Genomic DNA, 60948 nt, shown 5'->3' on the forward strand with positions numbered 1-60948 from the left:
AATTGTAAGTAGCCCTGGATAAGGGCATCTGCTAAGAAATAAAATAATAATAATAAAATAAAGATCAGGGGATCCTTGAGTGTCTCACCTGGTAAAAGCACAGTCTCGTGGTGTGCAGGGTGAGTTTTACAGCGCAGGTTCGTGTCCTGACTGTGCGAAGGGAGCTCCCATGGGTTAGGGAGGCAAAACCGGCAGCTACAGCAAACACCGCTGACCAGGCGCCCCATGAGCTAAAAAGCGGACACCAGCAAGGCTGGCCTTTGTACTCGAATGAGATAACATGAGTGGGATAGCATGCTTACTATGACTAGGTTTCAGTATCCTCTATTTTTGTTTGCATCTGCCCTGTTACATCCTCTTGAGCTTACTGGGTGCCTAGCCAGTAGGGTCCACAGTAACGTGGTGAGTCCCTAACCATTTTGCCTTGCTAACCTGTGGGAGCACCAGAGCCAATGCAATGCTCCCTGTGGAATTTTCAGCAAAGATCAGCAACTTTGCACCTCTAGGACGCAAATATGCAACTGCCTGACTGTATGACTCACCCTGCAAATCACACAGTCGTGCCTTTACCAGGTCAGCCCATCAAGATGTTGCCTTTGTGTCATCTTCTTGTAAAAATGATCAGAGAGAAAACGGCAGAGAAGAGGCCATTAACTTCCTTGAAATACTGGTTCTCCTTTACAATTGTAATTCTGTAAAACTTAAAAAAAATGTATTATATTACTGAAATGTGTTCTGTGATAAATGAATACATTATTATTATTATTATTATTATTATTATTATTATTATTATTATTATTATTATTATTATTATTATTATAGCAGTTCATCATTTCAATAAAAAATTAAATATGTGCTGTTCCTTTAATACATCTAAATCTTGTTTGCAATAAAATATTGTATGCATGTTTAATCTGTATGGCTAATAATCTGTAATGATGTTTTACTATGGATTACATAACTTTGTACTGAGGCTGATAAAGTCAGAGGCCAAACTCAGGTTCGTAATTAATCCATCTCCATTGCGATTTGGTCATTGTTCCTACAAAATTACTGTTGAGTGATAGCATGATTTTGGCTATGTATGTCTAAGCAGCATGGGGTTTAATCCAGTATAAATAAATACAATTTCTGAAGCAAAATAAAAACTGGCAGAAATGGGATACAGTCTCTCTAGTTTAATATATATATATATATATATGACAAAGAAAGCACTTCATATATATATATATATATATATATATATATATATATATATATATATATATATATATATGACAAAGTAAGCACTTCATCAGGTCCCTTTAGCTTTGCTTCCCCCAACAGAATTCCTAATCCTTGTAACTCTAAGTCAACAAGTTTAGAGCATTTAAAATCCTGAATATGAAGCCAAGTGAGAACAGGCTGAGAAGCTAGAGTGACTATAGGATTTGTTTGGACGGGTCCCAAAACTTGAAAAACCAAAAAATATATCATTTTAAACAGAACATGTATTTTAAGTGCTTCCTTGCTGGTGGTAGAATCTCTTAATAGGCAGGGGGGGGGGGGGGGGGTCATTTTTTTAAGCTTTAGAAAATGTTAATCTCTGGAGTGAAATATAATGGTTCATTTGAATGCAATTGAATGCAACGTGAGTTGTTTTTAAGTGATTATAATTAGCTGTTGGGACACTGGCAGAAGCAGCAGTGAGAGATCAGAGGACATACAGGGAATTAAACAGCATGTCACACCTTGACAGAAGAATTAATGTAATCAATTTAGAGGCTAAAGAACAAAAAATAACAGAATAGATTTCAGATAATATTTCTATTATTAATTAATTGCAAGAATATCCGTGTTCCCTTTTAGTAACCAGCCTTTATCCTGGTGACTACACCACTGTGCTATGATAAAAGAAGTTACCAGTGTGCTAGAAAGTAGAATAGTTTCATCAAAAGCTTATAAAATGTTAGTGATCATTACTAATCTAAAATGGATTTATATGCTTTAAAAAATGTTAGTGATCATTACTAATCTAAAATGGATTTATATGCTTTACCTCTGTCCCTATCTCTGTCCCGGTAAACCCATCTTGCCACGTCTCGTGTTTTTAAGCCTCTGGAATTTTGGGAACTCTACAGAGACATTGAAATACTGACATAGAGATAAAATACATAAAGGATGTATGTACAAAAAGCAAACAATTTGGAGCAGACAGTGCCATTTCAAACTGGTTTGCATTATGTGTTTTTTTAAAACCTAATGCTAGGCAGACCCATGGGTACATTGAATCATAGAAATTACAAAGATTCCAAAAAATGTATTCTCTCTCTCTCTCTCTCTCTCTCTCTCTCTCTCTCTCTCTCTCTCTCTCTCTCTCTCTCTCTCTCTCTCTCTCCGTCTACAATTACCCAAGAAAAAGGTTTATGATTTATGGAGCTACTTCTGAAAGAAAAACAATTACAGTGAAAATTATTTTTGAAGCCCTATGACATGGGAATGATATCAGCCAACTGCATCTCTGGGTTTTATGTTTGGAACCTGTCAACTTCATGTTCTTCTGTAACAAAAAAGCCCCCCCCCCCCCCCCCCCCCCCCAAAAAAAGCCTGGAGCCTAAGGGACCTGGCACTTCTTTAAATTTGTTTCGGGGTCTGCCTGCCTTATCTGATGCAGAAATCCCTCTGTCACAGATGCTTTTACTCCCACAAGAACAAAGCTCATTCAATCTCTTTTCTGTATACTCTATACATAGTGAAAGTTTTCATATTTCCTTCTTTCACACTAACACACACGCATGCACACTCTTTGTCTCTCTCTTCCTCTAGCACATTTGGCCAGAACTACAGTGTACTCTATTCTAGTGGGAGGCCTGCTGCCAGTCGGATAACAGTTATGGGCTTTAGATAGACTTTTGGCCAATATCAGTTTCTGTTCACTTCAACATAAAGTCTACAGTACCTATCCTTGCTGGCTCTCTCACAGTATGCAATTAAAAAACTAAATAGCAATATAATTTGGACATAGACGCTCTTACAATATTGGCTGAGTAGGAAAAACGACTTATGGCTTTTCTATATGCAGGTCTATTTTAGTCCCATGAGACACTGCAATCTTGCCACAACGTGCAAGGACTTATCAGACTTTCTTTGGATTTTACTAATGCCCCACTAGCGTGATAAAGACATCTGATTCTACTTTTTAGAAAACATGCATTTTTCACGATGACAGCACCATTAGAGCGGTACATATTAATGTAATTGCTTGTGTTTGGAAGCTGTTTGGAGGTGTTGAACTGGAGCAATTAGCAGTTTTAAAAATGTTGCCCAAATGTCATCCATGACTAAAGCATTCACAAAGCACATAAATCGGTCAATACAAATACATTTTAGCATTTTTACAAAAAGATTATAGACATATAAGCAATCAGCTCCTTTTTTGGGCCAAACACCCAACCACAAAAATGAATTGTGATACTTAATATTTCTTGTTATTTTTTTAACAGAATAATGATTTTTTTCGTGGGCTCCATTTCTCAACAGAGCCTTTTCATCGGTCTCCCTGATTTTTGAACTAAACTGGTGTTGTCTTACAATTTTTTTGGAATGCATAATCTATATTCTGAAGGGGATGGACATTGGAAGCTCTTTTGGCTGTGCTTTTTATATGCACATTATCTAACTCATTCCACTTACCCATGTACTACTCATTATTAACTTTTGTATACTACTGGCATGCCATGAAACTAAATATCTAACCAGAAACTAAACTTTGAAGTAAGGCTTAGTCTAAGGTTTCTTTCCTGTGAATTCCCAGATTGATTAATACAATGGGAGCCAACCAAAATTTAACAATATATGTGATTGGATGGCATCACAAGGTATCCTTTAATCACCTTTGATCTGAAGTTTTAGTTATTGTCTAGGGGAAAAATGGGTCCTATCTTTTCACTTGAATTGTCATCCTAATCAATGTAAGAGCCAGACAACCTACAACACTTAAAGAAGCACAATGCATCTTTACGTAAACGATTCAGTTAAAAATCTTTAAGGGCTGTAAAGGACTGCAGTTTGCAGGACTACACCTCATTGACTTGCCTCTAAATTGGTTAAATGTTCATCAATGTGTTTTATTTCATAGTAAACATGTGACTCTAGATAGGAATGCTGGAAAGTTCATGCAAAGATAAAACTGGCACTGGTATGTTGGCCAGCAGTGGTGTTTGTCTGTTTTTCAGCCATTGTGGGTGCTTTCTTATCATATCACAGGAGTTTCCCCAAAGAACAGACATCATTTCTGTTATAGTCAGTAGGAGGAAGAGAATGGAAAAGAAACTGTTGGAAACTGAAACCACAGGAGAGCTAGAAACATGGATTGGATTACACAGCAAACAGAGCAGGATTTCAAATAGCTCCCAAACACGTTTTAAGTTAAATACTGTGGTGTATTCTTCTTGGGTTATTTTATTTTAATAAAGAATCTAGGTAGCTCAGTGGATTGACATTATATATAAAAAAAGATGTTGGTTCAATTCCAGCACAGGCCAGTAGTAGTCACCCAAATATTTTTTCTAAATGGGTTTTGGTTGTCTTGTTGTTTTCTTGTAAGCACTGCAAACACTTAAGGCTCACTTTTAACAGCACTCTCCCAGAAATGCCCAGGACTAGATGACATAGGTGCAAACTTTTCAAAATATAGATACAGAATATATCACTTCATTTTCATTTGCATACTGTATATTATAATATTCAATTACTGTATATGCAGCCTAGTTGGGAGGAGGAATAATGATCTGACAATCACTTTCACTTTCAGACAATTATAATCTGAAATGGAATTTTGAAGTCTTGTCGGTAAAAATATCAAAATCCCCTGTTTAAAAAAGGCACGTTTATAAATATGTCTGAAAGTGTTTTACAGAGGCACTGTTTCTAACATGGATCCACATACTGCTTGTGTGGTCTGACCACTTTAGGTGGAGCTACACAGAAGAAATCTTCTGTGACTGCGTCCACTACCACAAGATGTATATTCCTACAGATGTCAGGACTGCCCAGTCTCTGACCACATTCCGGCGCCTCCTCAAGACTCACCTCTTCAGAAAGCACTTGTAGAACTCCTCTGTTCTTCGCCTGTGACACTTATCACCCTTCCTTAAATGCGCTTTACTTGCTCTTATCTGCCCCCTATTTTACTGCATTTAATCCTGTACGTCCGAGTACTGTAATCTGCCAAGTGTTTAATCTGTAGTATTTTGTATTTAATCATATCCTCTTAGCCAAAGACGGTTTACTTGGTGCCATGACCAGGTGCTGCGATGTTTGGCCTTAGCATTGGAAGACAAGCGTAACATGACCAATAAGTTGTCACCTGTTCCATCAAAACATTACACACAAAAGACAACATTCCTCTGCCCAGGAGAGCAACCACCAAGAAAAGGTGTTAAAACCAATCCTCGCCCAGGACAACTGGAAGCTGCTAGAGACTGGAAAATGCTGGCAGATGTTGGTCAACGGCTTATTTTTCCACCTGAGATTGCCACCACTAACCTTCGACCAGATATTGTCTTGTGGTCTGGATCAGCACGCCTTGTTCACCTGGTAGAGTTAACAGTGCCATGGGAGGATGCTGTAGATGAGGCGTATGAGAGGAAGAAACTGCGGTATGCTCAACTAGCCACTGAAGCGGAACAGCGAGGATGGAGAGTTTGGGTTTACCCAGTGGAAGTGGGTTGTCGAGGATTTGTGGCACACTCTACAACCCGGTTTCTCAGAGACGTCGGATTCAGTGGCCAAGAGTTGCGTCGCACAGTGAAGAACTTATCTGAAGCAGCAGAGAGTTCAAATCAGCATGAAGTTTTAACATCTACTCTCGTGTAATGGAAATCTGATGTAACTATCACTGACACTTATCTGCTGTATCATTGAATTGTATTTTGTCACACTTGTACTTGCTTGAACCAAAGTCATTGTATTTACGTTGCTCTTAATTGTATTATTACTTATACTGTGATACTTGAAATGTATTTGCTTTCGATTGTAAGTCGCCCTGGATAAGGGCGTCTGCTAAGAAATAAATAATAAATAATAATTCTATGAAATATGATGAGTGAATGGCAGCAGTGTGGAGTTGTGGTTAGGGCTCTTGACTCTTGACCGACGGGTCGTGGGTTCAATCCCAGGTGGGGGACACTGCTGCTGTACCCTTGAGCAAGGTATTTTACTTAGATTGCTCCAGTAAAAAACCCAACTGTATAAATGGGTAATTGTATGTAAAAAAAAAATGTAATTGTATGTAAAAATAATGTGATATCTTGTAACAATTGTAAGTTGCCCTGGATAAAGCCGTCTGCTAAGAAATTAATAATAATAATAATAATGTATCAGAAATTAACTAGTGGCTATCTTAAATAGTGACTGGGGAGCCAAATTCACCCATGCAGAAAAATCCACAACCCCCCCACCCTTACTTTAGCACACTAGCTTTTTTTTCAAATGCATGTTGAGATGCTTGTATTATTATTATTATTATTATTATTTATTTCTTAGCAGACGCCCTTATCCAGGGCAACTTACAGTCGTAAACAAAAATACATTTCAAGAATCACAGTACAAGTATTAATACAATTAAGAGCAAGATAAAATACAATGACTTTGGTTCTAGCAAGTACAAGTATATGACAAAATACGATTCAATAACGGAGCAGATAACAGTGTCAGTGATAGTTACATCAGGATATAATGAGGCAGGGGAGTGTAGAGGAGGTACAGCCAGTCTTCTAGTGCAGGAGGAGCAGAGAGGTCGAGTGGGGGTGTAGGGAGAGATGAGGGTCTGGAGGTAGCTAGGTGCAGTCTGTGCCGTCTGGTCAAGGCATCTGTAGGCGAGTACAAGAGTCTTGAACTGGATGCGAGCGGTGATCCTAAAAAAGTCCTAAAAAAAGGAAACTAGCACAATTATTTGACAAACATTTTGACAGTAAACTGTTTCATTTTACCCTAATAAAGGTGTCCATCTGGTGCACAGGGCTGTTCTTGTGCACATAATCATACAAAAACTAAAAATGTGGACATAGAACGTCCATCAAATCAAGATCCTTTCAAATTGCAGGTGTTGAAAATGCTGTTTCACTGTCCATTTTGATTATGAAGAATCTTCTATAAAGGGATAGGTTCTTCCTGCTTAGGACACTTGTATTAGGGCAAGCCCTAAACCCAGAGCAAGAGACCTAGTTCCTTATCTTTGCATCAGTCTCTCATTGTCTTTTGTCCCAGAAACAACTCCCCATTGCTCCAGTATTTCTACAACCCAGAACTACTGCTGACAAGCCAAGCCAGACCAAACCAACCTAATACCAGCAAGCATTAAATCTTGCAGATCCTTTGGCTTAGTACAATATATAAAAGAATAGTAAACTTAAACAAGAACATTGTTTTTACATAGGACTATTACATGACTGGGGGTTGTATATGAATGCTCATAGCTGCTATCTAGCAAATCAGGATGGATTTATCTTTTGCACACACAATCAGTCTGAATTTAAAAACAAAAAAACCCAAAAAATTTCAAAATTGAAGAATGGATATGAAAGTTTTAATATCAAAATACGTTTATTGTAGAAAGTTAGGTTATTATAAGCCCATTTTAAAAATATCAACTATATATGTTTTTTTACTGTAAAATGTAAAAAAAAAAAAAAAAAAGAAAAAAAAAGGTTTCTTTCAATAAAATGTTCAGTATATACTAAAAATCCATCTAGACATCTATACTAGCTCAGGATATACATAAATCCCCTCACATAATCATGTTTGTGAACCCTGGCTTAGCTATACAAATAAATATGGTAATGGATCTTGTAAAAAAAAATAAAAAAAGAGCGAGCCAATCTTTTCCAGATGGCACCAATAGATCACTTTATTTACTTGTGTTTTGTATCCACAGCAACGCAAATCCATTCAACTGACTCCTGTTAATAATTTTTCAAGACCTGATTATCATCAAGATTAATTTCATGGCTACATCCTGATGAAATAATACACCTTTATAAAAAAAAGTATATGTATATATATATATATATATATATATATATATATATATATATATATATATATATATATATATATATATATACAGACGTGCTCAAATTTGTTGGTACCCTTACAGCTCATTGAAATAATGCTTCATTCCTCCTGAAAAGTGATGAAATTAAAAGCTATTTTATCATGTATACTTGCATGCCTTTGGTATGTCATAGAATAAAGCAAAGAAGCTGTGAAAAGAGATTAATTATTGCTTATTCTACAAAGATATTCTAAAATGGCCTGGACACATTTGTTGGTACCCCTTAGAAAAGATAAGAAATAATTGGATTATAGTGATATTTCAAACTAATTAGTTTCTTTAATTAGTATCACACATGTCTCCAATCTTGTAATCAGTCATTCAGCCAATTTAAATGGAGAAAAGTAGTCACTGTGCTGTTTGGTATCATTGTGTGCACCACACTGAACATGGACCAGAGAAAGCAAAGGAGAGAGTTGTCTGAGGAGATCAGAAAGAAAATAATAGACAAGCATGGTAAAGGTAAAGGCTACAAGACCATCTCCAAGCAGCTTGATGTTCCTGTGACAACAGTTGCAAATATTATAAAGAAGTTTAAGGTCCATGGAACTGTAGCCAACCTCCCTGGGCGCGGCCGCAAGAGGAAAATTGACCCCAGTGTAACCCCCTTCAGCAAAGCAGGTTATTTGTATAGCTACGGTAGAGTGACTGAGCTCTTTAGGACCGCAGGGAATCTGTGCCTCTGCCTGTGATGACGCCTGGGCAGGATGTGCGTTTCAATTTGAGCTGAGCAGAGCGAAAGGGAAGGAGGAGACCCGAGACTGAAAACAGACGCCTGGCAGCTGATCGGGAGAAAATAAACAGAAAGACCCAAAACAGACGGTGGAGCGACGCTTTCACTGTTAAAACTATTACAGTTTAAATAAATCTGTAAATACCTAGTATCCAATCGCTGGATGCATCTACAAATGAAAAAGAAAACACCAGTTTGAATAAAACGACACTGCTCACGTTGCACGCCGCCTGACACGGGACAGTCACGTTGACTGCAGACTAGACGGCCGACCCTGCAGCTTGGCCAACGCTCGCCACAAAAGAGAAAAACAGATCTCAGGTCAGTTTGAATTGCGGGATATTCCTTTGTGAATAGTGAGAAAATATATTCGGAAGTGTATTGTGAATTTGAGGAAAATTACGTTTCATTGGAAGGAATAATTGGCAGCTGAAAATAAAAAAAAGGAACGACAGTTTAATAACGTAAAATACCTGAAAGTCAATGACATTCACAAACCTCGTGGAAAATAAGAGTACTCCAACGAAATAAAACACAGAACTAGTTCTGCACAACAGGAACATTGACTGTAAAAAATACAACAAACAATACATGTGCACAGTGGGAGGGATATAGATTGAATAGCACCCTTTTTCTTTAGTTTATAATGTCTGTTGCCCTTTAAGCTGAACTGCATTTATTTAGCCATATAATCCATATTACTATAATAAACCCAATCATTGTTGTTATAGTATACTATTGTTGTGTAATTTGTGTATGTATATATATATATATATGCTAAGCTGTGTATAATTGTTAATACTACTACTACAGTAATATTCCCCTGCGTAGTTAAATATATCCTGAGTTAACTATAGGGGAAAAAAGGTTTGGGGTCATTATAATATTGAAGTGAAGTATTGACTGTGTTGCTGCACAATACCTCTTCAGAAATACAGCTGGAGAGTTAAGGTGGGGGAACCTATATTCCCCTGGAGGCACCACGTGTTCAAGCTGCATTGTTACACAAAAACCCAGGCCGCCGAGACCTCTACAACACCAGAGAGGACAGCGGGTAAGGGGCTCCTGTTTACCATCACACCTGCTGCATGTTATACGATACAAAAAATAATCCCTTACATAATGGAGGCACCGCTGGGATCTAATTGCTAAGCAAGCAGTAATTGTGCGACCATTTAGTTTGACCAGCATTGCTGTTGTTGTTTCTGAGCCATCAAAATGGACAAAATTAAGTTACTGGCATGGTGCGCTGCCGAAGGTGTTGCTCCACCACGTGCTTTCTGGGTAGGCAATCTCCCTGAGAACATTACCACACAAAAATTATTAGAAGTACTCCGCGCTAATGATGATTTGGGAAGAGTAAAGTGTTTGGTAAGATATTACAACCTGAATGATGATCAGTGGTTCGCATTGTGTTGCAGTGACAAAGATCTGGTTGAGGTGGACCTGACCGAGACCATGGATACAGATAGTGATAGTCCACCTTTGACGTTGCAGCAAGTACTTTTAATGCCTGACCCCCAAACTCCAACTCCAGATTTCAAAAAGAAGCTGCAAATGTTTTTGGAGACTGAAGGAAAGACACTGAACGATCTGCAAGAAGTAGCTGGAGTTCAAGCAGCCTCCTCAACGAGCGCTACAGATGACTTACTATCTACTATTGGGAAAGCACTTGAAAAAGCTCTGAAGCCATCTTCAGAAGGCACTTCCTACAAACGGCTTAGAGTGTTCTCTGGCGTCAAGCCCACCCCTAGCCAGGAGGATGACTATGACACCTGGATGGACCAAGCAGCACATATGATCCAAGAATGGCAGTGTGGAGAAGGAGAAAAGCGGAAAAGGCTAGTGGAAAGTCTGAGAGGCCCTGCTCTTGATGTTGTCAGACCTCTGCGTGTGGCAAACCCGGATGCGTCGGGTCAAGAATACCTCAGTACACTTGAGCACATGTTTGGAAGCACAGAGAGCGGAGAGGACTTATATTTACGATTTCGCACTACCATGCAGAAGCAGGGAGAAAAGCTGTCTATATTCTTGGCCCGGTTGGAGAAGTTGTTACAGAAAGTATATGTGAAGGGAGGCATAGAAGCCAGTGCATTAGGAAAAGCACGCTTAAATCAGCTACTTAAAGGAGCCATATACTCTGACATGTGCCTAGTTAAACTCCGGCTTAAAGAACGGCAGAAAAATCCTCCCACTTTTTCTGTTCTGATAAAAGAGATCAGAGAGGAAGAGGAGAGAGAGAGCCTCAAGCAAAACCCCCCCACAGCGCCCATTAGAGTGCATCATGCTAACACACCTGATGTCACACCAGCCCCTAATGCAGAAATGGATAGCCTAAAAGAGCAGCTACAGGAGATTAGGAAACAAATATCATCCTTGACTGTGCAGCAGCAGCATCACTATCAGGATGCCCGGCCACGCCAAGATGTCCGCGCAAGGGGTCATCAGCCATTCTACAAGAGGGAGAATTCAGCTGAAGGAACTGGACAAGATGGAACAACTCTCCACTCTGCTGGAAGGCAGCCATTTCCAACTACTATCAGAGCTCCATTCAGATCCTTTTGCTACCGTTGTGGATTGGATGGTCATAGGATAAAAGAGTGTGTCAACACTGGAAATGCTACTTTGGTTGCTGAACGTCTTGAAGCCATGTATGGGAATCAGTTGGGAAACTACGATGGGACCCAGTAAAGGAGTGCCCTGGGCCCCTATCGTCAAAAGCGCACTCCGATTCACAGGAGCTATTTAGCCTGGAAAGTAACACTGTGGGAAATACACCAACAAATCCATGGCCTGCTGGTCTGTGTGGCCCTAAGACAGAAGTAACTGTGCGAATAGAAGGTCGCCCATGCTGTGCCATTCTTGACACTGGATCACAGGTTACGATAATCTTTGAGCATTACTACAGGGAGCATCTCAGTCACCTACCATTGCACCCACTTACTGGTCTTGCTATCTGGGGCCTTGGGGAGGGACAGTATCCATATCTGGGATATATCAATGTATTCCTGGAATTCCCTGCAGATGTTGTGGGTGTGCAGCAGACATTAGAAACCTTAGCCCTGGTTTGTCCTTCTACTGGTTCTCCTAACCATATCCCTTGCCTAATAGGGACAAATGCCGCCATATTTGGGATACTGGCTCGTGTGTGTCGCGACCGAGCAGGAGATAATTACGCCAGGAAACTAAAGATTCATGCCTTGTGCCTCGATGCTTACATCAAGAAAGAGAGAGAACTCTTGCAGACAGCTAGAGGGCCAATAGGAACCATTCAGACGCTGGGTTGTTTGCCAGTGACCATACCCCCTGGTACCGTACAGGTGGTTGAGGGAAAAGCCCAAGTCTCAGATGATGGGAAAAATCAGCTGATTCTCATCGAAGCTCCTGAAGATGACCGACTGCCGAACGGTCTTTTTATTAGAAGGGGAGTAGCTCAAACGTCACACAAGACGACTGCCACAGTCCAGGTCCCCGTTTGTAATGCCTCAGCACATCCTGTCACAATACCGGTGGGCACACTGATAGCACATGTGTACCAGGCCGCCACCGTGGCTCACTCCATTCCAACTAAGCAGCGAACACCAAGTTTTGATATGGCTAAGCTGAATTTTGGAACTTCCCCTTTGCCTTCCAGTTGGAAAGAACGGCTGCAAACCAAATTAGCCCAAAGAGCTGATGTTTTCTCGACTTGTGATTGGGACGTGGGATGTGCGCGTGGAGTAGAACATCATATTCGCTTGAGAGATGACACCCCGTTCAGAGAGCGATCAAGACGACTTGCACCTGCCGATGTGGAAGACATCCGAAAACATCTTCAGGATTTGCAAAGGATTGGCATCATTCGAGAGTCTAGAAGCCCTTACGCATCGCCCATTGTGGTAGCTCGGAAAAAAAATGGTGATGTAAGAATGTGCATTGATTATCGCACATTAAATAAGCGAACCATACCTGATCAATATACTATGCCTCGGGTGGAAGAAGCTCTGGACTGTTTGTCAGGAAGCTGCTGGTTTTCTGTTCTTGATCTACGGAGCGGATATTACCAAATTCCGATGAGCCCTGAAGACATGGAGAAAACCGCGTTCATTTGTCCCCTGGGATTCTATGAGTTCCAGCGCATGCCACAGGGGATATCTGGAGCACCGGCAACGTTCCAACGACTAATGGAGCGGACAGTTGGAGATATGAATCTCCTGGAAGTCTTGGTTTATTTGGATGACCTCATAGTTTTTGGAAGGACACTTGAGGAGCATGAAGAACGTCTCCTTAAAGTGTTGGATCGCTTGCAGGAACGAGGCTTAAAGCTATCATTGGATAAATGCCAATTCTGCCAAACCAGTGTCAAGTATGTAGGTCACATAGTGTCTCAGCAAGGCATTGCAACCGACCCTGCTAAAGTCGAGGCTCTCACTACGTGGCCGAGGCCGACCAATTTGAAGGAATTGCAGAGTTTTTTAGGATTCTGTGGGTACTACAGGCGTTTTGTACCGGGCTACTCCTCCATTTGTAGGCCCCTCCATGATCTGACCAAAGGCTATCCACCTACAAAGAAGGATAAGAAGTCTTCAAACTCCAAGGAGACGTACTACAAAACTAACAAGCCTTTTGCTGCCAGGTGGACGGAAAGTTGCGAGCATGCGTTCCGCACACTGATTGAAAAATTGACCAATGCCCCGGTCCTAGCATTTGCTGATTCCACAAAGCCATATCTCCTGCATGTAGATGCCTGTTTGGAGGGACTCGGAGCCGTCCTATATCAAAAATATCCTGACAGTTTGAGGCCAGTAGCATACGCTAGCAGAAGCCTATCTGCATCAGAAAGAAACTATCCAGTCCACAAACTGGAATTTCTGGCACTGCGGTGGGCAGTTGTCGATAGATTCCATGACTACCTGTATGGAGCCAAGTTCACTGTAAGAACTGACAACAACCCCCTAACCTATATCTTGAAGTCGGCGCGATTGGATGCAACTGGACACAGATGGCTTGCTTCATTAGCTGTTTATGATTTCCAAATCGTGTACCGTGCCGGACGTCATAACATCGATGCAGATGCCTTGTCAAGAAGGCCTCACCCCAACAGACATGCTGATGATGAGTGGGTTGAGATATCTGCCCCTGGGATCCGAGCCATGTGTAAGATGGTAACAATGCAATCAGAGAATGCCACAGTAAACCATCTTAGGGCTGTAGATACCCTGGGAGCACCCCCTGCTGCAATCCCAGATGCCTATGCTTACTCGTCGGAGCTGCAAGTAACATCGCTTCCCAGACTAAGTCATGGGGATCTGCAGAGAGCTCAAAGGACAGACCCCTGCCTCAAGGGAGTGCTGCTTGCAAAGAAACTGGATAAGCCTGTTCAATGGGTCAAGATTGATCATCCTGACACCAAACTGTTTTTGAGGGAATGGAACAAGCTCGTGCTCAGGGGAGGAGTCCTCTACAGAGTAGTTAAGGATCCCCCTCGGCAGCTCCAACAACTAGTGTTACCCCAGGAGTATAGAGAAACTGTTCTGAAAGCCCTGCACGATGACAGTGGACACCTTGGTGTGGACAAGGTTTTGGACTAGGTGAGAAAACGATTCTACTGGCCCCATCAAAGCAAAGATGTGGAGACACACTGCAAAAACTGTCTTCGTTGTATAGCCCGGAAGACGCTGCCCAAGAGATCCGCCCCACTGGTCAACATACGAAGCCAAAGGCCCATGGAACTAGTGTGCATGGATTTTTTATCTCTGGAGTCAGATAGCAAAGGTCTCAGCAACATCCTGGTCATAACGGACCATTTCACCCGCTATGCTCAAGCCTTCCCCACTAGAGACCAAAGAGCTTGTACCGTGGCCAAAGTACTCTGGGAGAAGTATTTTGTACATTATGGATGGCCGGCCCGGATACATTCGGATCAGGGGCGTGATTTCGAGAGCCGAGTGATCAAAGAACTGCTACAGATGTTGGGAGTGAAAAAATCACGAACCTCTCCTTATCACCCTGAAGGTGACCCACAGCCCGAAAGATTTAACAGGACCTTACTAAACATGTTAGGTACACTGGAGAAGTGCAAGAAAATCCAATGGAGCCAGCATGTTTTGCACCTAGTGCATGCTTACAATTGTACCAAAAATTAGGCCACTGGATTTTCACCCTACCTTCTTATGTTTGGGAGAGAGGCTCGCCTACCAGTGGACATTTGTTTTGGTGTTTCACCTGATGGAGCTGGTACAGAAACTTACCTTCAGTATGTCAAAAAACTGAAACAAGAACTGCAAGATGCCTACCGCTTAGCCCTTGAGTCAGCACAGAAGATGGCCCAGAAGAACAAAGCCAGATATGATCTCAGGGTCCGGGATCAAGAGTTGTTTCCTGGAGATCGGGTGCTGATAAGAAGTCTAGGCGTGCCTGGAAAAAATAAACTGGGAGACAGGTGGAATGCTGAACCATTTGTGGTTACTGGAAAACTGCCAAACATACCTGTTTATCGTCTCAAGAAGGAGATGGGTCGGAGACTGATAAAAGTGCTTCACAGAAACCACTTACTACCTATTGGGCAGTTAGTGACCGTTCCTTCTGTAACTGAACCCAGTACATCTGTGTCCAGACCTAGGACTAGGGGACTGTTGGATCAAGCCCAGAAAACTAGCCAAGAAGAACATCCGCTCGAACAGTTAAATTCAAGTTCTGATTCAGAATCAGAGGAAGGTGAGGTCACTCAGATCTTTGATTATTCTGGGAGTGACAAATTACAGAGCCCAGAACCCTCTACTGAAACTGAGAATATTGTGGAGAACGATGCAGACTTACCCATGGAGGCAGACGTACCACCTGAAGGAGAGGATGTTAGTGTGCGTGCAGATAGTGAACCTGAAAGTGTGGTGGATCCTGTTGAAGTAGATCCAGCACCGGATACAGAATCTGAAGAGGGGAGAATTCCCTCAGTTTCAGAGCCACAGACCTTGGAGCCAAGACGAAGTGGTCGTGAAGTGAAGCCGATTGTCCGCCTTACTTATGATTCACCAGGTACTTCTAGGGATGAACCGCTACATGTCGTTCGGAAACATACACAGGGCATTTCCTACTGGATCATGACCAGACCAGATCGGTACCGATCGTGTATAGAAGTTAATCTGATGGGGGCATCAGACATTTTAAAGAGGGGAGAATGTAACCCCCTTCAGCAAAGCAGGTTATTTGTATAGCTACGGTAGAGTGACTGAGCTCTTTAGGACCGCAGGGAATCTGTGCCTCTGCCTGTGATGACGCCTGGGCAGGATGTGCGTTTCAATTTGAGCTGAGCAGAGCGAAAGGGAAGGAGGAGACCCGAGACTGAAAACAGACGCCTGGCAGCTGATCGGGAGAAAATAAACAGAAAGACCCAAAACAGACGGCGGAGCGACGCTTTCACTGTTAAAACTATTACAGTTTAAATAAATCTGTAAATTTCCAGTATCCAATCGCTGGATGCATCTACAAATGAAAAAGAAAACACCAGTTTGAATAAAACGACACTGCTCACGTTGCACGCCGCCTGACACGGGACAGTCTAGACGGCCGACCCTGCAGCTTGGCCCACGCTCGCCACAAAAGAGAAAAACAGATCTCAGGTCAGTTTGAATTGCGGGATATTCCTTTGTGAATAGTGAGAAAATATATTCGGAAGTGTATTGTGAATTTGAGGAAAATTACGTTTCATTGGAAGGAATAATTGGCAGCTGAAAATAAAAAAAAAGGAACGACAGTTTAATAACGTAAAATACCTGAAAGTCAATGACATTCACAAACCTCGTGGAAAATAAGAGTACTCCAATGAAATAAAACACAGAACTAGTTCTGCACAACAGGAACATTGACTGTAAAAAATACAACAAACAATACATGTGCACAGTGGGAGGGATATAGATTGAATAGCACCCTTTTTCTTTAGTTTATAATGTTTGTTGCCCTTTAAGCTGAACTGCATTTATTTAGCCATATAATCCATATTACTATAATAAACCCAATCATTGTTGTTATAGTATACTATTGTTGTGTAATTTGTGTATGTATATATATATATATGCTAAGCTGTGTATAATTGTTAATACTACTACTACAGTAATATTCCCCTGCGTAGTTAAATATATCCTGAGTTAACTATAGGGGAAAAAAGGTTTGGGGTCATTATAATATTGAAGTGAAGTATTGACTGTGTTGCTGCACAATACCTCTTCAGAAATACAGCTGGAGAGTTAAGGTGGGGGAACCTATATTCCCCTGGAGGCACCACGTGTTCAAGCTGCATTGTTACACAAAAACCCAGGCCGCCGAGACCTCTACAACACCAGAGAGGACAGCGGGTAAGGGGCTCCTGTTTACCATCACACCTGCTGCATGTTATACGATACAAAAAATAATCCCTTACACCAGATTGAACAGAAGGATAGTGCGAATGGTAGAAAAAGAACCAAGGATAACTGCCAAAGAGATACAAGCTGAACTCTAAGGTGAAGGTACGTCAGTTTCTGATCGCACCATCCGTCGCTTTTTGAGCGAAAGTGGGCTCCATGGAAGAAGACCCAGGAGGACTCCACTTTTGAAAGAAAAACATAAAAAAGCCAGACTGGAATTTGCTAAAATGCATATTGACAAGCCACAATCCTTCTGGGAGAATGTCCTTTGGACAGATGAGTCAAAACTGGAGCTTTTTGGCAAGTCACATCAGCTCTATGTTCACAGACAAAAAAATGAAGCTTTCAAAGAAAAGAACACCATACCTACAGTGAAACATGGAGGAGGCTCGGTTATGTTTTGGGGCTGCTTTGCTGCGCCTGGCACAGGGTGCCTTGAATCTGTGCAGGGCACAATGAAATCTCAAGACTATCAAGGCATTCTGGAGCGAAACGTACTGCCCAGTGTCAGAAAGCTCTGTCTCAGTCGCAGGTCATGGGTCCTCCAACAGGATAATGACCCAAAACACACAGCTAAAAGCACCCAAGAATGGATAAGAACAAAACATTGGACTATTCTGAAGTGGCCTTCTATGAGTCCTGATCAGAATCCTATCGAACATCTATGGAAAGAGCTGAAACTTGCAGTCTGGAGAAGGCACCCATCAAACCTGAGACAGCTGGAGCAGTTTGCTCAGGAAGAGTGGGCCAAACTACCTGTTAACAGGTGCAGAAGTCTCATTGAGAGCTACAGAAAAGGTTTGATTGCAGTGATTGCCTCTAAAGGTTGTGCAACAAAATATTAGGTTAGCGGTCCCATCATTTTTGTCCATGCCATTTTCATTTGTTTTATTACTTACAATATTATGTTGAATAAAAAATCAAAAGCAAAGTCTGATTTCTATTAAATATGGAATAAACAATGGCGGATGCCAATTACTTTTGTCAGTTTCAAGTTATTTCAGAGAAAATTGTGTATTCTTCGTTTTTTGTGGAGGGGTACCAACAAATTTGAGCATGTCTGTATATATATATATATGGGATTCAGTGAGTTGCAGTAAAATAATTCTATCTAGGGTTTCTGACGTCATAACCTACAAAACCGTCAGGTTGAGTAATTTAGAAACTGTCACAGAAACCCGTGATATAATTATTTTCCTGTAACTCACTGAAGCGCATCTGTTTTTTTTTATATTACATGAAAATTAGTATCTCTGCTGTAACTGGGTTCCTTTTAGGATAGTCTGTATTTTCATAAATACGAGTAGCACTGCAGGTGAGTTTTTTAAACTTAGTGTTTCAGTGCTGTACAGACGTTCTATGTCGTTATCTGTCAGTGCTTCTGCTTTGTTTGGACGACTGCCTTTACCTTGTTTCTTTAAATATTTCTGTTTGGCAACCATTGTCTTCTTTGTTTCATCAAAATCAATGTCATTTCTGCGATATATATATATAATGTGTGTAATCATTTTGCCTCAGGTTTCTGTCTATACTGTCTACACCACGAATTGTTCCAGGTTCATACTCACTGCTATCCCGTTTTCAGAAATGACAGGAATGTCTTTCATTTTGCATTCCTCTCCAGTTTTTCTGAGATACCAATGTATCAGCGCTACATGAAATTTAGTTTTTTTTTTTCAAGGTATTTTGTTCATTTTGTTGTATATCTGAATATTTCTCTACTATTGTGGGTGTTGTAGAGTGATTTAAAACAAGACCTTTTGTGTTTGAAAGTGGTCTCGGGGTGCACAGGAGTCAAATATGGGTCAAAGGTCAAGTATAATCTTCTAGAGCAGAGGTACTCAACTCTGGCCATTGTGATCCAATCCAGTCCAGGTTTTTACTCCAAGAAGGCTTTAATTGAAGCTGCTAAGAGGAAATTAACTAATTTAGAACCTCAAAGGTCAGAGTTGAGTACCACTGTTTTAGAGGAATATACCATTTTGACATCACTACTGCGCTATTATGCCTTTTATTCAGAATGGTCCAGGATGCAAATATAGCCTTCATCCATGTATTATATATTTATTTATTTATATTCAAATCTAACTATTCACTAATAATGTGTATAATATGTAACAGGACCAAAGTGCATCAATTACCCAAATGGTTTATCTTTAAATTTTATAGCCAGTCTATACGAGTTCAGGGCGATTCCGCACTGAAATAAATAAATAGTTGAACAGGTTTGTTTTAATTCACAAACATAGACCTAAAACCAGGGAGCAGAGTACCCAAGAAAGATAAAAGATATCTACTTAAAAAGTTGTATTCACGTTACAATTGTAAACAAATACAAAAATCTAAAATACCCATATCAATAGTTTTGTAATAATGGGTACCGACTCAATTGATAGAAAAGAAACTGAGCTATGGCACCAATATCATGTATATAAATATTCAGATTAATTTGCAATGCAATTTTCAAATATCTAAAATAGTATTTTAATAAACTTCTTGAATGGTAGTTTGAATAGGGCAAACAGTAACACAGAAAATACACCTACAAGCATATTATAGTTGATAGATTAACATATAAATACCAGGCTAATACATCAAAAACTGTTATTCACACTCAGAGCAGTTTTACTTCCTTCCCCTCCTTCACAACGTTCCAGTTCCGGGGATCGCTGAAAATGGCCAGCTGAATATGAACCCCTGATTGCGATTATCCAATGAAACACAGCAACCTCAAATCAATGCGTGTCATTGGGAGGAGGAGTGACACCAGCACATATGAAGTGCTTATTCAGAATAAAAAGTGCACAACTATTCGGTTAAATTGTAAATAAAATTAAATAGTTTCAAGTGAATATAGGCTATATAAGGCCTATACCCAAAACATACCAACGGAAGCACACCCGAATGGTTATTGACCTGGCAGCACCTTGGACACTTAGCAGTACCACACTTTGCACTCGAAAAACTACAACTAGAAAATCCCATATCCTGTTACTGTAGGGTCCACTCAACATTCATGACACTTTAACCTATATGAGAAACCTGTCCAGGCATTATTTCCCAGGCAGTTTCTTCTTCTTCTTTTTTAATGCATTTAAAGCATGTGATATACACTGGCTGCTTTATAGAGAATGTATCTATTTAACGTTACAGGTGACAGCAGTGCCAAAATATCCATTCTCTTAATTTGCCAGTGTGTATCAGCTACCATCTACAGGGGTGAACAGGTACTTCAATCTCTAGGCTTAATCAGCCTCTGTTGATTATAATAGTAACAATGTAGAAAATGGAATTATTTTACAGTGTTGGTCACGTAAAGGCGTCATTTTCATATTGTTTTTATTATTTTTTTAGATCATTATATATAAACCTAATCATGTGTGTATTTGTGTGTGTGTGTGGCTGCTACAAATGTGCCAGGTCCCCTTTGAAAATGAGATGGTTCTATATGAAATTAGATCATATTGTGTGAGACCTAAAAAGTCATTTTATTGATGGCCAAATGTGTATCTGAAGAGTGTGTTTGTGAAAGAACAGACATTCAGATACTGGAACTGACTAATGCATAACTCAAGGCTTAAACTTTTTGAGACGCCTGTTCAATATGCCAAGTTTTAAACCAGCATGCAATACTGATACCATGACTGAAGAACAAAATGTATCAGGGGCTGAACGATTTGACTGTATTACACTGCCAAAGATGTCAAAAATGTTACACTTAAATGTTGTTAGCAACAATAATCGTGGCAGAGCCAAGTTTACATTTGACCATTACAAACCTAGTAGCATAAACAGTTTCCTTACCTTTAAGTTCAGTTAAATTATGTTTTATTTGTGTGTTTTTTTTTTTAAATCAAGGGTATTGTACCTACTGTAGCCAGAACAAGAACCTTTAACATCTGTTAAAATCACTACCTGTCAGAAACTTAAAAAAATAAACCTTGTATTGATGGTGGATCTAATTCTTTGATAATTCTTAGTATGTCTAAATGACATACTCTTGCATGGGAAATTCATGGTTTCAGCAGTTAAGGGGTTAAAAAAAAAAAAATTGGTAACACTTTAAATGAAGTGTCTCTAATTAATATGCATTTACATAGTAGTTACTTAGAAAATACATGTGTACTTACACATAATTACAATGTTATTATGCATAGTTACAATGTACGTAAATGCACAGTAATTAGAGACACTTAGGGGGCTGATAGGCACAGTGAAAACAATTGTGGCTGCAAAATCCAAATTGCCTAGCGGCCAGGCAATTATTTTGGACTGCGGCTCATGTAAGCTTAAGAACAATGCAAATTACTCAACACGCACAAATAATGAGCTGCAATCCCGATAATGAGGGTCTCAATGATTGGGCTATTTAGCGGCCGCACTTACAGCCCAGAGGTGAGGTGAGTTAGGAGTAGAGAGCAGTAGGCGCTATATGAGATTTGTGGAGCACAAAAATCAAACCGAACAAAAAAATATGTCAGAGGAAGTCCTCTTAGCTCACGGCAAAGAAAATAAACGTTTTCTGAGGAGCTGAGAGCCCTTACGGCTGACGTTCCTCAGCATTAAATTGAGTTATTTGGAAAAGCAGGGTATGCAGGGTCTTCTCCGTCTTGCCCTTCTCCTCCAAAGGTTTTCCTGTCTGTCCTCAACAAGAGTCATGCGTTGCTGCATCAGGAAGTGTACCACAGCAGCCATGCTGAGGCCAATGGCAGGTCTCTGAAGGTGTGTGGTTTTATACAGCTCTTAATTACTCGCTTCTACAATGGTTTGCACCTTGTCAGAGGAGGTGCAAAGTTTTTGGAGGGTCAGCAATTGCCCAAGTGCAAAGCAAAATCATTACCTCTCATTATAATGTTCGTGTCCACTTAGAATTCCAGATCCCCACCCAACTCCATGCTCTTTTCTTTAATTGAATACATTTCAATATATTTTAAATGGATTAATGATGGCAAAGTGCTAGTTTGTGAACGGGTGCAAAATGCTAGTTGAAAAACATTCTTTACATATGCCACAGTTTTAGTGGCCGCTAAAGTCCCACTTTACGGCCGCTAAACACGGTTTGCGTGTGCAAAACACAGATGTTGGCCGCAGTATGGGCGTTTTTCAGCCGCAAATCACTTTGCATGCATCCGTACATCAGCCCCTTAATGTAATGTTACCAGATTTTTAGCCACACCAAACAAACATAATTATGTGTGTAAACATTGTAATAAATACAGCTTAAAAATAAAAGGGCATCACAATATTCATGCTTATTTTAAGTCACATGATATTACAGGTAGACCTCCTGATAGAAAATGTGTCTGGTTAGTTGAGTCACAATGTAATGGTCTTAGCCTAGGGTGCTGGCCTTTGCCCCTTGAATGTGGTTTAAATTGTGGACTCAGTAAACTGAGAACTTATCATCCATGCCTTACTCTGCAAGCGCATTGATCCAGATAACAAAGAAAAACTACCATAAAAAATACCATTACAAAAACTAGAGCAAACAGCTGTTACTGTATGAGATGCTGCAGAGCCCATGTCATTGCTTAAAAAAATGTGCACATAAATAAATACAATATATTCAATTGTACTGTTCATGAGTCAAGTTACAATATGATATGTGGAGAATATATTATATGATACACCTTGTCATGGCAGATTATGAATTATACCTCCTTTTAAATGTACTTTATGACACAAATAAATGGACACACATTAATCTATTATTAATAGTTTGTTAACTAGTACTACAGTCCACAGGATATCATAAACTTACTTATCAGATATTTGCACAGATGGTTTCAAGTGTTATTCTAAAAACAGCTTTAAAAAATGTTTTATTTCAGACATTCTTATTGTTAACCAACATTTTATTAGTAGTAGTATTATTATTTCATTAAGTATTATAACTCTGGTGTTCTGCTGCCCCTCAAGATGTCAAAGTGATATACAGCCAAGATCATACTTACTGCTACTGAGTACTGTAAAGGTTATCTTTGATTGTGTGAGACTTGTTGATTGCTATTAAAATGAGACTGTCCCTAATCAAGGCTCTGTGAGCAAATGTCTGGATTTTCTGTTTGTGAATGACCTCTGCTATTAATACAGACTGGTTTGAAATCCCAGGAGAACCTTGTTTAATTGAGACAGAACTCCAAATGTAACAGATTCTTTAATCACTGTCCTACAAAGTGAGGCCCAGTAAAGCCAGGAGGTTTTCTGTGTGCCATATCTGTTATATGTCTGTTGAAAAACAGGATATGTGTTCACAGGCACAAAAAAAACCCTGTTTTTTAAAATATGTTTTTCAGCAGTAGTGCTCTGGCTAAGACACCTTCCCTCGAATGCCACCCATAAATTCCTGCCATTAAAAAAAAACTGTATTATTATTATTATTATTATTATTATTATTATTATTATTATTATTATTATTATTATTATTATCTTCAGAATAGTAACTGAGCACATGCCTTTATCCATCCATCCATTTAGCAAGAGGCTTGTGTCATTTATTGTGTACAATAGTGTCAGTAATTTTGTAACAGAAATTACTGTAAACTGCATCTGCAATACCAAGGTCACTATCAAAAACAGTTAAAGTACACCACTATCTCTCTCCCTACCTCATTACTGTAAACAATTCTGTTGGCTGCTGTGAAACTTAAGAACATGTACAGTGATAAAAGTATACAACTTAAACAACTTAATTTCAAATGAAACAATTTAAAGACTGTTGCCTGTCATTTGTAAGTGATTGAAACAGTGATTGAAAAGTTTACAGGATAGTCTGAAGACTGTGTAGTCAGTTAGCTCTGTACCAGTAGGTGGCTCTGTCAGTCCACGTCTACACACTGGCAGCCAAACAAATATAGTATTGTGTATTGGTGATTACGCCATGTTAAAAATACAGTATGTGTTGACTATCTTTGATCATCTATCTTGTCGGTACACAATATTTATGTACCAATATCTTAAACGCACCTGTGAAAAAAGTGTCAGTTTATTTTTCTATGACGCGAATAGTGTCTTTTTTTCTCATTCCTTATGTTATACTGCATACTATTTAAGAGTGCTTTGATACATCTCCATGTTGTTTAATCTTTTGAAGTTGGTGTAGCACTGTTCTTTGATAAGCAAAGCTATTTTTGAAACTGTATGGGGCACAACACCTTGGATATCTAAAAAACATAAACACAAACTCAGCTTTTAAATGAAAAAAAAAAAAAACTATCACACCATATGTGGCTCTCAAATTAACTAAACTTAACCAAAGCATCAACTCTAACTCTAAGCCTTAACTCTAATACTAAACCTAACTTGAAAGTACCTCCAGATTCTCACATGCCCTTGAAGTAATACCCACATTGCATTGCAGTTTGACCCATTCCAGGTTTTATTATGAAACTAATCTGTAAAACTATAGGGTGTAAAAGTTCAGGTTTGCCTAAATACATACTAAAAATGGCTATGTTTTAAATTATTCTGCAGTGGGAGTCCTGTTTCCAGTCATGTACAGCACTGAAATAGCACTTATTTATGAAAATGCATGTTATTCTTTGTAATCACTGCTATAATAAAACTAGTTCCTGAGCTGCTAACTTTTGAAATGCATCTCTCACCCTACTTCCTATATGCTTCTTTGCTTCTCATCTGGGGATCTTGCATGGTCTGGTAGTCTTGTGACAATCCTGGAACTCTGGCACAAGCTTGTCAAGCACACAGATAGACTCAGGCATATACTCGGACCTGGCACAGTGTTTCAGTTTTTGCTTAAAGTTTTTAGTATTAATTCAATGCAGGAAAAATAGTTTTTCCTTAAAAGTCATCTGTGTATTTTTTATTACTATTCAAGAATTGCTGGATAAAAATGGTCTGAAACTGAACTGTTACTACGAGACGGTCTTTTTGTTTTATAATCAAGTTTAATTTTACTAAAATACATTCCATTGGTGTCTGTTTATTGCATTATCTCATAGTTTAGCCTCCTGTGAATGTGAATGTTTTATGAGAAAGCAAAACATGTTGTATGTTTCACAAAGGCAATTTTTTGAGACACAAGCTTGTTGCCACACATGCTGTATAACTCTGAGACCGAAATACGCTCCTGCTACTTCTTATATTGGAAGAAGGTTATAAATGATATGTACTACTGTATCTCTTTAGAGCTTATACTGTACAAAATGGGCCTATAAAGCAAAAGCCTCTTGGAAATACTACACTTTAACACAGCCCCTCTGTAATGCAATAGATAAACTGCACCTCCTCGAACCAGGTACTTAATAGAGGGGGCTGCAATGGGTTTGGTGCAGCTATGGACAAAAGTTTTGCATCACCTAGAATTTTAGAATTGAGACCTAATTTAAAAAAAAAAAAAAAAAAAAAACATCAACATAATTTAGATCTTTTATTTTGCATCATGTAAACCATGAAACTACAAAATGATATAGCAAAAGCCTACCGGAGGTCAGCACAGTAGCACAGCATTTCATGTTAGATTTCGAGATTACTAATTTTTCAGTTTTTGTCATCTTTTCATTAAGTATATGGAAAACTGCAAAGCGGTATGTAATTCAATATATTAATGTAACATTATTCTGCAGGTTTCATTCGACTTTAGTTAATTATAAAGGGTGATACAAAACTTTTGGCCATAGCTGTACAGTTTATACTTTTACTGTGATGCAGCCAAAACATGATTTCATTTTCACATTTTTTAAGACCTCTCCAGAAAACCAATCGCTCCTGGATTGCAGCTACTGTACACTAGAAAACAGTGACATGTATATTCAATATACAGTATGGGTGCTGAATGGTTAGCAGCATGAAAAAAGATGTAAGATTGTTCACTAATTCTACCTTATCTTGAAGTAAGTTACATTTATTGGTAGCACACATCTGGAAATGGGGGGTGTTCATCCACTGTTGGATTCAGTATCTGAAGAACCCCTCACCTCTACATCCCAGTCCCATACCCTTTTGTTTATAATGAAGCCTGTCAAGCTTAACTACATTTTACACAATCAGAGGTGACAACTGTTTTGTGAGGGGCAAGTTCCACTGCTTCACATCTTCACTAGATCCGGAAATGACTCCAGATAACTTTGACGTTTGATCTTCAGTAGGGATACCTCAAGGCAGTGTGGGATTTATGCTGTGTAAATGAGGGGATGGCAACACATGCACCCAGCAGGTACTGCTGCTAATTCCCAGAAAGGTCCCCACGTTGCATTTCAGCTCTTCTCCTTGTATCGTCCATTATTAAGGGAATAATTCAGAAAGCCTGGTGGTTTCAGCTAACTATAAACCCGCCAGACCTTTGGTCAGGTGGTTAATGATGTCTCTGAACACCCTTACTTTTTATTATTCTCTGATAATAGACTCCAAGCTATATATTATCCCATATAATATATACTGACCCCTCTTTGCTTTTCATTGGCCTTGTATCATTTCCTGATGCATTTTAGTGACCCAAATGAATTCCAAACCCATACTTCCAAACAGGTAATGTAACTATTACCATACTACGTAGGTCACCTAACTGGCATGTCAAAACTAACTTGTAATTTTAATCTTACAGAATGACTCTGTAGCATTTCTCTTTCATTCACCTGACATATAAAATATTCTCCTTACCAACAACAACTGAGTTGAGTTAAGATAGTAATTTAAAAGGTCATAAGGCTACAGCTAAACAACGCAGCATAATTATTTTCAATTGTAATTTTAAAACTAGTATATATTAGAAATAACAAAAATGTATATTGTTGTTGTTATTACTATTATTATTATCATTGTTGTTGTTGTTATACCTGTACTATGACTTATACTATGTCTACTACTTCTGCTACTACCAATGTAGTAATACTAATTGTATTGGGGTTAATAGATATTTCCTTATTCCTATTCATCACCATAGAGTTCGATTTTTTTTCTCCATTTCACCATTATGCATTTCTAAAAAAGTTATGGAGAATTTTGGAATATTGCTAGTGTTGTGTAGTTTGCACAGTTGTGAGAATTCTCTGCCTGGACTCCCCAAAGACTGTTTCCATCTAAAGGTGATGTTAGTAATTCCCTAGAGGAGCTGGGACTGTAAGGGATGATGTAAGAACCTTTGACTTCGCTTCATGTCTCTGGTTTGTTTTAGTTAAAGCATACACAAAAGCATTCTTTTTCCATTCCTGCTTTTATGTTTTAAGAACAGTTCTAGAAAAGACTGTCCATAGCTGTAAGAGGAGAGCAAAGTAAAAAATAATAAATGCAGTATTAGTGGAATATAAAAAACTATTTACCTTTGAAAATGTAATTATCATTCTTTATATACTATTAGTATATGTCTAATGTTATATACTGTGATTCAGTCTATTTAAACATTTAAACTATAGTTATGGATTATTTAAAAAAATATACATATTATTGAGGTCAGTAAAGGGACCTACAAAATGTGCCCTTAATGGGGCACAAATCAATACCACAGGATTTTGATAATTTCACATCCAAATGTTCTGAGATGCATTTATTTTCAACAGCTGGTAGTTTTGTTTATTAATTTACTTTTTGCTTTTTGCAGCTGTAATACTTTTATTATTATTTATTTCTTAGCAGACCCTTATCCAGGGCGATTTACAATCGCAAGCAAATACAAATACATTCAAGTGTTACAATACAATTCATACAATAAGAGCAAGAAATACAATAATTTTTTCAAGTGTGACAAACCACAATTCAATAATACAGCAGATAATAGTGAAAGTTACATCAGGATATGATTAAATAGTGATAGTTACATCAGGATATGATTAAGTACAAAATACTACAGGTTAAACACTTGGCAGATTACAATATTCTGAAGTACAGGATTAAATGCAGTAAAATAGGGGGCAGATAAGAGCAAAATAAAGCATATTTAAATGAAGGGTGATAGTGTCCCAGGATACAACAGAGGAGTTCTACAGGTGCTGTTTGAAGAGGTGAGTCTTAAGGAGGCGCCGGAATGTGGTCAGGGACTGGGCAGTCCTGACATCTGTAGGAAGGTCGTTCCACCACTGCGGAGCAAGGGTGGAGAAGGAGCGGGCTCGGGAGGCAGGGGAGCGTAGCGGAGGTAGAGCCAGTCTTCTAGTGCAGGCGGAGCGGAGAGGTCGAGTGGGGGTGTAGGGAGAGATGAATATAGGGGTGTCCTAAACACTGAAGGAGACTTTACAGTGTAGTCCATCGGAGAAAATCTGGTCTACAGCGAGGTTTTACTTTATACAACAGTTGTTTGTATGTGATAGGATTAGCATGCAGTTAAATGCAGCAATCACATTTCAGGAAAGAAAAAAGTGCGAGCCATTGTTTGCAGGTTGATATTTTTGATAAAGTAAATATTACAATCATATACAGTAATTGCAAAGTACCTATGGTAAGTTTAAACAATTTCTATTCAACTATAAAATCTGTTTACATTTTTATAGAAAATAGGAAATTGCCAAAATTGTGGTGGGGGGTTACATGGTATTGAGCAATTATTAATATTATTTATTTCTTAGCAGACACCCTTATCCAGGGCGACTTACAATTGTTACAAGATATCACATTATTTTTACATACAATCACCCATTTATACGATTTTTACTGGAGCAATCTAGGTAAAGTACCTTGCTCAAGGGTACAGCAGCAGTGTCCCCCACCTGGGATTGAACCCATGACCCTCCGGTCAAGAGTCCAGAGCCCTAACCACTACTCCACACTGCTGACCCTAACGGAAGGAAGCAATAGAAGGGATCTACTGTGCTTTGGATGACCTTTCTGTTAAGATGTATGTGATAATGATGGGGTAACTGAATTGACTATAGTTAAGTCTAATCATTATTAGATTTGGTTTTTGTGTGATTACCTGCTACATAGCTGTTGAGGAAAAGCCACATATCTTCAGTGCATTTCTTCAGAAGCTGGGGTTTCAAAGAGGTAAATCAGCAAGGTTGTTGCTGATTTTTAGTTTGTAATACTCGATTACATTTACTTTAGGAATTAAAAGAGATTATAGTTCAATTAAATGCAAATTAAAATTGCAGGGTTGGTGTGGAGTGGGGGTCCAAAACTATGACTTCAGTGTAAAGCGATACCATTCCCCGCTAATGAGGACCATGTTGACAGCAAGAGCTCAGAGAACTGCAACCTCTTGTAACCAAGAGCGTATTTTCTTTCAATTCAGAATAGCTTTTTCTCTGTAAAATCAGGATAGGTCCCAGCAGATTTTGTCCTGTTGAACTGGGATCATGTTGCAACTGAATCCCGTAAACAAACTTTTTGTGACTCAGTTGTAGAACTTGCTGGTAAAAACACAAAGAAAATCAGTAAATGATGCTGATTTAGATTTCAGCTTGTACAGGCAGCCAGACAATGCTAAAAAAATTGAACATAAGCAAGTTCCACATAATTTTGATAAAACTATGATTCACTGTCAATATTAGTGATGTACCAATACAAACACATACTTCTTTAGCACATATGTGGGTAGGAAATGAGTAGCAGGGATCGATGTGTGTTACCATTGCACTAAACAGCACTGAACATGGGCCACTGCATATTGTAATAAGAACACAAGGCAGTAACACGCAATGCAAAAAAAAACAAAAACATTATTATATACTGTATAAAACTATGTTAAAATAAAAAAAAGTTTCCCCACCATCATCATTTTATTTGCTTCCTTACTTTTTGGTAAATCAGGTCAACCAATCCTACTCTAGGGTCAGAGTTAGCACTCAAAACAAAGTTGTGAATTTCTTTTTGAAAAAAGTCATAGAGATACACTACAAAGGAGTGGCCAATACATGGCCAAAAGTTACTGTAAAACACAAAGAGGTATTTTCTTACCTCTTATTAACAAAACAACTTTTCCATACTCTCATGTTTCTTTTCTCTTTGCTTTTCCGTTGTATTTTTACTTTCAATAAGGTGAAGTCCATTTAACCTGCCACCAAGGTGAGGATTCACTCCTTGTGCCCCCCAAATGTTCTTAAAAACCTTGATTATTATTACCTCTTTTACACTATCAATCTGTCACTTAAACATAAGATCCACTAGAGTTAAAATCACAAACAAACCAAAAGCATTTGGAAATGCTTTTAAAATAACAAATAAATAAATAAATACCTGTTTACATTATTTTGAAAATATATAATTTTTTGTTCATTTATGAATACTGATTCTGTTAGAGCAAACGCACATATACACCACTTGTTACTGAGTTCCATTGTGACTATTCCGTTGTTGAATTAGGAAGACTGACAGACAGAGAGGGAGAGAGGAACTTTTGCATCCCACTTTGCTATCAACACGTTGCACAGGAGGAGAGGTGCTGAAATGGGTTCGTTTCAGAAGAAACTGCTGGTTCAGCCCTCTGCTGCAGTCGCTAAAATAGCTCCTTTGACAGGGAGGTTTCGACAGGGGGTTTGGAAGTGGTTGCAGTTCCCAGCTGCAAAAGAGGGCTCCTGGGTTGAGCCTGCAACCGCGGAGGAAAGCAACAGATTAGTACACCATTTAAATGCTTGTTTTTTTTTTCTCTCAAAACCGTTTTTCAGATTAAAATTTTGCAAAAGCAGCATATGCTGCATATCAGCAGATGTGTTGTTATCTCCTACCTTACTGCTCCCCATATGATTTTTCTATACGCTGCCGTTGAAAAACAAACCTAGTGTTGAAATACAACTTCAAATGAAGGGTAGAAAGGATCATTATAGCATCAGCAATGTGCCTTGAGAGACATGCAGTGTCTGGTATTTACTTAAAAACAAATTCTTGCCTAACTGCGTATTTCTACACAATTATGTCACATTCAGGCTAATCAGATGCACAGAAAGCATCAGACAAACACAATGAACAGATTAATTTGAACTGACCTTGTTACTGTTATGAGAACATTTCAATGTACTATACTCATTATTTTGAATCTGTAAAATCGTGCTTGCAACCTCTTGACCAACACTAAAGATACCCGTTGATGTTTCCTAACAAAACAAAACAAAAAAATAATCTAAATTTGCTCAAAGTCTTCCTCTGTCATGTGGTATTCTTGGGTGGCTTTTGTGTCTGACGTGTCACTCAGCATCAGCAGTCAGTTGTAAAAGGGAAGGCTTGTCTTTCAGTGAGAGGATGCAGGCCTTCTTCGTGCTGCTGACACTGTAAACCAGAGCCTTGATACGGTATGTGGTCCAGGTTCGCTCAGACCAGAGGCAGCCTCGAAGGTGGTTATGTTATTGCAGGTGGGTCTAATCTTTACCACCCCTGGAGCTCTTCTGTCATATAGGGAGGGGGTCAATAGGCCTTGGCCCGTACATGTAGATCTTGTTGGGAGCCAAGAAGGTTTAAATTTTAAATTTCACAACATCCATAATATATAATACAAGCAACAACTACATTTTAGAGACTATTTGGTTTTAATATGCAGGGCACTTTTCACCAAATGTTACCACGTTCAATTTGTTTTTGCTTTCAGTTCAAGTTCTAAGGGCATTTTATTCTTCCTCCTTTATTCTATTAAGTTTTTATTTTCTTAATTATTCATTAGTTGTACAAATTATTTTTCACTTTCTCATCAAGTATTGTTAAAATCCACAAAAGAAGAATACTGGCAGTGACAACTTCGCCACAATGTGAAGCCATCATCAAATCCAGAGGTGGTATGTGATTTGTACTGCACCGTAATTTGACCAAAACATTGAGAAAATGGTTTAGCAGCAATTAATTACCATTCACAGCTTTTTTGTGCTAAAACATGTATGATTTTCAAATTATGCAAAAATGACACAGTAAATTTGCCCAATAGCATAACGTGCATGTACAATACCTTAATGTCAGTTCCTGGCTGACTTATTTGGTCACCAATCAAAAGTGAGCACACTGGCATGTGGGGTATAAACAGCAGCACACAAACAGATTGTCAGGAGGGGTTCAAACTGGCTGCAGCATTATTTCCCATGTCATCAGATTTTTAGAACCAAGTTTTCCTAATGTTTCAGCTGATGGATGTGCTCCCACAGATTTTCTGAAGATGATTTTCTGGGACGTGTTTTTTCTTCATATAATATTTGAGAACAAGGTGTATATTAAGTATATTAATATCATAATATAATATTCTGCAAACCTGCAAGCAGATTTCTGAAAACCCAAACAGTGAATGTGTTATTTAATCTGATGTCAGTTCTTTTGTGAGATGTTGGTTTTAGATTATACTATATGTTAAATGGAGTAAATATTGTACTGGTTTGTGTAACCCAACTCAGGTTTCTAAGCTGAGTAGGGAAGGAATAAGATTTTTTTCTATTTTTCATATATTTTTCACTCAACAAAGAACAAGATAAACAAGTATTTTTTTTTGTATGAAGATGTTTTGGTTTCAAGTTTATTTATTTTTGATTGTCATAAAAAATATGAAGAAAATGTGTGTTGTGTGTGTGTGTGTGTGTGTGTGTGCATGTGTTGTGTGTGTGTGCGTGCGTGTGTGTTGTATGTGTGTGCGTGCGTGGGTGCGTTGTGTGTGTGTGTGTGTGTGTGTGCGTGCGTGCGTGTGTGTATCTATCTATCAATCTATATGCAATGGGTAGGGGGTAAAATTATGGGTAAGTCCAGTTACAGTAAGCTGACATGTATTTTAGTATACAGCTATGGCCAAAAGTTTTATATCACCCTACAGAATTAACCATTTTTGCTTTATAAAGTCGAATGAATAATGTTATGTTAGCATATTGAATTACATACCGCTTTGTAGTTTTCCATATACTTAATGAAAAACTGAAAAAAATGGAAAAATATGACATTTTGAAATCTAACATGAAATACTATTATGGCTTCCAGTAGACTTTTGCAGTATCATTTTGTTTCTTTGATTACATGATGTTAAATAAAACATCTAAATTATGTTCATATAAGTTTTTTTTATTTATTTATTTATTTTAACTATGTCTCAATCCTAAAATTCTATAGTAGGTGATTCAAAAGTGTTGGCTCCAGGTGTGTACTGTAAAAAAAAGTACCCTATTTCACAAAACAATCTGTAATTCTACGTAAATAACTTGAAATTAACTGTATTGAAAAAAAGATGTTTAACCTTCAAAGTACTAAATTCCTATACACTGTAAATGACATACATATTTAATTGATATGTCTTTCTGCCCAATATGTACTTATACCCCAGGTGGTTTAATTGAATTTATCCTCTGGGTGTGAATCTTTGATACTGAGTGACAATGGACCCACAAATCCAATGCTACCCTGCTTGCCAGTCTCTCAAAGCTACAATCAAGTTAAAAGAGGCAGCTTCGGTGCAAAGTAGATCTTACGTGTCAGTTGGGTCACGCTTATGTCTAAGTTTTTCTCCCTTTTTTATTCAAATTAAAGAAGAATGCTGGATGTGTTTCAGTACAGAGCAGCTTGATCAAGTTCCCAATATTGAACTGCTATATGATCCGTTTTCATTAAAGCTTTGTCAGTTAATGCTCCATTCGGTACATGCACCATATCATCTCCCAATCACTATTTATACAGAATAGGGGAAATTGTTGAAGACAGATAGCGTAATACACTACATAGCCAATATGGATTACATTTAAGCAGCATGTATTCAATTTACACAAATAGAAATCACAAAGGCAACAGACATTAGTGTGGCTACCAATCTTTGGGAAAAAAAAAGAAGCATAAGGAGGTAGTTAAAGCAGGCAATAAGAGGAGATGGAAAAAAACCTGTCACACTTTGAATATAAAGGGAGGAAATTCCTTGAAATTGAGAGAGGGGAGAAAGAGCGCACTTTGTGTGGGTGGTCAGGAAACGGGGGCCAGAAATTCAAATTCAGAAGACGAGGATAAAGATTGAGTTCTAATCAGTATGCCCTAAGAAGTCTCAAGAAGACGTGAGAGAATATTAACAAGGTTATGTGTTAGGGCTTATTGCCCCAGGAGATAATAATGAATATGGAATGATATTTGCACAAACACAACCACATGCAAAGGAGATAAATCATGTCCAGGTGTTAGGGGGGTGGGGGGTGGGTGGCAACTGTAATCCCCTAAAGCAACAGTAGCATTTTAGCATGGCAGTCTACCAGGACCGGCTAGATCTTAGCATGGCAGTCTACCAGGACTGGCTAGATTTAAATAATTACAAAAACAAAAGAGAAATAACATTTGCTGTATTTGTCTTCATTAATGCTTGTTGGAAAGTGTATGTATAAAATGATACAACTACAAACTAATAATATGTTACTGTGGCATATACAGCAAGGTAAATGCATAAGAAGGTGTAAAATACATTGCAAAAGCATGGTGAAAGCACAGTGAACACATGATAAATACAGCAGGCACAGGTTGATTCACAGATAGGAATGGGAACTCATTGTAAAAACCATGGCAGTTTATATAAAAACAGAAACAGAAAAGATACAATTTATCGTATTTAAATGTGTATGTCATGCACAGTGATATGTTTAGCCGTTTGAAGTACTGTATTCCAATACACTGTATATGACATACTAATTGAAATATGCTGAAGTGTATATATTCTATATCTGATTTACATAAATTGATATTTCTTTCTTTCCAATATAAGTATATGTCTTATGTCCCAGGTGATTTAATTGACTTTATCCTCTTAGATAAAAACAAGAAATGCATTTTATTTACAAAAAAAAAAAAAACATTTTTTAAATAACCATGAGATAAAACTTTGTAAATAGGACCATATATTACTGCACTGTATTAAAGATATACACGATGAACCAGCTTCTCTAAACTTTTTTCTACAGATTGTTATTAGCTCTTAAAAAAACAAACAAACAAAAAAAAAATAAGACTAGTGCAAATCCATTTACGATTACTCAAAAGCCAAAAATGCATGTTCATTTTATAAAACTGAGAAACAAACCTACTGTAAGCATCTAAGATTACATGAGTTATATTATTTAGCTGTTTCATTCGACGTGTAAAAAAGAAGAACTTCAAAGACTGGAGTAAAATATATCTCATTTATCTTTTCTGAAAAAGAAATCCTGTCTAATCATTAAGGACAACACACAGAGTATCATTAAAAAAATATGTTGGTCTTAAAATAAAATGCCAACGATCAGATCACTGGAATTGATCAATGTGGTGTGTGTGTGTGTGTGTGTGTGTGTGTGTGTGTGTGTGCGTGCACGTAAATGCAATGCACACTAGAATATTACAAATAATTACATATTACATAATGCAGCTGCATATGCCACTACCCACGCTGCCCATCCACTTTTACCAGCGACAGCAAGAATTATATATATATATATATATATATATCTTTTGAATCTCATCCTTCTTCCAAAACAAAGTGACATAGATAAGTCAAATAAATCCACAAATTAAGACGATCATATGGGAAAGTGGTAGCGAATGTTGCTACATTCGTCATCTTGTAACACTATAGAACTGTTGCAATATGCCGAAACATTTGTTACCATTTCATGCAATTTGTGCCCGAAGCAGTAAATAATTGTAGAAAAAAAAGTTCCATAGGCTATAAACAAATATTTCGTAGACAGTTGTTTAATATTCTTTATCAATATATTGTTAACAATGTAAATGTTGTACATGGTGTTTTTCTTTTTTTTACAAAACAAACTTTAAATAACCAGTAGACTAAACATATATAACCTGCTTCAATATGTGACGTAACTGTTACATTGGATTCATTTTTCCATAGAAATACTTCATACCCACCCCTACACCCACTTTTAGAAAGGCTCTGACGCCGTTGTGCTACCCACATAAAATACAATAAAAAAAACACTTGTTTTCCTGTTTTGTAAATTGGAATTTAACCGCATCTCTGTTGAGTTACAAATTGAACTATTTCACTAAAATTAACACTGAATAAAAAAAGGCACTACAGTATCATGCTGACACACAGCGCTCTTTATTTCTACGTTTAAAATCAGTCAGCACATTTTTTACCCTCTTGTTGCTCTGTAGCGTGACGTAGAGAAACGACCTGTTCTTGTTTACAGAAAGATGGCGCTGCACATGTATAACGTGAGGAGAATCCGGGGTGTCATTCAGAATTTAAAAGCAGCAAAACGAACATTTGGAACCGGACCGGAACCGGAGAAACAGGTGAAACAGGTAATGGATTTATAAGAAACTTTTAATGAATGTTTATCGCATGTGCGAATGATGCAGTTAAAGAGATCTGTTCTCGGATTAGAGAGGTCAGAGCACTGACTTCCGCAATGCGTTACAAGAACTGTGATTCGTGAGATGGTTTTGAAAAGACAACGAAATAACACCAATAGTTTGTGATATACACCCCAGACCTCATGGAATTAAGTCTGTGTAGTTTTTCAAATGGGAAATACCTTCAGAAGTAGTATTACAGTTACACAGTTCCCACGTCAAATGTTTTTTGTACGTATATCTTGTGCATTAGTGAAATATGAACTCTCTTGTGCACATTAATTAATGTAAAAAAGACTTGCAAAAAGATTATTTTTCACCTATGCGCGTAATTGCCCATAATAATGTTTTATGCAAGCTCACCTATGTAAAAAAAAAAAAAAAATACAAAAAAAATCACACGTGTGTTTTTTTCTTTTTTTTTTAAATAACGTTCTCTGTGGGAAAACCCCATGTTACAATTTGTGCTGTGCCATTTTCGAGTTATGATATTTGTCAATACAGTAGGATTTCTCGGGAAAAAAAACTAAAAACTGTTGGAGAGCAATTTCTAAATTTTGTGTATTTTGTGAAGACTGAAAATTATTTATTTAGTTATTTATTTTTAACACAGACCCCCATGACTGCAGTGTATTCGAACGTACAGGTAGTGGAAATACCAATGTAAAGTCATTTAGGCGTTGGGCCACTATGGTATCCCGCTCTGTGGAGTTCTCGGCGGACCGTTTTTGATGAAACTGGCTGCTCGTGCCCCAGGTTGAAATTTGCAGTTAATTGATCTGCAGTTGCTCGCCTGTTTTGCCTTGCACTATGAATTAATGCATGGATATCACGATCCTGGAGTATGCACTTTCACCCACTGTTGCCCTTTACTGATGATGTCTTTGCCTCGGAGTTCCATGCCGACATCACGTTAGACACCGTTGCTCTTGAAACATCAGCAAGTTGAGCTGTCTTGGTCACTGAAGCTCCTGCCAAACGCGCCCCAACAATCACCCCTCTTTCAAAGTCACTGAGGTCTCCTCTTGCAGCCATGCTCGCCATAATTATTGGAAACCAGGCCTGTCCAGCATTTTTATACATGACCGTAAGCATGCTGGGATGTTATTTGTTTAATTAACGCCTGAGCCACACCTGTGTGGAAGCCCTTGCTTTCAATATACTTGGCGTCCTTCATTTACCCAGGTGTTTCCATTTTTTTTGACCACTACCTGTATGTGGTTATGTGACATATTTTGGGATCCACTATGAAAGCTGTATGCAGTTAATCAGTAGCAAGTATGGGAAAACTGAAGATCTCAGAGACAATCACAAGAGGTCTGTGCAACTGGCTCGTCTTGCATTGGGGTATCTGTGGTCTTCTTGTAATAGCGACATTTGAGGGATTGAACTCTGCAACCTATTGTGACAAACAACATACTAAAGTGGCCCAAACCTGTTCATAACAGAGACATATCCTATTCAGGTTGGTAAAACTTGAAAGTGTTACAGGTCTCTGGGCTCTCAAATTAGCAGGTAGCAACTTACTGAAGTTAAGAATATAGAAAAAAGGGCTCCATGTGCTTTATAATTTAGCATGTGTTGCTGATTGTATTTGGACTCCACTATGGTTTCATATTCACTTTTTTACTTTCAGAACTGGTGATCACTACGTGAGTGGAGTTTTTGACTTGTGTCTTGTATATAAGACTAGTTTTAGATTAAACTTGTGGTGACATTCTTTACCACAAGCTGTGTGAAGGCACTGTCTATCTTTCTGTCTTTTTGTTACATATGTATTTAGAGAAGTGCATATTCAGTTTAGACTTTCTTCAGTCATATTCTGGGGTACTTCTGTATATGGAGGCATCTGTCTCTTTTTCTGTATGTCAGAATTACATTTTATTATGTGCATACATTATTATTGTTATTATTAATTTTCTTAGCTGACGCCCTTATCCAGGGCGACTTACAATTGTTACAAGATATCACATTATTTTTACATACAATTACCCATTTATACAGTTGGGTTTTTTTTTTTTGTTTTTTTTACTGGAGCAATCTAGGTAAAGTACCTTGCTCAAGGGTACAGCAGCAGTGTCCCCACCGGGATTTGAACCCACGACCCTACGGTCAAGAGTCCAGAGCCCTAACCACTACTCCACACTGCTGTGGATATACAGTTGGTCATTTTGAAGTACTTCATGTTGGTGATGGCTCTAATTTTGTATTAACTGCTGTGAGAGGTGATTGATGTAACAGTCATGCTTGTTTATTTAGAAATCGTGTTGGGTTTAGAAAGATAAGATCTATTCTTGCAGTTGAAAATCGAGGATTTTTTGGAAGAACTTTAATGAAAACACAATAAAACATGGAAAAAAATATTCAGAAAAAGATGACAAAAGTTCTGGCTACACCCATGACACAAAAGCATGACCAAACAAAATGACACAATGTTCAGTAACGGTACACAGCAATCCTTTGTGTGAGCAAAGTTTGACATAAACAGGTGTCTGACATAAACGGTAAATTGAGTTTGTTCATTAGCTGGTGGCATTGCACGCAATGGAGCCATTCATAAGTGTTATTGAAGGTTAGTTTTTCACACCAGTAGCTTTACCTTATCTGGGTTTCTGTGTTACTGCACACCCTGGGCCTGTGACTTTACTGCTCGTAAATTAAAATGTGGAGTCCTGCTTTATTTCAAGGTTTAAAAAAAAAATATATATATATATATATATATATATATATATATATATATATATATACACCAGTGCCCACATTTCAATTAAGTCCATTTGGTTTCACTAATTGGTTTGATTCAGTCAATCCGACACACTTTGGTTAACATTCAAACAGTTCTGACATGTTAAATTTACAGCCTTGCTATAAACCCCATAACAAAACACTTTACAAATATACAGTTGTCAGTGCAAAATATATCGCAATAGGTGCAGATTTTAGAATATAAGGTAAAAAAAAAACATGTAAGAAAGTAAGTCAATTAGATAAATGTTTTGGATTGTGCCTTCAGTGTAAGTTCTCAACCCAAATGCTGTTTGCTTTGGTAGCTGTTAGTCAAGATCTTGCAGTCAAGTGCAGGCACCAGATAGGCGATATGACATTGCCTATAGACTATCCTCAGCAACAACAACAAAAAAGTAAATCTTTCTAATTACGTGGTGGAATGATTTGCTTGGAGGCAAAAAAGGTTGTAATAACTTCTCAATCCCTCTCGATTCAGAAATAGAGCTGGGCCCCTCATTACCCAGCATGGCACAAACAACGCTGGAAAGCTAATGGAGTGCTAACTCAAACAATGAGTCCCAAGGCGCACCTAACAATCATTAGAACATTTGCAGAAAACAAGGACACTAATTATCAGGCCATTCCTGCGCTGTAGCGTAAGTAACCTGCTTATGATATGCCTTCTCTCACAAATGATGTATGAGCTGAGAGTTTCAAAGCTGCAGTGTAGAAGTTTATTGTTGGAATGTTAGCTAACCACGAGGCGTCTGTGTTTCGTTAAGTGGAGGTCTGTGAGAGCCCTCTGAGAAAGGTGTATGCTGGAGCAGGGAGCTACATTGAGTCTCTCAACACAGCAGTAGTTGATTACCAGGAATAACATAGGAAATGAAGTGTTGGTTTTCATTTTATTAATTTGCTCCAAGTGTACATACACACACAGTACCCAGAGGTGTGATGTGCGTCAAGAAAAAAAAAAAATATGTGTAGGTTTAAGTCACTGTTCAAAACTGTGTCCAAACAGTGTCTGGTGCTTTTTAGTTAGTTGTAGACACTTGCCAGTTGACATTTCTAATAGCTTTTAAAGGAGGGACTCAATTATGATTTTCCCAAACTAAAACTGCCATTAATAAAAACAAACCAAAAAATGTTGTGCAATGTAAATATGCGTTGGCATTCTCGGCACTAAGGCAGCTGCATTCTCGAGAGCTCATCACACACTTTGCTCCATGTAGATGGTTCATATTAAAGGGTACATAAGGACCTTTTTATTTTATTGTGTTACATGTTCCCATGTGTTGCTACAACTGTTTACGTAAGGTGTGTGTATTGCTTTAATTATTATTTTCTTACATTTTGACCACTTTTTCAAACCTTTAAATTGCATTCCCTGCCTCCAAGATGGCTTCCCATGTACCCACATGGACCTCTCAGAACAACATTTCCCATCATCCTCCTGCTCACTGGTAAATCCATCTCGGTTACATATGTGAGCAGGAGGATGATGGGAAATGTAGTTCTGAGAGGTCAATGCGGGTACATGGGAAGCCATCTTGAGGCAGCAAATGCAATTTAAAATTTAAAAAGTGGTCAAAATGTAAAAAAAGAAAAAAAATTAAAGCAATGCACACACCTTACATAAACAGTTGTAGCAACACATGGGAACACAATAAAATAAAAGGTCCTTTATGTACCCTTTAACCTAAGTTTTAATATGGTTGATTCTGATTGCCCTCAGTAGGGATAACCGCAGCTTCATACATAGTCTGGGTGTACAGGTTTGATGATGAAAGGTTCTGGTTGTAGTACTAGCAGGCATCGGGGCATGAAGCTAAGGTCATGAAAGCAAGGCAATGTTGCCTTCATTGGATGTGAAGATTCAGGGGCACAAAGGCAGCTCTAGGGGGCAAAGAGGCAAAACATAAATCCAACCCAAGGGCACCAAGGCTATGTCATACAGAGTGTCTATTATGTTGATGAAATTTTAATTCAAACAAACACAAATCAATGTTTTCTGAGTGATTCACACACTAATTGTTACAAAAATAAAATATAGGTCACTTTTCCATTGTAAAAATGGTATTAAAAAAATCCAATTTAAAAAAAAACATAAACTTTCATAAAGAAAAATATACAAAGGGTAATTAAGCAAAAAGTGAAATATTCAGGGAATTTTTACTAAATTCGGTCACACACCACTGACTAATACATAGATTGGACAAGGGGCCTTAGGATGTCAGCGAAGGGAAAGTTACAAAAGATAGATTTTCAGGCAAACTGGCTAAAGATTTACCTGTGGCTGGAGTTTAATAACGATAGTGGTCAAATGAGTTGTTCAGTCTGCAGTGTTTGAGTAACTGTAGTTTGCTAACTGATGTTACAAACCCTGTACAAACAACATGGCTTTGAAAAACTGCAATATAAACTTTGTCAGGCAATGGAGAGTGCTCTGCATCACAATGATGATCAGCTGGATGTACATAATGTTAGAGGTTTACATTTGAGAGACTATATAGTTTCACAGTTCTTAATTTACAGTTGCAAACGTTTTACTGTTTTGTTATGGTTCATTGCGGGACACACGAGTCAGCAAAAAAAAAAACTTTATGCTGTTTCTAAGTATATAGATTCTAAGCATACACGTAGTTAAAAAGCAGAGCTACATAAGGTAGTGAGAATGTATTACACAAAAATAAATGGAAACAGAAAACGATGCACTTCAAGTTTTGTTCACTATCTCCTACTCGTTTCATAACGCAGAGAGCTGCTACTTGAACCATGTCATACTAGCTACTTGCTCAATTTTTATTTATTTTTTGGTATAAGAATTTCAACAAAACTAAATTGTCTACTGTGACAAGAATGACCGAGGTTTGAGACTCAGAGACAGTTTTAAAGTTCAAAATAAAGCTTTTTAATAAACAAAAATAATCAAATAAATAGGCACAAGGGCCAAACAAAAAGGTTTCAAATCACAAAAAACAAAACTTACAAAAATATGACTTCCAGGCTGGGCATTGCCTTCACTGGTTTGCCAAATTAACAAAAACAGCACACACAAAAAACCACTTGCTTCTTCTCCTTCCGGAACTCTCTCTCTAACTGGGAGGCTTAGGCCTCCTTTTATGCCAGGTGGCTAAGTCCATAATTGAATAATTAATTGACTGATTGCTCCCACCTGAAGCAATCAATCTGGGCAGGAAGGAGAATTTAACTCCTTCCCTGCCAGTATTTCTAAGGGCAGAGACCTGCTCTGCCACATCTACCTATTGTGTGTTCATTTTTAACGTTGGTGTTTTGGGGGGAATAACACCGAATTTTGTCTGAGTTAACAAGACAACTAGGAAAAACCTTTGTAAAGCCATTTATTAAAGAGCATGTGTTTCGCATTTAGTTTTTTATCTTTTAATTAATTTCCTGGTAATGTTTGGAGTTTATTTTTCAAGCATTTAAATATGGAATGAAATCAGTATGAAAAAGCACGATCCGGTTCAGAACAAACTGAAGCCTCCTTGTTTTACTGTAGCAGTGCATTGTGTAGACTTATTGTTACTGTAGTTATATACAATTTTGAATATTACATGCATCAAAGGGTTAAATGCATCTCTTTTTGCAAGACTTGCTTTCAGATGTCTTACACTTCTTTGGTCATTTCACCTTGAAAGTGAAATTGTTCCCACCACATCAGGGCCTTCTTTCCTTTCATTAAATCAGCCAGCTGCTTCCCCTAATGACTGACATGCTTTGCAGCCAGTAAGATGCTTTGACTCCAGTAACACTACTAGAATGAAATTACCTAGAAATAAAAGCATTAGCATATTTCCTGGAAGGCAATGCCAGCAAACTGAGGACTTTCTTAAACCTAGTATAGTACCAGATGTTATATTTCTATATAAAATAAGTGTTATGTGTTTCTCCTAACATACAGTATACACTTGTAAATGTTTTTTTTTTTTTTATGATACATATATCTATAAAATGAGGACAACCATTCCAGACTTTTTAGGAAACATTTTATATCATTGCAGATACATTTTTTTTTCTTCTTTTAAGTAAAATACTGTGAAACCAATAAATATTTGGCGAATCACACCCATAAAACCTCTTTTGCTCCAGAAATGTTGGCGACCTGTTGCAATACAAAGTATGTATTTTTGGTGGAATTTGATATTCGTGCCAAAAATGTTTGCGGTTTTTTTCATACGTAAAAATGCATAATAAAAGGCTTGCAAATATTTATGGTTTTACAGTAACTAAAGAAGCTGTCAGTACCATAACATGAACACTAGCAATATCTCCAAACATTATAAGACACATTTATAAAAAAACTTTAATAGTAAAAAAAAAAAAAAAAAAACAGTGTTCAAACAGCATTTTCTCAGTGTAAAAGTAAAAAACCTAGGCAGTTAAAATGATTGTAATCACTGTTATGCTACATGTCTCACAGTAGCGGGCAGTTTCGCACAGCAGTGAGGACTATAATCTGCTTTTCATTCAATGTAAATTCATTACTTGGTTTTAATTCAGTGCACTATCATGTATTCATAAGACCTGGATTGTGCATTTAATCCCACGTTCATTTCTCACATCGCACTTGCTCCTTCTGAAAGATATACATTGTCTTTACTTTCAAGTTGTGTGTTTTGAGTGAAGTTCAGTCATTTCTTTGTATTACAATCTATTTTGGTTTCATGCAAGACGGACATTTCTGTCTTGAGAGCAGAGCAAATTCATTGTCTGATGGACATTGACTCCTTTATCACTAAGTAGAAGCATCTTTAAATTTCAGTGAAGAAAACCCTCTCTGTGCTGCTGTATGTGAAACACAGAGCATACTCTGATACTGAAAGCAAGCCCTGTAGATTTTCGTTTCTGGCTGATTCCTAGGATTGCGGACTGGCTATTCTTGACGGCTTGGTTATTTTTGGAATCGTTTCCTACCTTTCTACTGGGAATCCTGTTTTGATGTGATTTCAGCCTCATTAATCAGATTTCGGACACACGTTGTGTAGGCTCTGGCTCCTACAGCATATTTTTCTGCTTTTTTCCCTCCCCGCACAGTGTGAAGTGTGGAGGAAAATCATCAATCTTCCCTGTCTAAGATGTCAACCATGGATTTGATCAAATGCTCAATTTTTTCCTCTCTCTCTCTCTCTCTCTCTCTCTCTCTCTCTCTCTCTCTCTCTCTCTCTCTCTCTCTCTCTCTCTCTCTCTCTCTCTCTCCCCCCCCCCCCAGACTGCATCATTTATTTTTCCCTCTATCTCACACTAGCTTACAATCAGCTAATATTTATCATTGTGTGGGGTTTGCTGGTAATTATTTCCCTTCATTATCTGTAGGATTGTATTAATGAAAACAAAATGAAAACTTGAAGAGTAGACATTGCCTAGATTAGTCTCTCATTGCAGTGAGCAGGATGGCTCTGCACTGTGGTGCTGTGTGCAAGTCCCAGCAGGGGACTGAAAGCAGGAGAGCACTGGAAAGCACTTCAGAGCTCAGTCACATTTGGTTGGGACTTGGCTCCTCACTAATGGTAAGGAAGGTTATACAGCTACCCTGGGAGGCAGGAAGAGGGGAGACTTGAGCTTGGCATATACATGTAAACCAACAGTTGGGCAGACGCATGCTGTTAATACAAAAACAGCAGGCATTGACAGGTGGGCAATAGGTGAACTTGCAGCTTCCCTCATCAGAGTTTCTCTTGCGGCTAGGTGTTTGAGGTATCCAGAATGATCTTGCACGCGGGTAATTCCAGTCATGTGTCATGGACATCTTCAGTTTTATAACCGTAAAGGAATGTATTGCGTTTCTCTGAATAATCAGCAGTAATTTCTTTCTAAGAAATTGTTTACTTGCTTTATTTTGCTTCTTGCTCAATTCATGCACCCTGTTTCATTCCTTCTGGTAAAAAATTGAAATCTGGAAACATTTGATTATTTTGTTACTGTAGCAGCTTCAAGGTTATTTTGTGGTGAATGGGTAACATATTTGCATGTATCTACCTTGTCTATTTGTGATTAAACTTGCTAAGGACCATCTTTAATGCATGTTTTTTTATTATTATTATTATTATTATTATTATTATTATTATTATTATTATTATTATTATTATTATTATTATTATTATTATTTATCCAGGGCGACTTACAGTCTTAAACAAAAATACATTTCAAGAATCACAGTACAAGTAATAATACAATTAAGAGCAAGATAAAAATACAATGACTTTGGTTCTAGCAAGTACAAGTATATGACAAAATACGATTCAATAACGGAGGAGATAAGTGTCAGTGATAGTTACATCAGGATATAATTAAATACAGAATACTACAGATTAAATAACACTTGTGACAGATTACTGTACTCTAAAGTACAGGATTAAATGCAGTAAAATAGGGAGCAGATAAGAGCAAGTAAAGCGCATTTAAGGAAGAGTGATAAGTGTCCAGAGGGAAAAGAGGAGTTCTACAGGTGCTGTCTGAAGAGGTGAGTCTTGAGGAGGCGCCGGAAGGTGGTCAGGGACTGGGTAGTCCTGACATCTGTAGGAAGGTCATTCCACCACTGGGGGGCAAGGGTGGAGAAGGAGCAGGCTCTTGAGGCAGGGGAGCGTAGAGGAGGTACAGCCAGTCTTCTAGTGCAGGAGGAGCAGAGAGGTCAAGTGGGGGTGTAGGGAGAGATGAGGGTCTGGAGGTAGCTGGGTGCAGTCTGGTCAAGGCATCTGTAGGCGAGTACAAGAGTCTTGAATTGAATGCAAGCAGTGCTTGGGAGCCAGTGGAGTTGCGTGGGAGAAGCGAGGCAGAAAGGGTCTGATTCTTTGTATGTTGCTGAGGAAGAATCGGCAAGTGCGTGCCAGAGTGGACATGTGCTGGGAATAAGAGAGGCAGGGGTCCAGGGTGATTCCAAGGTTCTTAGCTGAGGAGGAGGGAGAGAGTGTGGTAGATTCCAGAGAAACAGAGATAGAGAGATCAGAGGAGGGGGAGGAGGAGAGAAAGAATAGGAGGTCAGATTTAGAGAGGTTGAGTTTGAGGTGATGCGAGTGCATCCAGGAAGAGATAGCAGGCAGGCAGACAGGTAGAGATACGGGAGGGGATGGTGGAGTCAGAGGTGAGGAAGGAGAGGAAAATCTGAGCATCATCAGCACAGAAATGGTATGAGAAACCATAGGATGCGATGAGGGGGCCCAGGGAGCGGGTGTAGAGAGAGAACAGGAGAGGACCCAAGACTGACCCTTGGGGGACTCCTGTTGAGAGAGGGTGAGATGTGGAGGTTGCTCCACGCCAGGTTACCTGTTAAGTGTGGCTGGAGAGGTAGGAGGAGAACCAGGCCAGAGCAGTGCCAGAGATTCCAAGGTCAGCGATAGAGGATAGTAGAATAGAGTGATCGACAGTGTCAAAGGCAGCAGAGAGGTCGAGGAGAATTAGGACAGAGGAGAGATTTTATAATGTTTATTGAGTGTATAATGTGGGGTTATGTGTGTGGTGTGTCCGAAAACAACTCTCTAATGTTACACTTTAGCTTATTGGCTTCTGAACTGTTTTCACTATTTAAATTTCTAATGCATGTTCTTCTCTTCTGAAAATCTTTCCTTCATGTTGGCACGCACCTATTGGAGCCTGTTTATCATAAAAGATTGTGAGACATCTACAATCAGTGTGTTGGCAAAGCTCGCGGTAGGGTGTTTGTTACTTGTTTCTGGTGAGAACTGTGCAGACACATGGTTGGGAGGTTCTTTGGTTCTTGCATTTTGATGGCATGGACTGGGTCCCATCATTCTTCAGAAGGACAGGGTAACGGCAAAGCTGTACAGGAGTTTGTGGTGGACCAGGTTCATTACTGCCGAATTGAATGGCTTCAGGGTGACACTGCTCCTCGATACAGAGCATCTACCCAGATCAGAATATTATTCCTCAGGATTTCTAAATAGTAAACAGTAGTAAAGCCGTACTGTTTGTTTTGCATGCAAGCGAGGAGTTGAGAGATTGCATCACTGGTGAGGTATGTGCCGTGCACTGCCTCTGTCTTAGATCGCCTGGGAATTCCTCTTGTTCTTTTTGGCAGCTTTACTGTACCTCCTTGCTAGCCACATTCCTGCTTTATGATTTCATTGTACCAGGCATTGCTGTGCTGCCAGGGAGAGACTGGATCCCTTCCAGTCTGATGCCTGCTGATTTCCAGCACACACAAAAAAGAAAATATTTGTCTAGTGCTTAGAAGACTTTGTGATTTAATTTTAGTGCGTGGAAGGATCCAGGGTCCCCCCCCCCTCCCCCAGCACATAAAAAGAAACAAAATATTGGATGCCCTGGTGGATGAATCTACAACATGGTGGGCCAAAGTTGGCCTTTCCAGTCCTGGATTTTGTTCCAACCCTAATTGAACCAATTAAACCTCCATCCAGACCTTGAAGTAGTTAAACAATCTCATTTTACTGGATAAACCTGGAGTGGAATGGCCCTCCAGGACTGTGATTGGACACCCCTGATCTACAATATATTCTGTGCCATGCCAACAGATTTATAAAAACTGGTCTTGGTCACAGATCAGCAGCCTTGTTTTTTCAGTTGACTGAAACAAAAACTATAACGGTAAAAAAAATAGTATTTTTAGAATCAGATAACTAAATAAAAACTAAAATCCCTGCCTTTGAGTTAACTGAAACAAAAAATGAAAAATAAAATGGTTAACTAAATATAAACTAAAAGAAAGAACATGGTCCAAAACTACAACAAAACTGAAACAAAACTTCCTGCACTCAGTTTTCTACTGTTCAATTGACTTACATTGCTGTCAATGAATGGACAGCTGCCATTCAATAGGTAGCAGAAGACACCACTGGTTTCTCCGTTAATTCTGTAATGCGTAGACGTCATGTCAGCTAAAATGACAGGTCGGCGGAGAGAATGTTCAGTTTGGAATTCTTTTGAATATTTGACTGAACGCAACAAAAGTGTTAGCAAGGTGATCATGCCAGATGGAACAGTGTGTGGTAGTGAACTGTCTGGGAAAAATTCCACCAACTTAAAAACTCATAAGGAAGAGTTTTTAGAATTTGAAAAGGAGGCAGAAAGACGAACATCTGAGAGAAACCTGGCATCATACTCAAAAGATACACCAAGCACTTTGAATCCATCATCATCATCACCATCATCATCATGTACCGGGGAGATAACCTGGTCTTTGGACTCAAACCAACACAAAAGACGAGCAATTGCACTCACAGATATGCTTGTAAATAACAGTATAGTTACAAGACTGGTCGACGACAATTTAAAGACTTTTGTGGAACACTTGACCCAAAATTCAAAATACCTGGTGAGTCATGATTATTTTCAACATTTACAACACTAATAATAATAACAACTACACGTTGCAAGCAACGTGATGGTTTCCAAGCCTTTAAAGCAGATTTTGAGCTCAATATACAGTAGCCTCCAGAATTATTCACACCCTTAACACACTGTAACTGGTTTTAGCAAGATAAATGCAAGTGTACATTCAGTATTTGTTGCATAAATAAATGAAAACATGAAAATTGTAAGAGTATCAATACTGGACATTGCAAAAACATTTCTGTCCAAAATAATTGCATATAATTCTAAAAACAAGATGTTCAAATGTATTCACACCCTGTTAAATAAAATGCATTTATTCTGGGCAGACCTGTTTTTGTGATATCCAATACTGATAGCCTTACAATTGTTCATGTTTTCATTAATTTATGCAACAAATACTGAAAACCAACTTTGTTCTATTATATCAGGGGTGTGAATAATCCTGGAGGCTACTGTATGCTTTCAGTTCCAGGGGCAGCAGTGTGGAGTAGAGGTTAGGGCTCTGGACTCTTGACCGGAGGGTCGTGGGTTCAATCCCAGGTGGGGGACACTGCTGCTGTACCCTTGAGCAAGGTACTTTACCTAGATTGCTCCAGTAAAAAAAAAAAACAACTGTATAAATGAGTAATTGTATGTAAAAAAAATAATGTGTAAAAAATAATGTAATTATATGTAAAAATAATGTGATATCTTGTAACAATTGCAAGTCGCCCTGGATAAGAAATAAATAATAATAATAATAATAATAATAATTATCAAGGGTGTGAATAATTCTGGAGGCTACTGTATGTTTTTAGACACAAGTGAAACTTGACTTGATTCTGATTAGTCCATGTCAGCCATCTTGGATTAATGAAAACCCAACAAAATTACAAACTTGAATACTCTTTAGTCTAATAACATGTATATGACATAAGGTTCAAATCATTATATTTTTTAAAAAAGGCTTATTGAATACAGCTGACATTTGATTGGCTTGTGGTAGTCATATTGTTTTATACAGCAACATGCCATAAGCAACTATGATAGAGGGTATTACAAATGTTATGATTCCAAAGTTTCACAACAGTCATCCTAATGGTGTCCAGTAACAAGACATTTGCATATTTTCAGAAAAAGGAATATGGCAGCCATACCATGTAACCTGTCACCCTCATTTTATAAAGACACAACGTCCCCATGGCCTTTACAATTATGAAATATGACAGTAAAACACTCCACCACAGAAGAACTTTATTAATAAATGACTACCTATTCAATGGAAGGTTGCTCTTCTTTGATCTTTTTATTGTGATATCAGCTTTTTTGAGCAGCCTATTCTCCTCCACTATATACCTTGTTTGGTACCATTTTATATAAATTTTGCCTATACCAATGTGTTATTAAATAAATTATGCAGTTTGACCTTACATAATCTTACAATCATAATGAGTCTAAAAAAAAAAACACTGGTTGAAGTGCAGATGACTATACAATAGAAACGGTTTACCATTTTATGTAGTATCTGCGAAAATACATTCAGGGACAAAGGCAAAAGTCTCATTCAAGGAGGTCAGACTTTGACTCAATGGACTCAGACTCTGGGGACAACATTGAGGACGAAGAGGATGAAGTCCCTTTTTGGCAACACAGGGAGAACGTGTACCCCAGAATATACAAGCTGGGCCAAGACTTGTCGCCCCTGCCTCCTAGGCATATGTGGAGCAGATTGTTTCTGTTTGTGGGGACCTTACTGCAAGAAGGAGAAACAGAGCTAGGTGTACTCTTGAAACCAGAGTATTTTCTAAACTGAATCAACATATCTGAAGTCTCTGATGACTGACTGACTGACATTCCAAATGAATTGTTGAAATTATGTTTTTTTGTTTGTTTGTTTTTTGAGACATGACCTCAGTTCTGTACCAGAGTGTGAAACTTAAGTTCTTAAACTAGTTAACTGGAAGTAAAAGTAAATGATTATTGTTGAAAACTAAATAAAAACTAAATAAAAATCTTTGAAACTAATTATTAACTGAAATTATGTCATCGATTGAAATACTAACTAAATGGAAACTGAATGTTGACCTTTTGAACCCCCCAAAAACTGAACCTGAAATTAAACTCTGGAACTGAAAAAACACTGATCAGCAGAGGGTGAACTATCCTCTTGATTGAACTTGCCAATGCTCTTTAAGGGCAGTTCAGTGTTTTGCAGCCATGTCTGTTTCACAGGCTGAATGAGCAACATCTGCATTCGTAGTAAGATGTGCTTGCAGTGGGTTAGGTTGTGTAATGTATTAAGCATCCCAGTGCATATGTTTATGTAAATCTTCTGCTGTGTCTGCATCTCAGAAATGTGTGTAGCATAAATAGAATGGCAGAATTTACCAGGGACCTTGACCTCAAACCTAATATGGCTGCCATAAACACACTTCAAGTTTATTTTGCTACACAGGGCAGTTATATTGTCCTTTGAAGCCATTTTGGAATCTGCATTCATTCAAATCACACTGTTTCAAATTACACCGTGTTGCTGAGCAGATGCAGAGTATGATCTAAGAAAGTCATTCTCAGAATTCATCTGTTTAATTTAGGTTTAAACATACCATTTATTTCCATGCATTGTACTTGTTATATAACTTGCTATGTGGGCTTGTCAGTTTATTTACACATGTGTATCCCCTATGTGTCTAACATTGTATTTGCATGCAAGGATTTAAAAATCTTTATTGCACCATCCAATAATGTCTGAATACTTTGAGCATAATAACTTTGTATTCACTGTAGAGCTGCAACGAAGGGTACATTTTGACCTTCGAAGGTACGGAAGGCATTTCAATGGTACTCATTTGCATCATTTATTGGTGATGTCACCATAGCTACTTGTTTATATTTGATTGAAAATCCTATTATTTTACAGGTAATAAATGGAATAAAACATGTAGTTTAAAAATATGTTATATAGAACAGTTATCGTGTTTTTATAATTTAAATCAAAATATAAATACACATCCCAAACAGCAGAGGGGTTTCGAGACATTTCTTTCAATACAGCTTACGCTACAACACTTTGCTGTCGAAAAGGCGAATGAAGAAATTTAAAGGTTTGCCTCTGGATAACACGAGCTGGAGCAGGGAGGGGCGGACGGTGCTCAGTTTTCGAAATTAAAATTATTAGTGTTAGCGTATATTTTCTATGTTTTTCAAACATATTCTACCATAGCACTTCTCTTGCACTGTCTTGTACACTAGGTATTCAGTACATATTTTACTGAAGTAATACAGTCACTAGAGGTACGAGCCCACTGCTTTGGATACTATACCCTGCTCCATGTAGAGTTGCTACGTATACAATTTGGTAGCGAATTTTGTATTCACACATTGTCAAACAGTTTCTGTTAACAGGAAAAAATAATAATAATAATAAAGTGCGTGAACCCGTTTGACGAACCTTCTGAGGTTTAAAACAATCTTCGATAATAATAACAATAATACATGATATAAATATTTGTAATGGCCAGTTTGCATTGATTCTGGGTTTTGGGCCATGTATAGCATTGTCTATATATAGACCCAGGCAGCCAATCAACTAAGAAACGGTCAGGGGGCATTCATTTTAAAGACATGTGAAACATATAGAGCCACACAGTCCGGTGGTCCTTTTGAAAGGATTTAAAAGTCGAGCAGCTGGAACTGTGTGTGAACCTTTAAATGAGTGCTCCTGCCTCTGCCAGCTGGCAGCTCACATCCTCTATCCTGGTGCATTTTCAGTTTAGAACAGGGTGGCTGCCCAATGGCTATAAACGATCTCATAGAATGTGTTTTGTACATTCCCAGTGTGCCACAATGCTTATTTAAAGAGCCTGTCTACTTGGCCTCCCTCTCTCCACTGGCACAGCAGTAGATTTGACTTCAATACAGCCCCAGGATTGATTTTACTGAGCCAACTGCACACATTAGTCAGTCATCCAGACACGGCTCTAACTCTGACTGGCTATTATAAATTATAAATTGTCTGCAATTCTGGCTAAATACCGCATACCTTGTTCAAATAAATGCTGGTTTTCTTTTTTTTTATGTCAAGGTGCAGAGTTCAGTGTGTAGACTTTCTCCAGGTTAAAAAGAGTGTTATAGTGAAAAGGCATTGTCTGTGAATTATGACCACAAGGGGTTGTTTTCTGTCTTTTGCTCAACCACTGTTCCTGCTTTAAGATTTTTCCAGTCTAATTAGTTTAGTTGCCTAGTTTTGAAGTCCATCATTACACTAGATGCTATTGAGGTGCAAAGTAAACCCGGGCACACAAACACCACCTGGTTTGCACAGTTGCCAAGGCGCTTCACCCTCTTGTTTTCCTCTTTTGTAGATCGCTGGCAGTCGTGTTTTCTCCGGGATCCAGCCTACAGGGATTCCACACCTGGGAAATTACCTGGGGGCTATCAAGAGTTGGGTCACCCTTCAGGAGCAATATAGCTGTGTCCTGTACAGCATCGTGGACCTGCACTCCATCACACTACCTCAGGATCCTGCAGCTCTGAGACAGAACATACTGGACATGACAGCCAGCCTCCTCGCCTGTGGGATTGACCCGGAGAGATCCATCTTGTTTCAGCAATCTCAGGTTACTCTAGCTGATCCACTGACAATTTCTTTCTACTATCCCATCACCGTTTCAAGAAATTATATGAATGACACTGTACTTATTTCCTTTCCTTGTTCCTTGTATTGAAATATTCCTGTCAGCTGGTGCACTTCTCTTCACAAACCAACTGTATAAATGTGTTATATTTTTGGAGTGAATACTGAACATTTGATAACTATAATAGAAAAGGGTGAACTACAGTATGTGAAATAAACTATTGTTGTACAAAAAAAATATATATATTAACACACAGGTTCCATTCCAAATTGATCATATCATATGCCTGTAAGCAATTCTTGTTTAAAACCATTTCAATATAAGCTAATTGTTTGTGTTATGAATATCATGGTCTGGTAGGGTTGCTGGTTCCTGGAATGGAAATGTCTGGGGTTTTATTTTTTGTTAACTGCATGCCGCATATCTTGTCACTGTTGGGGACCTACAATTAAAAACAAACCGAAGTACATTTCATATGTAAAAGTACAACGTGTACCGAAAGAAAACACTTTACTTCATTGAAACATAGTGACTAGATGAAATCAACAGTGACTTAAGAGATCATTGTAACTGAAGGGGGCCGTGGAGAGGGAGATGACGTCTTTGTTGTAAATGAGGAACTCTCCACACTCATTAGAACATGAATCTTCAGGAAACCACATTTTTACTGTATGTGTTTCTCTGAATTGCCAGCTGTAATGAAGAAATCTGTCTGAATTTCAGTTGGCATAAAAATATAATTTTTGTATTATTATTAGTGGTACAGTATGCATCAATTGAATGATTACATTTCTGGATTTGGCACAGCTAGCAGTTGGATCACAAGTTTAAGTGGGTCAAATTTACCGTAAAAAATCACACTCTGTTAACGCTAGCTAGCTCCAGTTTCAGTATTGTCCAAAATACCAAATATGCAGAAACTGTACCACATAACTACTGCACAGTATAATGGCACTGTAGAACTGGATACACTTGAAAAAATATTGACTTTAAAAAATGCATCAAAATAACACAACTCTGTATAGCTTCCAAACATTTGGCAGCCTCCGCTTCTGTAATCTTCTGAAAAGAAATCTGTATAAAGAAAAAAATGGATTTCCTTCTCAACAGTATAGTCAAAATGTCGTTTTTGTAAAATTGGCTAGATTCACCTTGGACAAAAAAATAGGCACAATTTAAATACCTCTAGTTTCAACCTGTGGGTTGAGATAATAACAAATCAACACCATGGACTGCTAATATTAAAACAAAGAAAAAATCCTGGTCTCGAAAAATACTGTTTCGGTTCAAAGTATGACCTAATTCAAGCTGTGCCTCATGTTTCATACTGACATGTACAGTATTTGGCTTTCTAACTTTAAATGGAGGAGCTGCCCTTTATTCCCTACTATTCTGTAATAAGCATTCACTAAATCTGTCAGAAGTTTATACATTTTTTTTAAAGGAAAATTGTCATAAAGCTGAATATTAATATTTAAATACAGTGGGTTTGATTTATCAATGTAAGTGAGACATTTTTGTTTAATTTAAAATAAGATTAGTAATCTTACAAAACAAATAACAAAAAAGTCATAAAGGTGTTTGTTACCAGTTATGTAATTAACAGTTTTTCTTTACTTAAAAAAAAAAAAAAAAAAAATGGAAGTTGCATTTTAGTGGAAATACCTTAAGTCTGACCCCATATATTTTATGTTTTTAATAAACATGAAACAGGCTTTTTGTGGTAAAATAAATTATATAAATGGTGCCATGATTAAATAGTTTACTTGCACTTAATGAAAATATAATAAAATCAAAATAAAACTGATAATTCCATACAGCCAGACCAGTTTTGGCACTCGTTTACTTATTATTGTAGCCTGAAATTTACATTAGGGTTCTGGAAAAAGCTGAGTGTAATATCTGATAAATAGGCTGTGACTGAAACTAAACTACTTCCCTTTGTTTATCTTTTAAATGCTGTATTTTCTGATGGCATTCTTTTAAATTACGTGATATAATGAGTTTTCTGTGTAATATAGAGGCTTGAGAATTATTATAAACCTACTTTTTTTTTTCATTGTATTTATTGACTTATGAAAAATGGACTCTTATTCTCACCTGCATTTTTAGTTCTGAATAAGATATTTTGAACAGTTTTGTACAAACTAAATCTTTTAAAGGCCATTTATACAGGTCTCCCTTATAACAATTGTGATATTTTGTTGCAATAACTTATTCTTTTTTTTTTTTTTTGGCTGCTGTACTTTAGGTATCAGAACACACTGAACTGGGCTGGATCCTTGGCTGCTTCACCAGCATGCCTCGCCTTAGACATTTACCTCAGTGGAAGGTAACTATTTTTAATTGACTGTTTTCAGTAAAAAGATACTGGAAAGGCTCACTGTTCCTTGGTGGAAAGAGTGCCTCTAGTGGGATTTAGCAGAACTGTACAAGGAAGAATTGAGACCCACCACCCTATTTTTCAACATTTTTCTGTCATCCACAGCTGCCTTTTCTGTGAAAACCTCCCATTTGGGAAGGCAGATGTGTAATGTGATGCAACCTGCTATTGATTATTTTTACTTGTTTATCTACCGTGTCATTATTTATTCTCAGATGAAGAGTGGGAAAAAAAATGAAGGCAGTGTGGGATTATTCACCTACCCAGTACTGCAGTCTGCTGATATACTTCTATACAAGTAAGATCATTTATATTTTTGTTTTGATTGTACAGCCCAGCAATGTTTTTATTCTGTAAAATGTTGAAGTTAGTGTTTGTGTGATGATCTCTGCCAACATCAGCACTGGCTAATCCCAGGCTGCTGAGTTGTTATAAACCTTTATTTATTCCAGTACAATATGATATAAACCCAAGGTATGAGTGGTATTATATGCAAAAAAAAGTGGACATGCAGAAGTAGGTAAAAGACTTTAATGAACTGCACTTTGAGTCAGTATTAACAATGGAATAATACCATTTCACTTATGTAGTGTTTACCATAATATATACAGTATTAAAAAAATGTCAGCCCTATTAAGAAGTCAGAGCTGAAAAAAAAATATGCAGCTTAAAATTCCTTTCTGTTTGTTGTTTTGTTTTGTTTTGTTTTGTTGTTTTTGGCTGATTGTAAAAGGTCCACTCATGTGCCAGTTGGAGAAGATCAAGTCCAGCATTTGGAGCTGGCTCAGGACACAGCTCGCATATTTAACTACAAGTATGGGGACTTCTTTCCAGTTCCTAAACCACTTTTGAGTAAGATATTTTAATATACTATTCTCTTTTACAATTTACTATTATAAATCGTTTTAAACATAACGTTGTGTTGGCATTATAGTCTAATATTGTAATTTTTTTTTAAAAGCCGGTCTGGTACCGATGCTGAAGCATTAGAGCGTTCGTGTTGAACTGCAGGGGTGGTTTGTCCCAAATAAAGGCTTTCATTTGATACAACTTAATAGTAATGGATAAAGTGAGTCCTACTTTTTGTTTAACCCTTTGCAGTCCATTTATTAAGTGCGCGTCAGGTGCGTCAGGTCCAATTTATTTTCACACGCGCAGTTAATTTTAGACGCGCTGTTTAAAATGTATTTTTTTCCACAGTCAAACAGGTTTAAATGGCCCTGCATATCAACAAAGCACTCACTAGGCTTCTCCAGCCCCGCCACACCCTTTCTTTCGCTATCGCTTTCATCTATGTAAGAAATAAATAATAATAAAAATAATAGTCGTACATACCGATCAATCATCTCCGGATCACTCGTTTTATCACCAAACTCCTCAATATTGCGATCAAAGTCATTATTTTATTACTATAACATCTGAAAAAAGCTCTGCAAATGTCCATGATAGTCTCTGTGCGCTGACGCACTCAGCCAGCTTGTTTACTATGACCGCCCCGTTATCTGATACCAGGGCCATATATGACTATTCATGTGATACGCCTTTTTTTTTTTCCGACTTGTTTCGGCTCCTGTCGCTCCCACTCGGCAATTGAATGGTTTTCTCGGCTTTTTACGGAGAAAAAACGACTAGAAACCCGTTTTTTGCGTTGCTATAATGATGTCAGACCCAGTCCGACAAAGGACCTGAGAGGAATAATTGCAATGTCGGACCCAGTCCGACAATGGACCGCAAAGGGTTAAAGCCGTTTGAACATTGCAGCTCAGCAGACGCAACTTGCAAATATGGTTACACAGTTACCGATATCTTTGTAGATATCTTTGTAGCACATTTATCATGTAAACCCGCTGAAGCCTTGGTTACAGCAGGAGGCTTTGTTAGCGGCGCAAGCAGATGATGTCACCGACCTGGGACCTGATCTTTCTGTGTTGGCGAAACAGGGGACGGTACAGATTGCAGAGAATCTGACACCAACACAGAAATGTCAGGCGCGGGCGCTGGTGGCGGAATTTCCTCATGTGTTTTCTCCCATCCCGGGGCAGACTCGAGTAGCCCACCATCACATTGAGACTGAGCCGGGGGCGCCAGTTCGCCAGAGGCCGTACCGCATACCTGAGCGCACAAGGCAGGTAGTGAAGGCGGAGATTGATGAGATGCTCAGACTGGGGGTAATAGAGGAGTCCTAAAGTGACTGGAATAGTCCAATTGTTTTAGTGGATAAGCCGGACGGGTCAACTCGATTTTGCATTGACTTCAGGCGGGTTAATGAAAAATCAAAGTTTGACACTTATCCGATGCCCCGGGTAGATGAGTTGCTGGAGCGTCTTGGCACGGCTCATTTTATGACGACACTGGATTTAACGAAGGGGTACTGGCAGATACCCCTGACCCCAGAGTCCAGAGAGAGGACAGCGTTTTCGACTCCCTTCGGGTTGTACCAATTTAGGACCATGCCCTTTGGGTTGCACGGAGCACCAGCCACTTTCCAGCAGATGATGGATCGCATTTTGCGGCCCCATCAGCAGTACGCCGCTGCTTACATAGATGATGTGGTCATCCACAGTGAGGATTGGCCGAGTCATCTGTGTAAGGTAGCGGCGGTATTGCAATCCTTGCGGGAGGCTAGGCTCACTGCTAACCCAAAGAAATGTGCCATTGGGAAGAGTGAGTCGGAGTATTTGGGGTATCGAGGTAGGGAGCGGCCAGATCAGACTGCTGATTGCTAAGGTGAAAGCCTTGGCTGACTGGCCGGTCCCTACAACCAAAACCCAGGTGCGCTCTTTCTTGGGACTAGCGGGCTATTACAGGAAGTTCATCCCGAGCTTCACCACGCTCGCTGCTCCCTTGACAGACCTCACCAGGAAGGCTGCCCCAAATACGGTTCAGTGGACGGAGCCGTGCCAGAGAGCCTTTCTCGCTTTGAAGCGAAGGCTGTGTAGCAAGCCAGTGCTATGCAGTCCTGATTTTAGCAGGAGGTTCACCCTGCAGACGGATGCGTCAGAGACAGGTCTCGGGGCAGTGTTGTCTCAGGAGGTGCAGGGAAACGAGCACCCGGTCCTGTATAGCAGCAGGAAGCTCCTTCACCGCGAGAAAAACTCTAGTACCATCGAGAAGGAGTGTCTCGCAGTAAAATGGGCAGTCGAGTCACTCCGGTACTACCTCCTGGGGCACTGCATAAGCAGCACTTTTGTTTGTAGTTTTATTACTGTGTTTTATTTTCCCTTTTTCCTTCGCCCTCTGTTTTCATTATTACTTTTGAGCACTTGAAGGTGCACGGAGTTGGATACCTGTGTTGGTAACCCCGTGGTCCTGGTTTACTGTCGGCAGTATCCAGACCACGGACAACAGCGCCCTCTGCGGGCTAAACTAAATAAAACAATTAATAAGAAAAATAAATAAATCTGGGCACCTGTGCGGTGTTCCAAATAAAATCTTCTGTCTCCCGTGTCAGTGAATACCCCCACCCTTCCACAAGAAGTCTAATACATCTCACAGGAATTGTTCTAATGAATGAAGATGTTATACTGGCTCTTAAGGCTCTGTTATGATGTTGGCCTGAGAATAAATGAATCTTGTAACATATGTTGTGCTGATGTAATGACAATTGACCTCAAAGGAAATTTTCTAGGCAACGACCAATCCCACATAAAGAAAGTTATTTATTAAAATAACTTACTGGGTTATTACTTACAATAATGTGCTAGACATATTTTTTATATTAAGATTTCTAGCATTTAGTGTATTCAGAATATGTTTTTGAAAAAAGGAAAACATAGTAGAATCAGTAATTTGTACATGTGATAAAACCTAGGATACTAACTGTCAAATATTATTATAGTTTCATCCAACCTGATTAGGTCCTGCACTTATTTACCTGTATTTTAAATAAATAAATAAATAAATACAAAATTCTAACCCGGTCATTTCTGTCAAAGAAAATTATAAAACCTGATAGAGGTGCAAAATGCATAACGGGTTAAATTAATCCTTTTTTATTATTATTTTTCAACATTTAAGCATACAGTTGCAGTTAACCAAAAAAATAAATAAATAATAATCAAAATTTGATTTAAATCCAAATTGCTTATGATTTACAAATTTCCTATGGCAATTTATTATTTTTTTTGTTTGTTTTCCAAAAATATATATTATATATATTATATATGTGTGGTCCAGTGGTTAAAGAAAGGGGCTTGTAACAAGGAGGTCCCCGGTTCAAATACCACCTCAGCCACTTACTCACTGTGTGACCCTGAGCAAGTCACTTAACCTCCTTGTGCTCCGTCTTTCGGGTGAGACGTAGTTGTAAGTGACTCTGCAGCTGATGCATAGTTCACACACCCTAGTCTCTGTAAGTCGCCTTGGATAAAGGCGTCTGCTAAATAAACAAATAATAATAATAATATATATATTCTTTTTTTATCTTAAACTTTCTTTTGACAGTGAAAACCTGACACCACAGGGTAAACAAGTATGCCCACAGGCAGTGAGCCATATTGTTGACTGGTTACAGAATTGTAAAATTATGTTTAACATTCAGCTTTCCAATACAGTATGTCCTGCTGCAAGTATTTTAACCAATAATTGTTGTATGTTTCTGCCAAAAGGCTGTTTTTTTTTTTGTGAAAATGGAGAAAATCACTTGGTTGAGAATGCAGTTTTTTTTTTTCTTTGTAAACGCAGGTGAAACAAGGAAGATAAAATCCTTGAGGGATCCCACAGCCAAAATGTCGAAGTCAGATCCTCAGAAAATAGCCTCCATCAACATTACTGACACTCCAGACGATATTATACTAAAATTCCGCAAGGCAATGACAGACTTCACTTCTGAAGTGACCTTTGACCCGGATGGACGCCCTGGGGTCTCCAACATGGTTGCCATCCATGCCGCTGTCTCAGGGGTGACTGTGGATGAAGTGGTTCGCCAAAGCGAAGGACTGGACACTGCCCAATACAAACAAGTGGTGGCTGATGCTGTCATACAGACATTTTCACCAATCCGAGAAGAAGTAGAGAGACTCCGGGCTGACCCAGGATACTTGAAAGAGGTCTTAAGCCAGGGGGCAGAAAAGGCAAAAGAACTAGCCATTCCTGTGTATCAGGATGTCCAAAGACTTATTGGGTTTTGCTAATTGGGACAGCTGAAATATACATGTACAAAATAAACTTGCATATGAAGATGCTATAGACTCGGATTCATTGCGGAGTAATGCAGTATGTCTGTTTTGAATATCTAAGATTTAACGAAAATGTAAAATGTCAAGCTGCTGTCATGCATCTTTGGTGCCTGTGGTTTCTGAACGCAAAACAGGAATAGCATTGATGTATAGGCAATTGCTGCCTTCTGTATCAAGGGTTAAAGCTGTGAGATATGACATCTCATTTCCAGTGGGCATGCACTTGAATCCAGTTTTACAGACGAGGCACAGTAATGTATAGTTACTAAGCCTTGATGCTTTCCAGATGCTGCTGCACATTCAGAGATGTAAAGATATCTTGATCAGGGGATTATTTTACTT

General features: G+C 38.5%; 1 protein-coding gene across 1 annotated transcript; it reads left to right on the plus strand.

Moving 5' to 3' along the window:
- The first annotated feature begins 36132 nt into the window (after positions 1–36132).
- wars2 (tryptophanyl tRNA synthetase 2, mitochondrial) lies at positions 36133–60706 on the plus strand. Its single transcript, XM_034008642.3, has 6 exons — positions 36133–36322; positions 52774–53028; positions 55298–55378; positions 55645–55727; positions 56163–56281; positions 60113–60706. Exons 1-6 carry the CDS (start codon positions 36212–36214, stop codon positions 60559–60561), a joined length of 1098 nt encoding a protein of 365 aa, XP_033864533.2. The 5' UTR covers positions 36133–36211; the 3' UTR covers positions 60562–60706.
- The last annotated feature ends 242 nt before the right edge of the window (positions 60707–60948 follow it).

This window comes from Acipenser ruthenus, chromosome 9, assembly GCF_902713425.1.
Source record: "Acipenser ruthenus chromosome 9, fAciRut3.2 maternal haplotype, whole genome shotgun sequence".
Lineage (NCBI taxonomy): Eukaryota > Metazoa > Chordata > Actinopteri > Acipenseriformes > Acipenseridae > Acipenser > Acipenser ruthenus.

Excerpts from the sequence above, each read along its gene's own strand:
- wars2 (XM_034008642.3), top strand. The coding sequence starts at position 36,212 with ATGGCGCTGCACATGTATAACGTGAGGAGAATCCGGGGTGTCATTCAG. Across the intron at positions 55,379-55,644 it reads GACATTTACCTCAGTGGAAG|ATGAAGAGTGGGAAAAAAAA; the intron begins GTAACTATTTTT and ends ATTTATTCTCAG. Across the intron at positions 55,728-56,162 it reads GCTGATATACTTCTATACAA|GTCCACTCATGTGCCAGTTG; the intron begins GTAAGATCATTT and ends TGATTGTAAAAG.